We start from the raw sequence: 72,089 nt of genomic DNA, 5'->3' as shown, positions 1-72,089 counted from the left end.
AGGGGAGACTATCAAGAAAAAGTGTCATCATGGGAAAACATAAAACAGGATCATAAGGCATCGTTTCATATACTTGGGACCTTTAAAGTAGTCATTATCCAAAGTAGCTTAACATTTCATATCGTCGTATTCATGGTAAGAACATATCCTTGACATATTCATCATAGACGTTTTCTCATATCTCCGGCATCATCATTGTCATCATAAAATCATAGTCGTTGTTTTAATCATAAAAACTTTCAAAAATCGTAAAACTTGGATTTTGGAGAAAAATGAATACTTTGGGAAACATTTATAAACTTTTAAGAAGGAAATTATACCTTGGAACCATTACTTCTAACTTTTGGAAACGAGAACGTTATGGAAGCATTTATAAAATCTTACATACGAATCATGCCATAGAAAGAAAAGGGACGAGCCTTAACATACCTGCGCCGCGCCTTACTAGCTACGCTTATTCGTCCAAACTTGTTGCCGCTAGTCTACATTCAAGACGATTAACGCAATTGTTAGGTTCATTATCATATGCCTCTCTTAACCCTTCAAATACATTTACTTATAATCTGCCGAAATTTCGGCAAAGATCTCCCCTATAAATACACCGTCCCGAGAATATGGCTCGGCCCAATTCATCCATTAACAACAATCCGAGAATTCAACTCGGCCAAACCAACAACAATGCCAACAATCTTACTAACAACATTCCATTCATATTCAATTCAATTCAATTCAATTCAATTCTATTTAATTCACATAATCTTTCAACAACTCAATCAACATTTTACTTTACCCGAAACCTTCCAATTCCACCACAACCATGTATTTCATGATCATTCGTACGCATTAACTTCGACAACAACCTTCATTACACATTACATGATCCATATCGACAACAACTAGAATATCAAATTACATCAATTTACACTAACTTACCAAAACACCTATTTCGACCATAATCACTCCTTACATGTCTTCATGCATTTTCATCCATCTCTATACAATATAACAACAACATAACAATCAAAATGCTAAATAGAATTGTTTCATTTTCTCCTACATCATACAAGGACCACACGACCACCATACTTTATACATACTTCCATGCATTTTTACTCTTTTCTTAGCATTTCAATAACAAGCAACATGCTACATATACTACATGCACATTTCCATGAATTCTCATCTTTTCATACATTACAACAACAACAGCGTTCTACATAGAATCAATCCATTCTTCCCTTGCAAGACAACACAACACACATATATTCGGCCATTACCACACACCACACGGCCACACTTCAATACCATTGATTTCATGTTTTTCCTTCATTTTTTCCGTACCATAACATGTACCAAGCATCCATAATACATAAAGGAAGATTAGTTCTTACCTTTTTCCTTCAACTTTCCACTTGACTAGGGTTATGAATTTGTACAAATGAGTGATGTTCTTGTTCCAACAACCCTTCCATGTTGTAGAGGACCTTCCAATTACTTGGAATGCTAGAAAAAAATAATTTTTCTCCTTCACTCTCTCTAGGCCATGTTTGGCCGAATCCTCCTTCTTTCTTTCTTTCTCTCTCTTTTTTTTTTTTTTTCTCTCCAAGTCTTTCTCTCCAAGTCTTTCTCTCCTTAAAATGATGACCACTTACATATATAAATATATATCTCCCACCACTTGTCCATATTTATAATTAGGTCCCTCAAAATAAGAATATAAACACATGATTCCCTTCCTCAATTTCTCTAGAATTTTCTTTCCTTTTCTCCCCCTTTCTTTGAATTTTCAAATATGACTACTTATTTGTCATCATCCTTTCTCTAGAATTTTCTTCTCTTTTTCTTGAATTTCATTAAACTAAAAGATGACTTAATATTTTACCATATACACTTTAGTCCATATTTTCCATCACATGGCCAATATGCCCCTTTTTGGAACCTTCATGAACCCTTTTTGTGAAATTCCCGTTTTGCCCCTCGCCTTCCACGTTATTTCCATGGCCATTTTGTGAATTTTCCTTTTTACCCTTAACCTTTTTCAACATTTCCATAATACCAATGTTCATAAATAATATTCCTAACAACTAGTACATTAAAATTATTTTAGAACATAGTCTTGTCCTTAACTTCTCACCATTGTCTCGCAATATCCGAACATACGAAATACGGGCTATAACAGAAATAGGCGCGGGTATTTGGACTTTATATTTTCTTCCGCTTCCCAAGTCATTTCTTCTCGATTGTTATTTCTCCATAAGACCTTGACTGAAGCCACTTCTTTGTTTTTAAGTCTCCGTACTTGCCTGTCTAATATGACAATGGGCACTTTCTCATAGACTAGATTTTCCGTCACTTGGACATCATCTATCGGCACGATCCTAGTAGGATCTCCAACACACTTACGGGATGGACTGGCTCAAATTTCGAGGGTAAGTCCAATTCATATGCTACTCGACCCACTTTGCGGATAATCTGGTAGGGTCCAATATACCGAGGACTCAATTTTCCTTTCTTACCAAATCTTATCACACCTTTCATCGGTGATACCTTCAGAAATATCCAATCATCAACTTGAAATTCTAAGTCTCGCCGCCGGTTGTCCGCATAAGATCTCGGGCGACTTTGGGCTGTCACCAATCGATCTCGGATGACTTTGACCTTTTCTACTGCTTGTTGAATCAATTTAGGGACTATTAGCTGCACTTCTCCTACTTCAAACCACCCAATTGGGGATCTACACTTCCTTCCATATAGAGCTTCATACGGAGCCATTTGAATACTGGAATGATAGCTGTTGTTGTATGCAAACTCAATAAGAGGTAAGTGGTCATCCCAACTACCACCGAAATCTAGCACACATGCCCGTAACATATCTTCCAAGGTCTGAATAGTGCGTTCGGCTTGCTCGTCAGTTTGTGGATGAAATGCTGTACTAAGCTTTATATGAGTACCCAAACCTTCTTGGAAAGACTTCCAGAATTTGGCTGTAAATTGTGCTCCTCTGTCCGTGATAATAGATATCGGAACACCATGAAGTCTCACAATCTCCTTAAGGTACAACCTTGTATAACTTTCTGCAGAGTATGTGGTTCTGACTGGAAGAAAATGAGCGGCTTTCGTGAGTCTGTTCACGACACCCATATGGAGTCATACTTTCTTCGGGAACGAGGTAACCCTACAATGAAATTCATGTTTATTGCTTCCCACTTCCAAGTTGGAATTTCCATTGCCTGCAATAATCCTTCCAGCTTTTGATGCTCGATTTTCACCTGTTGGAAGTTTGGACATTGGGCTACAAAGTCTGCAATGTCTTTCTTCATTCCATCCCACCAATACATTAACTTGAGATCATGGTACATCTTTGTTGCACCTGGGTGAATAGAATACCGAGAATGGTGAGCTTCTTCTAGAATTCGACGACGTAATTCTGTAGCAATCGGAACACATAGCCTGCCTCGGTATCTAAGAACTCCATCTATAGAAATTTCAAATGGTGACTCTTCTTTCTCATGAAGTGCATCTCTATAATGTCTCAACTGAGGATCTTCATATTGACGTTCTTTCACCTCCATATCTAAGGATGAAACAGTTGGATTATTAATACCAATTCCTCGTTGTTGCCTGAGTCAATTAAGCGAACTCCAAGATTAGCTAGTTGGTGGAGCTCATGGATTAGTTCTTTATTCTCCGAAGGAACTTCACATAAACTACCCATTGATTTGCGGCTAAGTGCATCAGCCACTATATTCGCTTTTCCGGGATGGTATAAAATACTCACATCATAATCTTTCAGTAGCTCTAACTACCGCCTCTGTCGTAGATTCAACTCCTTCTGTTTGAAAATATACTGGAGACTCTTGTGATCCGTATAGATATCAACATGTACACCATACAAGTAGTGTCTCCACATTTTTAATGCATGACTAGCCGCAGCCAACTCAAGGTCATGGGTCCACATTTTTAATGCATGACTAGCCGCAGCCAACTCAAGGTCATGGGTCGGATAATTATTTTCATGTTTCCGTAACTGCCTTGAAGCATAAGCAATGACTTTACCGTGCTGCATTAATACACATCCTAACCCAACACCAGAGGCATCACAATATACAACGTAACCTCTGGCCCTTCTGGAAGTGTCAAGATTCAAAATCGATTTGTCGTCCTTCAATTCTTCAAAGCTGCTGTTCATTGCAAGGCGGGATCCGTTGAAATTTCCCGCCGACTTCTAAGTTAGCTTCGTCAATGGTGCTGAGATGGAGGAAAATCCTTCCACAAACCTTCTATAATAACCTGCCAATCCCAGAAAACTACGGACTTCCATGGGCGTTATAGGCCTTGGCCAAGTCTTCACATCCTCAATTTTCTGAGTATCAACTCGAATGCCATCAGCGGAAATAACATGGCCCAGAAAAGTCGATCGTTTAATTTAACCAAAACTCGAATTTTAAAAATTTTGCATACAATTCTCGAATTCGAAGAATTCCAAGAACGATACATAAATGGTCGTATGCTTCGACTCGTCCGAGCGCGTCGCCGAATATCATCAATAAACACGATTACAAACAGATCCAAGAGAGGCCTAAATACATTATTCATCAAATTCATGAACACTTCCGGAGCATTAGTTAACCCAAATGACATCACCCGAGATTCATAATGGCCATGTCTCGTTTGGAAGGCTGTTTTGGGAATATCTTCTTCTTTAACTCTCACTTGATGATGACCTTAGGTCTATTTGGAAAACCACTTGGCACCCTGTAATTGATCAAACAAATCATCAATTCTCGGAAGAGGATATTTATTCTTTATCGTCACCTTATTCAACTGCCTGTAATCAATACACATCCGTAAAGAACCATCTTTCTTTCGCACAAATAGGACTGGTGCTCCCAAGGTGATGAACTAGGCCTAATGAATCCCTTTTCAAGCAAATCCTTCAATTGTGGCTTTAGCTCTTTCAATGATCCCGATGAGCTTCGGTAAGGAGGAATGAAATTAGGGCCGGGTGTCCGACAACACATCAATAGCTAGAAATCAATCTCTCTTTCGGGAGGAAGACCTGAAGTTCATGCGGAAATACATCCGAAAACTCATTTGCCGAGGATTGGAAAGTTGGTGACTTTGCTTCGGTGTCATGAACTCGAACTAAGTGATAAATATAGCCTTTAGCTATCATATTTCTTGCCTTAAGGTAGGAAATAAACCTACCTCTTGGAGATGCTGTATTACCTTTCCATTCAAGTCCGAGGCTCTCCGAAAGGAAATCGAACTACTTTCATTCGACAATCAACATTAGCATAACATGAGGCCAACCAATCTATACCCATAATCACATCAAAATCTAGCATTTCTAGCTCGACTAAATCAACTTTAGTCTTGCGATCACATATCACAATTACACAATTCTTGTATACTTGACTAGCTATCACGGGATCACCAACCGGAGTAGATACCTCGAAAGGTTTAATTGTCTCGGGTTTCACCCCAACACGACCAGCGATATATGGAGTGATATAAGATAACGTAGACCCTGGATCTATCAATGCATATACGTCATGAGAAAATACGGATAATATACCTGTAACCACATCCGGGAAGGACTCAAGATTTATTCCGGCTAAAGCATAGATACGGGGCCGAGTGTTTTCCAAACTCGGAGCTCCCCCCTCTCCGCCTACCTCGACCTGCCGGAATCGCGGGCGTCGCCCTATTCGTGCACAAGAAGAAGAACCACCGCGATCCGTGGGTTGAACCCCAATCTACCACTCATCGATGGGCAATCTCGCATCATATGCCCAACTTGGCCATGAACTTAATGAACAAGCACGTCGAACCTCGGCGACACCGTTCGTGAACGCAACTTACCGCCGGCTACATCGCGGTACTGGTGGTCTCCGTTGGCTATAATCACCCCTAAATTGAGAACCTGAGGCTCTCGAACTCTGACCCTGTCCTGAACGAGTAGAGCGGTCAAATCTCCTGCCCGTAAATCGAGGAGGTGCACTAGTCGCCATTCTTGGGCCATGTTAGAATATGATCGCCTCGATCCCCTCTATAGTCGCCACCGCACCTATAGATCCGGCCCTTTACTTTGCTCTTGATCAATATCACGCTCACCCCTTGCGGATGTTGTTGTTTTTTAGGTTCGGGTTATTATGGGACCGAATGAGAGAAATATCCATCCCATCTTGCAATGAAGCCGTCAAGCAGTCCTTGAACAAATGTGGCCCTATGCCACTCACAAATCTGTGCACTCTATCTCCCATGTCGGCCACCATAGTTGGAGCATATCTAGCCAATGAATTAAACTGGAGGCTATACTCCCGGACACTCATATTTCCTTGCTTCAAATTCAAGAATTTATCCGCTCTAGCCCGACGAACCTCGGGTGGCAAATAGTGGCGGACGAAGGCATCTACAAATTCTTGAATTGGGAGGAGGCATTCTTCTTTTCTTGAAGATATCCAATTATTATACCGAAGTACCGCTACATCTCGGAGTCTATAAGATGCTAACTCCACAGATTCAGTCTCGGAGGCATGAATAATCTTCAATGTTCTCAATATTTCATCAATAAAACCTTGTGGGTCTTCATCCGGCTTTGACCCGAAAAGCTCTGGAGGGTTTAAACTCATAAAATCCCGGGCTCGAGTACTAGTCGCCCGTCATACCGTACCTCGCCGGAAGGCTCGAGCGGCAACTAATCGTGTCAATAGATGAATAGCATCGATCATTTGTTGACTCGAAGCACCCTCGGAGGAACCGGAAGAAATGATTTACGAAGCCCCCTCTTGTTCTTCTAAGTTAGGCAGAGTGGGAGAGGTATTAGATGGAGCCTCGTTATGTTATTCACCCTCTTCTACATTCGTTGGCGGCTCCCTTTCTACCCGCCTTTCTGTCCTAGTCTTGCCCTTCCGGGCTGCTGTAGCTTTTCTCTTTATCGGCATTTCTGAAATCATAATCACACCATTAGGGAGGAGTAAGTCTTATAACATGGCTCTATCGCACGATCTAGTAAAAGAAGAATGGTCATTTTTCCTAAATGCCTTGTAGCCTCCTGTTTATAGATGTGGTGCGAAACACACCATAAACAAGACTCTACTAGACACGGCTCGATAGACACTTCCTACGACCGAAATCTTCGATACCACTTTTGTCACGACCCGATGGATGGCATGAAAAGGACCATCGAGCTAACTACCGAGCACCACACATTCTATTACTCATCCGCGTTCATTCATTACTCAACTTCTAATCATCAGGGAAATCATTTTCATTTCAAAACATATTTACCTTTATATACATAGGCCCTTCGGCTATCAAAATAATATACATACCATAAGGACATCGTGAGACCATACTACCTATACATGCGTATCTACGAGCCTCTACTAGAGTACTAGACATAAGGACGGAGCAGGACCCCGCCATGCCCAAGTATGTACACAAAATAATAAATCAAGTAGCACCTCCGGAATAAAGGGGTGCTTTCAGAATTCGCTGATAATGCAGTGATGCGGATCCCCTTCCCCGCCTACTTGTGGGCATGAACACCGTAAAGAAAAAGGTGTAGGAACATTGTACTGAGTATGTAAGGCATAAACAATAATGATACATCAATGAAACCAGGAGACATCAAGTAAGGAACAACCTGTAACTGACTAACATTTAAGAATGAAATAGTGCATGCTAACTTACTTCGTAAACATCATCATATCATGTATGCATATGTGTATAAGCTGCCCGACCATATAAGTACGGTGTAATAATTATTAGCCCGCGTCCAGGCCTCCCGCATCCGGGGTAACCATCTCATGTAGATCCCACTAGTGGTGTCTCGCCCATACCATCTAGACATGTGTGTATAACACTGCCGCCGCCTTAGCGGTGTCGCCCGCCATATAGGTGCGGTGTAATATCATCATCATGTACTCATCATAATACATGCATAGGAACTGAAAGACAACTATACTTTATCGGGGTGACATAAGGTCGTGAACCCTCGATTCCATTATGGAGTTCATAAGCAATCTGCCTCACCTTGAAGGAATTAGCATGTAAGGTGAGTGTAGCCCAAAGAACGACCTCAACTAATCATAATTAGAATCATTAGCTTTGTAGAAGCATCATATCATGAACTTTAGAATCTTTAGACTTAAGCTTATCATCATCATTATCATACTCATAACGTATCTCTTATCTTTATCTCATATGAGGCTCTTCATGAACATAGACTCATAATTTTTGGAATGTAAGAAAGTAGTGGAGAATAAGAGAAAATCATGTCATAAGATTCATGCCTTAGAAAGGAAGGGACTAGCCTCACATACCTTTTCGTTTAGCTACTCTACCACTTAGACGTTCCTCTCTAATATTCACGTTTCTACCTTCAAGAGAGTTCATACTAGTATTAGATAATCGATAACGTAAACACGCTTGAACTAAAGCTAGAGAAAATTGGGCGGCATCTCCTTTATTTATACAACTTTCTCCATACCACATAGAAACTCTCAATCATCAATAATAACGTTCGTAATATCATAATCAATAACTTTTGTCAAGTTCATCATTATACAACTCCCACAATTTCCTCTCAAGGTCATCCATAATCATGATTATAATACGACATTACATTCATCCTCATCTGTTGCACCTCGGAAATTCCCCGTTAGCGTACAGTGAATACACTCATGAAGGGCACGATGGATACGAGGTTTAGAATAAGCAAGGGATAGTAATGGATAGCCCTAATTAAGATTCCCAAAGACATTCGGGTTAAGGAAAGAAAGTTGTTAAGAGAAGCGAGTCATATGTTGAGTAACGAATAAGAATTTCGAGTGTTGAACTAATGGTTTATGAATGATACCTTTGAGGAAGAGTTATAACGTCCCTTAGAATGGTATTGAAGTAAAGGATAAGTGTTAAGAAGGTCCCATAAGGATCGGAGATCAACGAGTCGACGAGAACAAGTCTCGCAAAACTGGGCAAACATACGGCCAGATATACTGGCCGTATAAGATCTACGGACCGTATGTCCAGCCGTAGATCCAGCCCAGCATGTCATGATTCACTGGACCAAATATACGGTTCAACATACGGTCAGTAGATTTTATACGGACCGTATGTTGGTCCGTATATCTTGGTCGGGACTGAAATGGATTTTTATATAAGGGACCCTTTTCATTTCATTTTCATTTCACCCTTCACCTCTACACTCCAAGAAATCTCTAGAGAGTTCCAAACACTTCATCCATGAGAAACCAATAGAAATCAAGGATCAACAACAAGAAATCAAGAGAATCAAGTGAAGGAAACCCATTAAAAGTCATACCAATCAAGAAAACCCAAGAGAGATGAAATAGGGTTTTGGTGCAAGAAGTGCAATATCATCCAAAGCTTGTTCCTCTATTATTTAAGGTAAGTTTCATGACCTATTCATGCAAATTGAAGTATTTATAAGTTGAAACACATGGATTGTAGAAGAGTATAACAAATGGGTCATCAAATGTGTAGATAGTGTCATTATTGAATAGTAGTTGGATTGAATCATGGAAATGAATATGTTGACGTTATGGATGTGTTATAAATGACTTATAGAACATGAAATAAGTATTAGATATGGAAGAATACGACGATGGACTTTTAGTCATGAATATGGAGAATTGAAGTAGAATTGTGAAATGCGAATTATGTAAATGAATGACGATTGTTGTTAGTGATATTGTGATGATTGTTATGAATGTCGGGAGTTGATATGGAATGGCGGAAAGTAGTATAAACAAAGGAAATGCTGCCCAAATTTCTATAGCTTTAGTAAGTACGTTTCATGATTGTTTAGCTAATGACGACACGAATTCCATTGAAGGTATACCAAGTGCATTCAAAGAGAACGAGCAAGCGATAGAATAGCTAAAACGACAAAGGTATGTGAGGCTAATCCCTTCCTTCTAAGGCATGAGTCTTGTGGCATGAATTTTCTCTTTCTTATGAATGTTCCTTCTTCAAAAAAAGACGATGACCCCTTGTTCATGAATAGTCATACGAGATAATAGATATGTTACGATTATGATAATGTCAATGACAAGCTAAGTCTAGAGATGCCATAGTCTATGATACGATGCTCCTATTAAGCTAGTGAAGCTATCCACAGTTCATTGATGTTGATCATGACATACACTCACCTTATGCTTGTTCCTTCAAGGTGAGGCAGAATACTTATGAATGCTTATAATGACATCGGGGGTTCACGACCTTACGTCACCCCGATAAAGTATGATCACCTATGAGTCTCTATGCATGTATTGCTATAAGTATGTTATGATACGCATTTTATGATAAGCATGTATGATAAGTATACTATGATGAGCATGATAAGATGAGCACATGATGAGATTACACCGCGCCTAGTTGGCCGGGCAGTCACCGCCAAGGCGGGCAGCTATACACTATGGCCAAATGGCATGGGCGTGCACACCACTAGTGGGCGGCATGAGATGATACCCCGGACGCGGGAGGCCCGGACGCGAAGCTAGTGCGTTATTGCTAATGTTATTGATTATCACACCGCACCTATATAGTCGGGCAGTTCATACGTTTATACATATATGCGTATATGATATGATGATGAGTATGAAAGTAAGCCAGCATGTGTTACTTCCTTTATGATTCAGTCAGTTACAGATTGCTCCTCATTGATGCCTCCTTATTTTATTGACATCTTATTATTGTTTATGCCTTACATACTCGACAATATTCGTCCTGACGTCCTTTTCTTCGGACGCCGTGTTCATGTCCACAGTAGACGAGGAGGTGATCCGGACTCACAGAGCTAGCAGCTGATTAGAGAGCACTCCATTTTCCGGAGGTGCCACAGATTATTCTTTTGGTACATATATATATGTATCTATTCATGATTGGGCATGGCGGGGTCCTGTCCCGTCCATATGTCTAGTACTCTAGTAGAGGCTCGTAGATACGCAGTGTGGCTAGCATGGTCCCATAGTTTGTATGTATATGCATGTGTATGTATATATTATTTTGATAGCCGAAGGGCTTATGTTTATAAAAGCAGATATGTTTTAAACAATGATATATGTCTATGATTATGAGCATATAGTATGAGTGAGAGCAGATAAGTAACAGCATGAGCGGTGTTCGGTGGGTAGCCCCGGATGCCCGTCATGGCCCGTAATTCGGGTCGTGACATCATCTAATGTTTCTCCTATGTTCTTAACATCATTCACAACATAATTATAATCACAACATATCAAGAATTGTGATTCATATTAATCTACTACTCAACAATGTCACTATTCTCATGTTTGTAACCCATTTTCTACTTCCTTCCATAATCCAAGTCTTTCAACCTCTCAATACTTTAAACAACATGGAATGATCATAAAGCTTAACTTTGATTGAGTAGGAATGAGCTTTGAGTGGAAACACTTCACTTGAGCAAAACCCTAGTTCCACCTCCAATAAGATTCTTTGTCTTGGATGAACCCTAATAAGTTTCTTGCACTTGGTTCTCTTGGTTTGATGAAGTTGATCTTTGATTATTCTTGATTTAGTGTTGAAGAAATGTGTAGAACAGTCTAGAAGCCTTGAGAGAGATGGAAAAGAGTGGGAAATGAAAATAATGAAATGGGAACATCATCATATACTTGGACTTAATTCAGTCCGTCGGGACTTCCACGGACACTTATGCGGTCCGTATAAAATTATACGGTCCGTATAAGTGACCGTACTTCACCATCAGAGAAAAAATTGTCATGACCCGACTAAGGGCTATGACGGGTACCCGGGGCTAACCACCGAGCACCACTCATATTACTCGTAGTCATACTCATTCTGTGATCATTCGTTAATAACCTGCTTATAATCATAGGGAAACCATTTTCATTTGAAACATAATTACTTTTATATACATAAGCCCTCTGGCTATCAAATAATAATACATATATATACACATGGGAAAAATCGTGAGACCATACTACCCACACATGCGTATCTACGAGCCTCTACTAGAGTACTAGACATATGGACGGGACAGGACCCCGTCGTGCCCGAAATAGATATATATATACACAAAATCGCCAACGATGGCACCTCGGAACAATGGAGTGCTCTCAAATCCGCTGATAGCTCCTATGAGTACGGATCACCTCCTTTTGTCTACTGTGGGCATGAACACGTCCAAAGAAAGGGACGTCGGTACGAGCATTGTACTGAGTATGTAAGGCTTAAATACAATGAGCATAATAAAGAAATCCTGAAACATAAGGTGAAAACATAACCTGCTTAGCCTTTACGAGTCCTATCATCGCATACATCTCATAAGCTCGTCATAAAACATACATTAGAGTCCTAAGATAATCTATAACCATATCGGGGTGACGTAAGGTCGAGAACCCCCGATTCTATTATGGGGAAATCATAATCATCATACCTCACCTTGAAGGAACTAGTATCATAAGGTGGGTCTACATCAATAATAATTAATGTCATATCATAGGCTTTAGAATCTCTATATAATGTTGACTCATATTTCCCGGAATGTAAGAAAGTCATGGAAGGAAAGAAAAGGAAATTGTTCACGAGAATCATACCTTGGAAGGAAGGACTACCTTTCATACCTTAATGATTCGTTAACTACACTATCATGGATGCTTCTCTCCAATGCCTCACGTTTCTACCTTCAAGGAAATTCGTACGATTAGATAATCGAAGACATACTTATGCTTAACTAAAGCTAACGACAATCGGTTAACATCTTCCTTTATTTCGATAACTTCCTCCACATAATAATAATAATAATAATAATAATAATAATAATAATAATAATAATAATAATAATAATAATAATAATAATAATAATAATTCCCAATATCACAACGATAACCACCATATCTTAATCCACAATTTCATCAAGCTAGACGTTATCAATCCCAACATTCCCTATCACCCCTTTATAACCCTAGCTATGGCACCACCCGTGTCCATCCTCATACAATGCCTCTACAACATTTTTACCACCATTCATATCAAGATTGCACTCATTACATATCAAGAACTATGATTCAAGTCAAGTCATGATTTAAAAATATCTTTATTTTCATACTTGCACCTCATGTTCCCTTTTTCTCCGTAGCTCAAGTCTTTTAACCCTTTAATAGTTTAAATAACATGGAAGAATCATAAAACTTACCTTAATCACTTGGAAATAATCCTTGAGTTACTCCACTCCATTAGAATGAAATCCTCCACTTGCATGCCAAAGAAATTCTTACCCTTCACAAACCCTAATAGGCTTCCTAGTATTTGAATCTCTTAATTTTTGGCTTTGATCTTGGCTTTTTGGTATGGATTGTTATGAAAATGGAGGGAGGGTTCTAGAGAGATATAGAATCTGCTTTATTTTGTGGAAAATAATGAAATAAAACGTGGGTTCTTATATTTATAGACAGGGCTGGAAACTTCCAGGTCCGCGGGTTGACGAGCCGAGTCGACGGCTCGTCGACGTAGCCGTCAAATCGCCACCTGAAATGTCTGAGTTCTGAACCCTGTCGACGGCGCCAGTCGATGGCTCGTCGACGTGGCCGTCGATGCTGTCTGGTTTCAGCAGTTGCCTAAACTGCTTCGCTTTGCTCCGATTCGATTCTTTTCACATCCAACTCCCCTGTAAAGTCAAGGTTGCCTACTTATATTCCTGTACACATGCCAAGAAAAATTGGCTACCGTACCTATCACGACCCGAGCCACGAGCCATGACGGGTATCCGGGGCTAACCACCGAACACCACTCACTCTGTTACTTACGTATGCTCATTTATACTACAAGCTCATGATCATATAAAACTATTATCATTTGCAACACATTTACTTTTATAAACATAAGCCCTTCGGCTATCAAAATGATATATAATACATATACATACATATACATGAGGCTATGGGACCATGCTACCCACACTGCGTATCTACGAGTCTCTACTAGAGTACTAGACATGTGGACGGGATAGGACCCCGTCGTGCCCAATCATGGATATATACATATATGTACCAAAAGAATAATCAACGGCACCTCCGGAGAATGGAGTGCTCTCGAATCGACTACCACCACTATGAGTCCGGATCACCTCCCCCTCGTCTGCACATGGGCATGAGCGCAAAAACCGAAGAAAAGGACGTCGATACGAATATTACCGAGTATGTAAGGCATAAACAATAACAAAACATCAATGAAATAAGGAGGCATCAAAGAAGGGCAATCTGTGACTGACTGAATCATAAAGGAAATCATACATGCATGGCTTACTTTCATATTCCTCACTAGATCATATATGCATAAATGTATAAGCTGCCCGACCATGTAGGTGCGGTGTGATAATCAATAACATTAGCATTAGCATTAACTGCGTCCCGGGCCCCTCCCGCGTACGGGGTATCATCTCATGCCGCCCATTAGTGGTGTACCGCACACGTTTTGCCCATGGTGTATAAGTACCCGCCTTGGCGGTGACTGCCCGGCCGTATAGGCGCGGTGTGATATCATCATATGCTCATTACAACATGCTCATTGTATTATGCCTATTATAATATACTCATCATAGTATACTCATCATAATATGCTTATCGTAACTCATCATAATACATGCATAGAGATTCATAGATAATCATACTTTATCGGAAATTGACGTAAGGTCGTGACCCCAGATTTCATATTATGGAACATTCATAAGTAACTCCGGTCTTCACCTTGAAGGAACAAGCGTAAGGTGAGTGTATGTGATGATCAACATCAAAGGACTATAAATAGTAGCTTCTATTAACATCATACTGCTACTCATAAAGATCTCTAGACTTAGTCATTATTATCATTATCTTACTTCCTAGCATATCTCTATTCGTATGGCTATTCATGAACAATGACTACAGTCTCTCGAAGGTGGAACATTCATAAGAAAGAGAATTCAAGGCCATAGACCTCATGCCTTGAAAGGAAGGATTAGCCTCACATACCTTTCCGTCGTTTAACTACTCTATCGCTTGCTCGTTCTCCGATGCACTCGCTATACCTTCATGAATTCGTGTCGTCATTAGCTTAACAATCATGAAAAACATATTTCTATTAAAGCTATAGAAAATTGGGCAGCATTTCCCTTGTTTATACTACTTTCCGCCATATTCCATATCAACTCCCAACATTCATACCAACCATCACAATATCACTAACAACAATCGTCATTCATTCGTATGATTTGCATTTCACAATTCCATCAATCCTCCATATTCATGACTAGAGTCTATTATCGCGTACTTTCAATGTGATGATACTATTCCATGTTCTAAACGTCATTTATAACGCATTTATAATCCTCTCAACGTAACTATTTTCATGATTCACTCCAACTACTATTCCGCAATGCCATTATTCACCCATTTAAGACCCATTTTCTATACTATTCTACTCATCCATGTGTTTCAACTTTATTAATACTTCAAACAACATATGAAAGACCATAAAACTTAATTAATCGTATTTATAACAAGCCTCTGATGACGATTCAATTCTTTCCACCAAAACCCTATCTTTCCTTTCGAGATTCCTGTCTTCAATGACTTTTAATGGGTTTCATACACTTGATTCTCTCAATTTGTTGTTGATCTTTGATTTATATTGTTTTCAGGTCAAGTGTTTGGAGTGTTCTAGAGTTTTCTTGAAGTGCGGAGGTGCGAGAGTGAAATGAAATGAAATAAGAAGAGGTGTCCCATATTAATTCAAGTTCCGCCCCGACCAAGATATAAGACGGGAGCCAACATATGGTCCGTATGTCCGGCCGTGTAGATCCGGGCCGAAGTATGTCGATCGGGTTGACCCACGGCTGACATATGTCCATTTTTGAGCACGCGCATGTCTCGCTCAGAAGTTGTCCAAGCTGTGCACTGTTTCGGCCGACTCAAGCGATCTCCGATCCCACAACCTCTCAACACTTTTTTATCACTTCATTACCATTCTAAGGGACATTATAACTCTTCCTCAAAGTACCATTAATACACCATTAACTCAATACTCGAAATCCTTATCCGATGCACTCAACTTATAACTCGCTTTCCTTAACAACTTTTCTTCCCTTTCTCGAATGTCTTTGGAAATCTTAATTGCATCATCAAATACTATTTCTTACTTGTTCAAACTCCGTATACGTTCCCGTTTGCCTATTCATTGTATGCTAATGGAAAATTTCGAGGTGTAACAAGAGCCGATTTCGTATGTCACTTACCCAACCCCCGTAGTCGTGACTAAGGCCTTGTACTCGGCACCCATACGTCCGTTAACCACCGCGGCACGATTATACATATACAAAAAAGTCGTACGTCGACCGTTGGCCGGGCATAACTTATCGCATACATACGAAAAGTGAACGTCGTCTCCAACTGTCATTAAATATATATACATATTACTGTCACAACTTTCAGCTGACGATATCACACATAAGACAAATAGGCTGGCACATGGGGACGTCCAAACACAATCACGTACATAATCGATCGCTGACTACCCACAACCCACGCATATGTCTACAGTTCTAAGAGTAATAACGTAATCATATGAACGTACGTGGCCCCGCCGTACTCCACATTACTATAAACATATACATCGGAAAGTCCGTACCACCACATAGGCTCCCGAATGCGGAGCGCTCCAAAATAGTCGAATGGAAATCCCAGCCGTTTGATTACGACGGTATCTCGTACCGCGGTACGTAAACGTAGCTCTGGTTGCTGGCCGCACGAATATGTAATTTACGCAGCAAGAAATACGCAAGAAACGCATCATAATCGAACCGTAAAGTACAAAGTAAATGCAACTTTCAAAATACCAAAATGCTTACTTATTAAAACACAAATCATGCATTGGCTCGTGAATATGGTCGCCCTCCCGCTGGCGCCATAACACAGCATAATACCCGAAGATTTACATCTCCGTATCCCCCCCCCCCTCACACATCATAACGCCATAATACGCATAAGCACACCAAATATAAACGAACCCGCCCTCTAGCAAGGAGTTTCCCAGAAACCGTAACACAAAGATAACATCGACACAATATAACATAGTGCGAACGACGACATAACCGGCCCGGACTCGGCGAAAGATATAACAAGAACCATATGCACGAGCAGTAGTCGCGGTGAGACTATACAGCTAGAATATTTAAAATTCCATGTAATAGTCAAAACGAACTATCATTTAAAACCAAGCAGAATAGTCAACAAGTTTTCCCGAATGTCACCGGAACATATCAATAGAACTTTAGAAATCATGTATACATATCGTAACCATATGAAGTAGCCTTACTAGTCAAGAACATAATCGTCGTCACAGACTCGATAGGTAAGTAAGTAATCGACGCTCGAGGGTCAAGACGATAGTCATGCTAAGTCCTTTCAAAAGTCCTTAGAACTATACAAAGGAAAGTCGCGGGACCCACGGACGAGCGTCAACCCAATCCGAGCCCGCCTATGGAAAGTGTAGTCATTTTACGCTACCGAGCCTTCTACGAGCATATCGAGGCGATCCGGTTCTGTCTACGAAAGTTACGGCCATTATTAGACATAGAATCCTTTAAGAACAAAAATCTTTATGCAACATTTGAAATTCGATGATACCAAAGACATAAGGACCATAATTCTATTACATTGCGAATGCCAACATTAAGAAGTGAATAAGAATCGTAGACATGCTCGGATCACAAGAACAGAGTTACCCCGAGGTTCGTAACATAGCCTACTTACAACTAAGACATGCCAAAAGAAGAAAAGTGTTAGGTTTATATACTCGTCCGCCCTAAGCTAATCCAAACATAAGTCTCGGCTTCCCAAGATCTACAACAACGTCGTGAACACCAAACATTAGTCACAAGCACTAGAAATCCAATTCTAAGCTAGCGTTTCATTTACAGAAATTTGGGCAGCATTTCCCCTGTAAACTCAACTACCCCGAGAATTCAACTCGACCAAATCATCAACAACAATACCAACAACCATACTAACAACATCAACAAGTGATTCAAAACTCATTCTAACATTAGTAACTATTTTCTATATAATTCGACGGCATTTCATTTACATTCAAATCACCACATTCAATTAAGCCAACTCCAATGCTCATACATTCAAATGCCAATTCGAAACCATTCAAACAAAACTCAAGAACATTTCAAACAATCCACACAACATTCCAAACGGCCCAACCAACTTACAACATCACCCGAAACCTTCCAAATTCAATAAGAACCACAACAACACATTTCTTTCTTCCAAATTCATAAACTACACCAACATTCCACACATTAACAACATCATTCTCATAAATTCAAGAAACTATAATAAAATCACATTAACTTCTAAAACAGCCCACAAACGTTTACAACTCCAATTTGAACCATCAAACCTTCATTTTCATCATAGAATCCACAACAACAACAACCAAAAATACTAAGTAAAATCAATTCGCTATGTCTTACAAAAACAACCCACTACACGGCTCAACATCAACATATAAAATTTCATGAATTTCATCCATTTCTACACTCTACAACACACATAAACCATCCATAACATATGAAAAGAAGATTAAACCTTACCTTTTCCACTTTGTTCTTCAACTTGGCTAGGGTTGTGCTTGCAAGAATGAATGGTTGGCTTACTCCAACAACCACTACATGTTAATAAGGACCTTCCAATGAGTTGAAAAGCTAGAAGAAATTATTTTTTTGATCACTATTCATGATCATCATTTTTTTGTGCCATGGCCGAATGGTCCCTTTGGCTTTTCTCCATATTTCTCTAAGCTTCTAGAGTTGAAAAGATGATGAATTTGTCATGCTTGCCATCTATTATATACTTATAGAATTCATCCATGTGTACCATGGCCTACACATGGCTTGGATGAATTCAATTGCCAAGCCATGGGCGGTGGCCCCACACATGCCACACGTCATAGTGGCCATTTCATGAAAAAATACTTAACTTCCAATAATAATTCACTTTTAACCCCAAATTTTCCATAATATTCCATACCAATAAAATCATAAGCAACTTATGCCTTAAAACAAAATCGGATATCAAAAGTCTCAACCTCGTATCCCGGAATAGTCTTGTCCTTAACTTTTCGTGGTTAGCTCGGATTATCCCAATGTACAAAAATACGGGATATAACAGTATACACCACCAATAAGCCGAAATTTCCTTGAAATAAAATGGGAGGTGTAACATTCTTCCCCCCTTTAAAACATTCGTCCTCAAATGTTAAGTTCTCGGGAATTTTACTTGAACCTGCTTTAACTTCCTCTCGTAATATGGCACTACCAACGTCACAACAGCCCATAACAATGCCTCATGTGGACACAACATCATAGTAATAAAGTTTGGCCACACACGACCCGAAAACATAAAAAGAAAACATTCATACCTCATAATCTTGACGTTTCATCTTGGATTTCTTCCGGGGGCTGAAATAAATGTGGGTGCTTGGCCTTCATATTTTCTTCCGCCTCCCAGGTTATCTCTTCCCGATTGTTATTTCTCCACAAGACCTTAACTGAGGTTACTTTCTTATTTCTAAGTCTCCGTTCCTCGCTCATCTAGTACGGCAACGGTACTTCTTCATAAGCCAACTTCTCTCGTCACTTGAACATCATCTACATCGGGACGATACCTAGTAGGATTTCCAACACACTTACGAAGCATCGAGACATGAAAAACTACGGATTGACCGATTCCAGCTCCGAGGGTAAGTCCAATTCATACCATTTCGACCACCTCCATGGACAACCTTATAAGGTTCAATGTATCGAGGATCAAATTTTCTTTCTTACCAAATCTCATCACCTTTCTTCTTCATTGGTGACACCTTTAAGAATACCTACTATCAACTTGAAATTTAAGTCCCCGCCACGGCTATCCGCAAGATTACCGACGACTCGGGTCGTCAACAATCGATCTCGATCACCTTGGCTTTTTCCATCGGCGTCGGGATCAACTCGTGGGCTCATTACTGTGTTTCCGACTCAAACCACCCAATTGGGGATCTACACTTCTTCCATATAGAGCTTCGTACGGAGCCATTTGGATACCAGAATGATAACTCGTTGTTGTGGCAAACTCGATAAGGGTGCGGGTCGTTCCAACTACCACCGAAATTCCGTAACACATGCTCTTAGCATATCTTCCAAGGTCCGAATAGTACGTTCGGCTTACCCATCGGGCTCATGGGTGAAATGTCGTGCTAAGCTTCACCTCGAGTGCCCAAACCTTCTTGGAAAGACTTTCAAAACTTAGTCGCAAATCGCGCCCCTATCAAGAATAACGGACATCTGGAATCACGGAGTCGCATAATTTCTTTAAGATGGCGCACTGCATAATCTTCCGCCGAGTAAGTAGTTCTAACCGAAGGAAAACGGGGTCGATTTCGTGAGTCTGTCCACGATCACCCATATAGATTCATACTTGTTTCGGGAACGAGGTAACCCTACAATGAAATCCATGTTTATTGCTTCCTATTTCCAAGTTGGAATTTCCATTGCTTGCAATAACTCTCCTGGCTTTTGATGCTCGATTTTTACTTGCTGACGTCTCCGGACATCGGAGCCGCAAATTTCGCTATGTCTTTCTTCATTCCATCCCACCAATACATCAATTTGAGATCACGATAAATTTGTTGCACCCGGATGAATAGAATACCGAGAATGATGGGCTTCTTCTAGAATTCGGCGATGTAATTTCGCAACTTTCGAACACATAATTCCGCCGTATCGAAGAACTCCATCTATAGAAGTTTCAAATGGAGACTTCTCCTTTTCATGAAATGTGTCTCTATAGTGGCTCAATCGAGGATCTTCATATTCGACGCTCTTTACCTCCATGTCCAAGGATGAAACAGCCGGGACTATTGACATCACCTCGCATCGCTCGAATCAACTAGATGAATTCCAAGATTAGCTAGTTGTGGAGCTCACGAATTATTTTTTCTTCTCCTCAGGTGAGGAATCACATCTCAGCCGCCATTGATCTATGGCTAAGCGCACCGCCTCACTACATTTGCCTTCCCGAGGTGGTATAAAATACTCACATCATAATCTTTCAATAATTCTAACCACCGCCTCTGCCGCAGATATAACTCCTTTTGCTTGAAAAGGTATTGGAGACTCTTGTGATCTGTATATATATCAACATGTACACCATATAAGTAATGCCTCCACATTTTTAATGCATGAATAACCGCAACCAATTCGAGATCATGAGTTGGGTAGTTCTTTTCATGTTTCCGCAACTGTCTTGAAGCATAAGCAATAACTTTAACGTGCTGCATTAATACACATCCTACTCCAACTCCAGAAGCATCGCAATATACAACATAACCGTCTGACCCTTCTGGAAGTGTCAAGACTGGAGCTGAAGTTAGCCTATCTTTCAATTCTTGAAAACTGCGTTCACAAGTATCATTCCATTGAAATTTAGCTGACTTCCGGGTTGGGGCTTTGTCAATGGGGCCGAAATAAAGAGGGAAAATCCCTCCACAAACCTTCGTAGTAACCCGCCAATCCCGTAAAACTACGAACTTCTATATGAGTCGTAGTCTTGGCCAAGTCTTCACAGCCTCAATTTTCTGAGTATCCACTCGGATGCCATCATCTAAAATGAAATGACCCAAAAATGTCATAGAATTTAGGCAAAACTCGCACTTTAAAAATTTCGCATACAATTTTCGAGTTCGAAGAATTCCAAGAACAATACGTAAATGGTCTGCATGTTCTGATTCTGTGCCAGAGTACACTAGAATATCATCAATGAACACTATTACGAATAGATCCAAGAGAGGTCTAAATACATTATTTATCAAATTCATAAACAACGCATGGGAGCATTAGTTAACCCAAATGACACCCGGAATTCATAATGGCCGTATCTCGTTCAAGGCTGTCTTGGGAATATCTTCTTCTTTAACTCTCACTTGATGATAACCTGATCTCAGGTCTATTTTGGAAAACCACTTGGCACCTCGTAATTGGTCAAACAGATCATCAATACTTGGGAGAGGGATATTTGTTCTTGATCGTCACTTTATTTAACTGCCTGTAGTCAATACACATCCGTAAAGAACCATCTTTCTTTGGCACAAATAGGACTGGTGCTCTCCACGGTGACGAACTGGGTCTAATAAACCCCTTCTCAAGCAAATCCTTTAATTGTGCCTTTAGCTCTTTCAATTGCCGGAGCCATTCTGTGAAGGAGAGGATAGAAATGGGTTTGGTTTCGGCAACACATCAATGGCGAAATCAATCTCTCTTTTCGGAGGAAGGCCTGGAAGTTCATCTGGGAATACATCCGAAAACTCATTCACCACCGGGACGGATTGGAGAGTTGGCGACTTTGCTTTGGTGTCATGAACTCGTACTAGATGATAAATATAGCCTTTAGCTATCATCTTTCTTGCCTTAAGGTAGGAAATAAACCTACCCCTTGGGGATGCTGTATTACCCTTCCATTCAAGCACGGGTTCTCCTGAAAATTGAAATCGAACCACTTTCATGCGACAATCAACGTTAGCATAACCTGAGGCCAACCAATCCATGCTCATAATTACATTGCAATCTAGCATTTCCAGCTCAACTAAATCAACTTTAGTCTGACGATCACATATCACAATCACACAATTTTTGTAGACTTGTCTAGCTATCACGGGACTACCAACTGGAGTAGATACTTCAAAAGGTTTAATTGGCTCGGGTCTCACCCTAATACGACTGGAAATATACGGAGTGATATAGGACAACGTAGAACCCGGATCAATCAACGCATAAACATCATGAGAGAAAATAGTCAATATACCTGTAACCACATCTGGAAAAAACTCGAGATCCTAGCGTCCAGCTAAAGCATAGATACGGGGCTGGGTACCACCTGAACTGGACGCTCCCCCTCTGCCTCTACCTCGATCTGTCGGAATCTGGGGAGTCCGTTCGTCGGGTGCACAGAAGAAGAACCATTACGATCTCGTGGGCTGGACTCCACCTCTACCATACCTAGTAGGACAATCACGCATGACGTGCCCCGTCCGTCCACAAACATAACAAGCATCTGTACCTTGGCGACACGGCCCCGAATGTAACTTTTTGCACTGACTACATCGTGGAACCGGTGGTCTCCTCTGACTATAATCGCCCCCAAACTGGAAACCTGGAGCTCTCGAGCTCTGATCCTGCCCTGAATGAATAGAGCGGTCAAATCATGGAGGTGCACTAGTCGCCTGTTATATCCCGTATTTTGTACCTTGGGACAATCCGAGCTAACCATGATAAGTTAAGGACAGGACTATTCCCGGAGGCGAGGTGCAGAGACTTTTGACCTCGATTTTGTGTTAAGGCATAAGTTGCTTATGAATTTGTTGGCATGGAATATTAAGAAAATTTGGGGTTAAAAGTGAATATTGAAAAAGTTGGCATTTCATGAAATAAAAATGGCCGTGGTGTGGTGGGGCACCACCCATGGCTTGGCTAATTTTAATTCATCCAAGCCATGTGTGGGCTATGGGACACATGGATGACTTATATATGAGTATATTGGATGACTTATTAATCACATTCTTCATACTTTCAAACCTTAGAAAATTCAAGAAACTTGGAGAAAAATAAAGAGAGCCATATTCGGTTGGAAGCGAACCTAAAATGGAAGACCAAATCTTGATTCAAAAAAAATATTTTCTTCTAAAAGTTCCAACCAATTGGAAGGTCCTTATTAACGATTTAAAAATTGACAATCATGTTGTTGCTTAATAATTTAAACTCACGTTGACGGTATATATTTCGTATTTTTGTACGTCGGATTATTCATAGGTGGAAAGGGCTCACACATTGAGATTTTTTTTTGGGACATGCGACAATTTATATGAATCACATATGTGAAGTTAAACATAACTCAAGAAGGACCCTTCGAGCAAATCAAAGTGGAAGTCCTCCAAGCAAATATTTTTAAGTAACGTTTTCGGGTGATCGACTTCGAGGGGCGGAAAACGGCATTATACGTTTGCAATTTGGAAAATACCAAAGATGAAAGTTGTATATAATTGAATTAGCTTTCCAACCATAGGTCGTGGAGCCCACGGAGTGACATCGAATAAGGAAATATGGACGTTTTAAGGCGGAAAGGTCGGTGGGCTAGGCCCTCAAACGGAGCTCCAATTGGGTTGGCCCATAACCCATGCCTATTTAAGTGAAATTTCAGCCCTTTCCTCTCATTTTTTAGACCAAGAACAGAAAATTCTGGAAAGAGAGAGAGAAGAGCCTTGGAGAGAAGAAAAATCAATTTTGACCAAAAACCGAGCCCCGAATTCCGAAAGCCAAGAGAGAAAAGTGTTGTACGTTGCGTTGTCTTGATTTGAGCTAAAAAATCAACCAAGGAGAAGAGTGATAACGTGGGGGCTGCTTAAGGTATGAATACGGTTCCTTTTCATTGTTAACGAGTTTATTTAGAATTTTAACGGATTAGCACGGAGGAATAGTACGATAAATTCGTTTGTTGGTGTTGTGAATTATGGAAGGAGATTTGAAGAGAATTTTGGATGGAAATAAATGTATTTACCTTGTAAAATGTGAAGACCGTTGTTATTGATGTTGTTCATATGAATTTCGACTCCTTTACGGAAATAAAATTATTAAATAGTTATATCGCAAATTTGGTTGGTTGAGAAATTTAGAAAACGTGTGCGGGGCTGTTTTATGGCATACGTCGGTATTGGAAATGATGTTAATATGGGTATTGTTGTTGGTGTTGTTGGTCTTTCGAATTGAGAATTCGAGCTAGGCATATAAACGTGGGAAATGCCGCCCAAATTTCAGAGATTAAATGCTAACTTAGATTGAATTCCTAAGTGCCTATAGCTAATGTTTGGTATTTATTGACGTATTGTAGATCTTCTTGGGGAGCCCGAGACTTGAGTTTGGATTAGCTTAGGAAGCGGACGAGGTATGTGAAGCTTACCCTTTCTTTCTTTTGGCATGTCTTAGTGTAAGTAAGCTATGATACGATCCTCAGGGTAACTCTACTCTTATGATTCAAGCATGTTTACGATTCATATCCATCTCTTAATGTTGGCATTCTTAAGGTGGTAGAACTATGGCCTTTATGTCTTTTGTATGATTGAATTCAAACGTGGTATAAAGAGTCTTGCTCCAAAAGGATTTTATGTTGAAAATGTCCCTAACTTTCATAGACAGAACCGGATTGCTTTGATATGCTCGTAAATGATTCTATAATGTATAATGACTTTAACTTTCATGGGCGGGCCCGGATTGGTTTGATACATATCCGTGGTCCCCGAGATTTACTTTTGTATAGCCCTAACGACTTGTTTTGAAAGAACTAACATGATTTCCGTTTTGACTCTCGAGCGTCGACTACTTACTTATCCATCGAGTCCGTGATGATGATTTACGTGCATATGGTTTCTCACTACTCTCGTGCGTGCGCCTCAATATGTCCTTCACCGAGTCCCGGGCCAGACACGCATTCGTGCACATTCCACCGCATTGTTCACCGAGTCCCTCGCTGGTAGGTCGGGACACGCTATATATATGTATATGATGTGATGATACGGGGATGGTGGCCGTGGATGGCATATGATGATTCTATTCACCGAGTCCCACACTAGAGGGTCGGGACACGCTATGTATATATATATATGTACGATGACATGATGACATGATTTTCTTTACCGAGTCCCTATTAGAGGGCCGGACACGCTATATGTACATGTATATGATGATTTTCTTTACCGAGTCCCTCACTCTCGTAGGGTCGGACACGCTATATATATATATGCATATGTACGAGTTAAGTTTCGAGGCTGGCGCCTTTCTCGGTTACCGTACCGATTTTCTTCGTGCTCTCATATGTCGCATGATTGATTCGCTAGTGTATTTCATGCTTTACATGCTCGCACATATTCCGCACGGACCCTCTTTCTTCGGGGCCGCGTTTGCGCACGTTGTGTATATACAGTGAGCAGGAAGACGTTCCACCGGATTGGCGAGCTCCATTTCCTCCTAGAGGCCGCCGAGTTAGAGTGCTTTTGTTATGGTATCCGGAGTTATGTTAGAGACTTCGTACAAATCGTGTATATAAGATGTCGGGGTTTTGTAAGCTGCCATGTAAGCCGATATACCATTACGCGCTATATTACAAATTTCATATGTTACGTATTTTATTTTATTGAGAAAGATTTAAAAAGCATATTGTTCTTCGAAAAGCTTTCCTTATGCATTCCGTCATGACTTAAGGGCCTGGCCCAAGACGATTATGAGCATAACGAGAGTCAGTGGGTTCGCTCGGCCCTAAGTAAGGGTCGGGTGCCCATCACGCCCTATCGAAAATTAGGGTGTGACATCGCCGACTGGCCTGAATATCCGGAATACGACTACCTCGATCCCCCTCTATAGTCACAACCGGTACCCATAGATCTGGCCCTCTTACTCTGCCCCCTATCGGTATCACGCTCACCCTTCTGTGGACGTTGTTGCTCTTCTAAGTTCGCTGCGAAGCCGCCGCTGCTCTCGAACAAACGTGGCCCTAAGCCACTCACAAATCTATGCACTCTATCTCCCATGTTCCGGCCACCATAGTCTGAGCATATCTAGCCAATGAATTAAACTAAAGGCTATACTCCCCGGCACTCATATTTCGTGCTTCAAATTTAAAAATCTATCCGCTCTAGCTCGACGGACTTCGGTGACAAATAGTGGCGGATTTGAAGGCATCTACAAATTCTTGCCAAACCGGAGGTGGTGCATTCTTTTCTTAATGATATCCAATTATTATACCATAAGACCGCCACATCCCGAGTCTATAAGATGCTAGCTCCTACGTACTCGCTGAGGATGAATAATCTTCAATGTTCTCAACATTTCATCGATTAAACCTTGCGGGTCTTCATCCCAGCTTTGATCCGAAAACTCCGGGAGGATTCAAACTCATGAAATCACGGGTTTCTAGTACGAATCGCCCGTCACTTGAGCCCGAACTCGCCGCTGTGCTTGGGCGGCAACTAACTATGTCAAGAGATGGATAGCCTCGGTCACTTGTTGACCCGAAGTAGCTGGGGGAGGAACTGGGGGCCTAGGAGCTGGAACCGAAGCCCCTTCTTGTTCTCCTATGCTAGGCGGAGTAGGATAGGTACTAGATGGAGCCTTATTATGCGATTCACCCTCTTCTACATTCATTAGCTAGCCCCTTTCTACCCGCCTTTCATCGTAGTCTGCTCTTCTGGGCGGCTGTAGCTTTTCCCTTTGGCGACATCTCTGAAATCATAACGCAATATTAGGGAGGAGAAAATCTTATAACATGGCTCTATCGCATGATCTCATAAGAAGAAGAATGGTCATTTTTCCTAAATGCCCTGTAGCCTCCTGTTTATTAGTGTGGCGCGCAACGCACCATAAATAAGACTCTACTAGACACGGCTCGTAGACACTTCGTAGGACTGAATCAAGCCTGATACCACTTTTGTCACGACCTGACTAAGGGCCATGACGGGTACCCGAGGCTAACCACCGAGTACCACTCATATTACTCGTAGTCATACTCATTCTGTGATCATTCCTTAATAACCTGCTTATAATCATAGGGAAACCATTTTCATTTGAAACATAATTACTTTTATATACATAAGCCCTCTGGCTATCAAAATAATAATACATATATACACATGGGAAAAATCGTGAGACCATACTACCCACACATGCGTATCTACGAGCCTCTACTAGAGTACTAGACATATGGACGGGACAGGACCCCGTCGTGCCCAAAATAGATATATATATACACAAAATCATAAGCAATGGCACCTCCGTAACAATGGAGTGCTCTCAAGTTTGCTGATAGCTCCTATGAGTCTGGATCACCTCTCTGTCTACCTGTGGGCATGAACACAGCGTCCAAAGAAAGGGACGTCAATACGAGCATTGTACTATGTATGTAAGGCTTAAATAAAATGAGCATAATAAAGAAATCCTGAAACATAAGGTGAAAACATAACCTACTTAGCCTTTAAGAGTAAATACATTTTAAACATATCACATACATCAACCTATCACGTATATAATCCTCATTTACCAGCGTCCGAGTACCATCACACGCCGCCCACTAGTGGTGTCATGTTCGGCCCTCTAGGCACAGTAAAATCACAAGCAGCCCGCATGAGCGGTGACATGTCCGGCCATCTAGGCGCGGTAGAATCATATGCGGCCCGCATTCGCGGTGATATGTCCGGCCATCTAGGCGCGGTAGAATCATATGCAGCCCGCATTCGTGGTGACATGTCCGACCATCTAGGCGCGGTATAATCCTATCATCGCATACATCTCATAAGCTTGTCATAAAACATACATTAGAGTCCCAAGATAATCTATAACCATATCGGGGTGACGTAAGGTCGAGAATCCCCGATTCTATTATGGGGAAATCATAATCATCGTACCTCACCTTGAAGGAACTAGTATCATAAGGTGGGTCTATCAATAATAATTAATGTCATATCATAGGCTTTAGAATCTCTATATAATGTTGACTCATATTTCCCGAAATGTAAGAAAGTCATGCAAGGAAAAAAAAGGAAATTCGTTTCATGAGAATCATGCCTTAGAAGGAAGGGACTAGCCTTTCATACCTTAATGATTCGTTAACTCTAGCACTTGGATGCTTCTCTCCAATGCTCACGTTTCTACCTTCAAGGAAATTCGTACCAGAATTAGATAATCGAAGACACACTTATGCTTAACTAAAGCTAACGAAAATCGGTTAACATCTTCCCTTGTTTCGATAACTTCCTCCACATAATAATAATAATAATAATAATAATAATAATAATAATAATAATAATAATAATAATAATAATAATAATAATAATTCCCAATATCACAACAACAACCACCATATCTTAATCCACAATTTCATCAAGCTAGACGTTATCAATCCCAACATTCCCTATCACCCCTTTATAACCCTAGCTGTTGCACCACCCGTGTCCATCCTCATACAATGCCTCTACAACATTTTTACCACCATTCATAGCAAGATTGCACTCATTACATATCAAGAACTATGATTCAAGTCAAGTCATGATTTAAAAATATCTTTATTTTCATACTTGCACCTCATGTTCCCCTTTTTCTCCATAGCTCAAGTCTTTTAACCCTTCAATAGTTTAAATAACATGGAAGAATCAGAAAACTTACCTTAATCACTTGGAAATAAGCCTGAGTTACTCTACTCCATTAGAATGAAATCCTCCACTTGCATGCCAAAGAAATTCTTACCCTTCACAAACCCTAATAGGCTTCCTAGTATTTGAATCTCTTAATTCTTGGCTTTGATCTTGGCTTTTTGGTATGGATAGTTATGAAAATGGAGGGAGGGTTTTAGAGAGATACAGAATCTGCTTTTTTTTTTTTTGTGGAAAATAATGAAATAAAACGTGGGTTCTTATATTTATAGACAGGGCTGGAAACTTCCAGGTCCGTGGGTTGACGAGCCGGGTTGACGGTCGAGTCGACGTGGCCGTCGAATCGCCACCTGAAATGTCTGAGTTTCGAACCCCATCGACGGTGGATGGGGCCGATTTTCGTCGACGCGGCCGTCGATGTTGTCGGTTTCGGTTTCTAGCTTCGAATCGCTTTATGGTCCGATTCGATTCGTTTCACATCCAACTCCCCTGTAATGTCAAGGATGCCTACTTATATTCCTGTACACCTACCAAGCAAAATATCTCATAACCAAGACTTTGGTGCGGGCTACCGTACCGACGGTATACACCACCAATAAGCCGAAATTTCCTTGAAATAAAATGGGAGGTGTAACAACAACATTTCTGTTGGGTGCTATACGGGCCGTATAAGCGGTCGTGTAACCCCATTTTCCTGAAATGATTTCCGTCGCTTCGTTTGATCTCCAATCCTTGTGGACCTTCTTGACACTTGTTTAACACTTCATTGACAATCTAAGGGACGTTATAACTCTTCTCCAAGATATCATTAAGTCATCATTAACTTGTTACTTGTAAATCTTTTCCGATACGTAACGTATACCTTGCTTTTTTTGGCAAACTTTCTTCTCTTACCTCGAACGTCTTTGAAATCTCAATTAGGATCATCGAAGGTTATTTCTTACTTATTGAAACATCGAATACTTCTTGCCCTTCGTTGGTCTATTCACTGTGCATCAACATGAAATTTTCCGAGGTGTAACACGTTCTACCTTCGAAAATAAACCTAAAACAATGATAATAAGGAAAGATTCATACCTTATTATTATTAAAACGACGATATCTCCGATGTTCACCTTGAATCCACGCCAAATTCCACCGCAAAACGATGCTATAGTCACAACTATGCACCACCCGAGCCTTGATTAGCTAAAATCACTCAATTCTCTCAACTTTTTATGTCCAAAATGACCCTATATGTTGCTGAGCTCGAAAATCTGATTTTTGGTGATAAAAATGGGGTTTTTCCCTTTTATAAGGTTCTAAATTCGGGTCGGGTCACTATAGCGCATCGTAGCAAGACTATAGAAAGTCGGTTACTATAGTGCCATCGTAGCCCGCGTTTCTCGTTCGTCGCCCTAACTTGTAACATCCATAATTCTCTACTCCGATGTCGTATCGATGAGCGATTTATTGCGTTGGAAACTAGACTCGACGAAATTCATTTTAGGCTTTTGAAACACCTTAAAACTCCTAATATACTAGGAGATATACCCCTCCAAAATTGACTAAAAATCTTCCCAAAATCCTGCCAACTTTTTTCCAAATTTTCGTAAAACTTATTTTCTTCGATTTGCTTGAACCCGGAATCTTCCGAAACTCTCCATACATGAAATATATCATTAATCATACCTGATAATGGTCATGTACTTTGGTTCCAAGGTTGTCCTTCCCGGTTACAACTTACAAGATCATTATTCATCCTTTACTTAAACAATATACTTAATAATGCTTCGTTCCTCACAATCCAAAGTAATTTTACTTAGCCATAGCTTGACATACTTACATTCAAATTTAACCAGTGCTTCTCGGAGGTATGGGGTGTAACAGTTGTCCCACTCAAAACAAGTCCAAAAATAGCACTAACGCCACCTCGGCTCAACGGGCACACAAACAGGACCACCGCCTGAATTTGAACAGTCCGCCTGGGTTATTCTTTGCCTGACCTCAGTACCATCTTTGATGAATCCTAGCTAATTAAAGCATTTTCACCACAATACCTAGTAGTCTAGTGTGATATAGTTCAACACAAGGGTTTTAGCCTGTCATTTAGGCTAAATAAAAATATGTAAATTAAAATTTAAATCAGAATAAAATAAAAGAAAATTACCTAGAAATGGAAGTTGTGCTCAGCAGAGATGGAGATAATAAACAACAAACTTTTATTAGATAGAGAGTATTTTTACAAGGAGAGAAGGGGGTCTGTGAAAACCTGCCTCCTTTCTAAACTAAATGATCCTTTTTATAACGGATCATTATGAATGCTTACAAAATAAAATGGCCGTCAAGTGGCCGACAAGTGGCCAAGCACCATCGTGGATGCTTTTGTAAAGTAAAATAAAAAGTCTTCCTAGAAATTTGAAAAAGCAAAATGATTAGAAGGACGAAAGAAAGAAAATAAAGTAACATGATTACAAAAAAGAAAATAAAACTTGCTTTATTAAAGCAAAAGTGGCTTTTATAAAAATATTCTTTTGCTTTTCAGCATTATTGCTGAATACTGGGTCCATCTATCACTTCATCTTGTCTTTCCCCTTGTCTTTTGTGGAGGTGGAGATGCTTCCTACTGGCTTTTGAATTGAGCCATGAATTGTGTAAAATCCTTATTATTATCAGGATCTTGAGATTCTCCTGCTAGACATGCCTGTGTTTCATTTACATCATCGTCTACATCATCATTTTCATTATCTATGGTATTACCAATTGATGCCATAGATAGATCCGAAGGGATTTCAATGTCCAGATTTTTTATTAAATCTTTCTTAAATTCCTTCATGTAGGCGGCTCTCATTTCATCTTTGGATATAACTCCTTTTTTCATCTGGATCCTTCTGGCAATGTGCTAGAAAGGACTGAGAATTTCCCTTTGTCTGGAATTAATTGAGTTTCTATAACTGGCTATAGTAGTCTCAATTTGGTCTATCAACTCTTGTCCAGGAATAGTTCCATCAGCAGATTTCTGTATTAATTTCTTCCAGAATTTTGTGTAAAAAATTCTATTGAGACAAGGTATATTTTGTGGGATATTACCCACTTCCACAGACCATTTCATGATCCAGGAGATAGAAAATTCAATGAAAAAAATACATATTGACAATTCTTTCAAAGAATGTAGTATTAGTTTCCAAATCTATAATTTTTGGAGAAACTTCAACCCATTCAGTATATAAACTTTTAAAGGGTTCTGGTAAATTTTTTACATTTGGACCGTAATGGATCCACCATTGATAAAATCAATTTGGAATGCCTTGTTTATAAACATTGGCACATATTTTTATAAACCATGAATGTTTCTTATTAGGATTTTCATATAAAAAGACTTTATTAAAGCCTTCAACATAATCCCAATAATTAAATTTAACTGGGATTTTTTGATCAGGATGAATATAATCCCTTTCCTTTAAAGTACTTAATCCCCATTCATTTGGAGAGAAAATATTTTTTATAATGATTTTGAAAAAGTTATAAACCTTCATGCTATTAGCAGGGTAGAAATTTTGAAATTCTGTTGATCCTAAAGATGAAAGAACCAGTTCATAATTCATACAGTATTTATAAGTAATTGCAGCGTATGACGCCGCGTCAAAATACCTTTGCATTATTTTCCAAGGTTCATCTCTCCATTGGAGATTTTCATTTTCTATGAGAATTATTAACTCTCTGTTGTCATTTTGTTCATATGAATCGGTGTCCTCATGATCATCATCGGTGAGGGCATTGGAATATGAAGGTGGCATATTATCCTTCTTCTTTTGGGATTCTATAAAATCCAACTATTGTTGATATGTGATTTCCTTCCTGCTAGTACTGGAAGATCCCACAATATTATCAGCTATTAGCTTTTTGTTACCCATTTGGGCAAGAACAGTGCCTCGGCCTGTTCCTTTAGATGTTGTTCCTCTACCTCCCCGTCCTCTATTAGAGTTGAGGCCAAATTGCGACCTCATCCTGCAAATAAGATAAATAAGAGTTATCAACTCAAATATTCTCTTCTGAGAAAATCAGGGGGACTATTATCTGTCCCTTTTTTATAATGAATTTCAAAATCAAATGGGCTAATAATGCCTGCCATCTTGCAGACATTTGTTTATAAACATCATGCTTATATTCTTTATTAAACATAAATTTAGCTGTTTGGCAATCAATTTTTATTAAAAACTTTTGATTATACAAATCTCCTTGAATTCTACGAACACATTTTACTATAGTAAGAATTTCTTTAGCCACAGTAGCATAATTTTTTTGGTTGTTATTCCATTTACCAGAATAAAATTGGGTCAAATACTCTTGTTTATCATCTGGAGAATTGCTACACCTCGGAAATTTCGAGTTTGTTGTCTTGGGAATAGACTAACGTGAGCTTAAGGTGATTATGAAACCCTTGCGAGGTCAAGAGAAGTACTAGACAACTTAAGGTGCAAACTATAAGATTTCAAAGTTATATGAATATGTGAAATTTAGGTTGTTGAAGGAAGTGAAATGTAAGTCGTGCTCAGAAAGATTTTCGCTATAATTGAGCTAATATTTATTTGGTAATATCTTGAGGGGCTGCTATAGGGCCTATTGTATAGTTAATGAAGTGTTACATAAGTGCCAAGAAGGTTCCACGAGGATTGGAAGTCAAACGAGTCGATGAGAATGGAATTCGGAAATTTCCAGTTGTACGGCCATTTGTACGGACCGTATAAATTATACGGCCCGTATAATGGTCGGTAGAAAGCTTCCAAAGAGGGGTGTTTTCCTGGTGGGATTATACGGTCCAATTATGCGGACCGTATAAATTATACGGGCCATATAATTGGCCGTATATCCCGGTCGGGCCAAAATTTTATTTCGTTATATATGCCCCCCTTGTTCATTTATTTCATTTCCCACCTTCTCTCCAAGTCTTGAGAGCTCCCAAAACCCTTCTCTCAGCATATTTCACTTAACCCAAGAGATTACAAAGATCAAATACCAAGAATTGAAGTGTTTATGTGTTAGAAGGCTCCCTAAGGTTGGTAGATTTCAAAGATTTACTTGGGTATTGTAGCTAGGGTTTTGCACAAGTTGATAACTTGCTCCAAAGCTCATTCATATGAGGTAAAGAGATTAGTTTTCATGTTTATTTCATGTTATCAAGAATGTTTAGTTGTTGAACAACTTGGGTAGAAGGAGAAAGTAGAAGATGATATCCAAATGTAGTTTTCATGATTTTCTTGAGTAGTGAGCTAACTTGAATCATGATTCTTAGTATGATATGGATACAATATTGTTATAGAAGGTAATAATGATGATGAGAAAGCGTTCTATGGAAAATGTGCAAAGGGTTGGTGTGAAGTTGTTAGTGTAAGTTAAATGGGAGAATGAATATGGAAGACTTGATGGAATGTGATCACTTGATTACGATATTGTAGATGTTATTATGGTTATTTGGGAGTTGTTTTGTAATATGTTGGAAGTCGGTGAAATAGGGGAAATGCTGCCTAATATTCATTAGATCATGAATTATTCTAGTTCGAATTTAAGAGTATCATTAAGGCTTAACTATGGTATGAATCCTTCTAAATGTAGATTGTTCAAGCTTTGACGGTGAACGTTAAGTAGTTAAGAAGACAGAGATATGTAAGGCTAACCCTTCTTTCATTAAGGCAAAATTCCTTTGCTATATACCCACTCATGAGTTCCATAATGTCTTCCAAATGACTCTATCTCTAAAATTACTAAAGCTCATGATCCTCGATACTTTCACGATGCTATTACCTCCCTTATATGATAGTTGATCCTCTAAGAATAGATGTAACGAAAACGATGATGGTAATGATGTTGATGATACTTGTGGACTCTTATGTATACGTGTCTAAGATGTATGGCTATTATGTAACACCGAGCTTATATGGCCGAGTATGACACCTATCGCGCGCACACCACTGCAGTTGGGTACGGATGACACTAAGCCTTGGTAGGGCCAGGTATGTATAACATCGCACCTTATTATGGTCGTGTATGTAAGACACCGAACCTCTATGGTCAGGTATGATCCTTCTAAATGTATGAATGTATGGAATGGAAGTTTCCCATTAGAAAGAGGGTAAGTAAATATGACGAACGTCGCTAGAGGTATACATAGCTCTTTCATTCCATGACTTCTCTATCTTATGTTATTTCCTATGTCTCCTTTATGTTATTGATTATGCTTTACATACTCAGTACATTATTCGTACTGACGTCCTTTTGTTTGTGGACGCTACGTCATGCCTGCAGGTGGATAGGGAGACAGACTTGATCCATAGATTATTTGTTCAAGGACTGCATAGAGGAGCTCCATTTGATCCGGAGCTGCAGCTGTTGGTATTATTCTTTTTGTGTATATACATATGGGAATTCGGGGTCCTGTCCCGTCTATATGATGTTACATACTTTCTTTAGAGGCTCGTAGACAGTTGTGTATGGTTAGATGTCTTTTAGCCCTGTCGGCTTATATTTTGTATATCATTTTGTTAGCCTCGTCGGCTTGTGTATATGGATATGGGCCTAGTTGTTGATGATGATATAAATGTGTCGCTGCCCAATGAGATTAGTATTATTGATGTATAAAAATCATACGTAGGCCATGTGGCTCACCTAGATGTGAATGTGAATGTGAATGTACGATAAGAGGTGCCCGGGTGGGTTAGCACCGGGTGCCCGTCATGGCCCTCCGGTTGGGTCGTGACAAGAATATTGTTTTAAAATCCCTCCATATCCAATATCAGAAGCATCTGTTTCAATAGTTTTTTGCCAATTAGGATTGGCTAAAGTGAGACAAGGAAGGTTATTAACCTTTTCCTTAATTTTGCGAACTGCTTGGGTATGACTATCAATCCATGATTTTGGGATTTTTTTAACCTATCATATAAAATAGATTTATGTTTCACCAAGTCTTTATAAAATGGTGAAATATAATTTAAACTTCCAAGAAATCGTTGAAGCTGGGTTTTATCAGTAATAATATCAGGAAATTTATAAGCAAATTCAATACTTCTATTAATGGGAATAATTCTTCCCTTTTCAATGTTATGACCCAAAAATCTGACTTTTGTTTGAAAAAGAGACATTTTGGTTTGGATATAACCAGCCATTTTGAATAATAATTTTCTTGAATATATCAAGATGTTTAAAATGTATTTCTATAGTGTTTGAAAATACTAAAATATCATCTATATAAACCATGATAAAATTGCTATAAGGCATAAAGATATCATTCATAATTTTTTGAAATTCTGAAGGGGCATTTTTTAGTCCAAAAGACATAACATTCCATTTGAATTGCCCAATAGGGACATTAAAAGCTGTCTTGTATTTATCTGCTTTGGCAAGTTGAATTTGCCAATATCCTGATTTTAAATCAAATTTAGAAAATATAATAGCATTATGGAGATGATCCAATAAATCCTTTTTATTAGGAATTGGATATCGAATCCATTTCAAAACCTTATTAAGAGGTTTATAATTAATAACCAATCTAGGAACTCCACGTTCCTGTTCAGCATGCTTATTAACATAAAAAGCTGTGCATGACCATGGAGATTTTGAAGATCTTATAAGATTCTTTTGTAAAAGAGAAGAAATCTCACTTTTACATAATTCTAGATATTCAGAATTCATTTGACATAGTCTTGCTTTAGTAGGAATATTTTATTCTAAAAAGGTTTCTTCATATGAAAGAGAAACAATATGTTTTTTTTCTATCCCAAAAAGCATTAGGATGATCACTACAAATTTGTAATGAAAACTGATTTTTTAAAAAATCTATTTTTTGCTGTAAATTGGGATTTTGTAGAATCTCTTCAATATTAAGAGTATAAATTTCTTGTTTTAAAAAATTAACTTGTTGATGTTTATTCATCATCCTATCTTTGATTTCATTCAAAATCCTTGAAAAAGGTTCAGTTATAAACTGAAATTCAATTATTTTCCCTTCAAAGGTCCCTATAATACCTTGGGTATCCCATGTCTGGATAGGAATTTTTTTTTTTTTTTTAAAATGGGGTTCCCAAAATAATAGGTGATATATGTTCAACACACATCTCCTAATGAATATCATTAGAAGAAAAAGTACTATTAAAAATAGTAAAAAAGAGGAATGTGATATGCCTCAGCAATTAGATCTGCTTAATAAGTGGACTATCCCTAAAATCCAGCCTAGATTAATTTATCAAATGGGTACTTTTGAGAAATTAGGTCTCAAGCAAGTGGTAAAAACCACTGAAGAAACAATTACAGTTGATAGTGACCATGCCACTTTTATATTATTATCTGAAAGTGATTTAGCCCCTTATAGGGAAACCATAGATTTATGCATATTGAGTTAGTACAGGTTGCATTCAAGTCACTTACATTAAGAGGTTTGCTTGAAAGGTTTATAGCAACTTTAAGAGATGGTAGGAAATAAAATTGGAAAAAATCCCTCATTGGGATAGTTCAAACCAGTTTGGCTTATGGCCCTGTATATTTTAATGCTTATCCTAATTTGCAGGTATTTTTGCAGGATGATAATTATTTAAACGCTTTAATATTTAGTGTTAATTTACATGTCTATGATTATATGCCCGGTACTGAAGTAATATGTATTTGTTATAGAATATATTTTAAACCATTATATACTATGAATCCAATGTGTAAAATCATGGATTTCAAAAATGAAACTATTTTAATAGAAACTAATTTTGGCAAATCCAAAGTTGTTACTCGAAGACCTATTAAATGGGATGAAATTGATTTTCCCAAAGAATGGGTCATAGAGGGAGCTGCTCCTCCCCAAAATAATTTAAATACTGATGTTACTGAAATTGAGCAGGCCCCAGATGGGACTATTAAATTAAGGTTCGCAAAACCAAAATTTTTGTTAAATAAAGCCGAAAGTCATAGCATCAACACTAGATCTAGACTGACTAGATCAAATTCTTCCTGTCATTCTTATATTTCACCAGTTGATTATATTGTCCAGTTTCCATCTAGAGCTTGTACTTCTCAAATTAGAGAAACTGATAATAATAGAATTAGTGGTCTTAAAATAAATCAAGATAATATTGTCAGTGGTATTCAAGACACGGAATTGACCGAGTCAGACATGGATTTTCCAACCATTTAATGGATCAAGACCACACAATTGATTTTAGTCGGGCATCATCCGCAAGAAAAAAGATCTGTGAAGAATTTTTCAAACCCAGATGGGAACCATTTAGAAAGTTGTTTTTTAAATTTTTTAATGATGATGAGAAAACATTTTTTTAAGAAGACTTTTATAAAGATCTTTTCAAAGTCAACAAGATAATATCTTTTGTCCCTTGGTTTATGGCTAAATACGTAGGAAATTATATTTCTGTTTTAGAACGTGAATATAGATTGACTAATGGAGAGATTATTAATACTATATTTCCTCCACAACAATCTTTTCAAATTGGAAAGGATGATAAAGTTCTTTATTTTGCAGCTTTTTCAAAATTATTTGAAAATGATACTTTACAAGTTACTGCTAAGCATATTAATAATATGCTGAAACAACAAAATTATGCCAGTATTTATATGAATATTTTGGGTGAACAAATTATTTAGCTACATGATAGAATTGACAAACTAATTTCTCAAATAGAAAAATTACATGATTCTACCCTTAATAAGGGAAAAAGCAGGAAGTTGTTGCTACTCCAAGTATACAGCCTCTACCTGAAGTCAAAGATTTTAAATTAAAACCTTTTTCAGAATTAGAGCAAATGCTTGATGAAAAATTCAAAGGTTTACATAATCGTCCTTTAATAGCAGAGGATGATGGTAATTTTCCTAATATGGATTACAAGGTCAAAATAGCAGCATATATTAATAAAATTGATGAATATTATCTTTGATAAACCGATGCAAAGGATGTATTACTATCCTAGACCTACTCCCCAAGATATCTTATTAGAGGAGCATGAGCATGTTATTGCCAACAGTTATAGCGGTAAAGAAATCTATGAATGGAACATAGATGGTTCTAGTAAAAGACAGAGTTATTGTACCATACATAGAATGTTGATGTGTAGTACGATTTGTAAGGCTAATAAGAATAATGAGCGGAATAATGCAGATATGATTATTGCCGGTTTTACTGGCCAATTAAAAGGTTGGTGCGATAATTATTTAACCCAAGAATAGCGTGGTAATGTCTTGAATGCTGTAAAAAGGGAGAAACGAACTTCTCAAGAATCAGTTATAGTTCCAAATGCAGTTTATTCATTGGTTATTAATATTATAGAGCATTTTTCAGGAAGATGGTCGGATAATAATGAAACCATTAGGACTATGCTTCAGAATTTAAGATGTAAAACCCTTACCTCATTTAGGTGGTATAAGGATGTATTCCTTTGTGGGGTTATGGAATTACCTGAGTGCAATGACACTCATTGGAAATCCAAATTTATAGATGGATTACCCGCCCTTTTTTCAGAAAGAGTTAGAAAAGCTCTTAGAAAAGGAGAAGCTAGCATCAATTATGATAGCTACACTTAAGGTAAGTTAATAGGAACATGTATGCACGAAGGTTTAGCCTTATGCAATGAGATTAAGCTAAATCAGCAGATTAAGAGACATGGTCTGAATGAAAGACAACAAGTAGGAGAATTGTGTAGACAATTTGGTATGGATATTCCACAGACCAAAGGGCCTCATAGGCACTAGAAAAAGAAGAAACATTTCCAAGCATGGAAAGAGAAACGCTTGCAAAAGAAAGCAAGACGGAAAAAAGAATTCAAAAAGAGAAAGGATTATGTTAAATCCAAAAATCCAAAAGCCTGTTATAAATGTGGCAGAGTTGGTCATTATTACAAAAATTGTAAAGTCAAGGAGAGGATTAAGAGCCTTGATATTGATGATGACCTAAAAAAATCGTTATACAAACTTTTATTAAATTCAGAACCAGAAGATTCAGGTTTTGAGTCTGGTAAATTTGAGGACTCTTCATCAAATGAAGATCTTACAGTTCTTGAAAATGAGAGTTATACCTCTACCAGTTCAGATGAAGAATATGCACCATGTCAAATGGGACAGCCCTGTACTAGTAAGGATAATAAAGAAGCAGATGAATTTTATAATCTCTTCTCCCAATTCCAAAACACCAATATCAGTGTTTTAGATGGTGATAACCTTGTGGATTTGTTAAAAAGTATTAAGGATCCAGAGCTTAGGTTTCAAACCATTGATAAGGTGAATGAAGCACCCCAGAAATCAGAAATTCATACTGGTATTCAAATACAGGAATCAACAGGTCCATACACCATGTCAGAAGTTAAAAAACTTCTTCAAGAAAGGAGAAATATCATAAGTACTCCAGCCACAACCCAAGATTTGGAAAAAGAGATTGATAATCTCAAACAGGAGATCTCTACCCTCAAAAAACATAATATGATTGTAGATGAAAAAACTCTAGAATTGAGGGAAGAGGAAAACAAGTTATAAAAACTCCAGTTGATAACACTATAGAAGATCCATGACTATGGGAGAAAAAGGAGGTACTAGAAAAGAAGGAGAGTTTCTTTTAAAACTCTAGAAATTATTACTTCTCAAAAGTTTTTTTTTTTTTTTTAATAAAAATTACTCTTTTAATTGATTATAATTTCAAAAAAGAATTTACTGCTCTAGTTGATAGCGGCGCTGATTTAAATTATATTCAAGAAGGATTAATTCCTTCAAAATATTTTTATAAAACTACCCATAGTCTTAGATCTACGCTAATGGGCGTAAAAATGGAAATTACTTTTAAATTACCCAAAGCTTATATTTGCCAAGACAAAGTCTGTATACCAGAAAGTTTTGTGTTGATAAAAGATATTTCCAATCAAATAGTTTTGGGAACCCCATTATAAAAAAATAAATTTCCTATCCAGAAATGGGATACCCAAGGTATTATAGGGACCTTTGAATTATTACAAGGTTTTTCATGTGGGAAAAAAAAACGCTCTCTTCTCTCTCATCCTATTTTCATGCAAACCCTAATACGTAGACCAATCTAGATGGCAATGGCCTCTATGGCCGTTGGTCAGTCCACCGGAGTGGCTGACCAACACAACACAACGACAAAACAAACAGAAGGAGTAATCAAAGAACCCAGCGAGAACAAAGTATCATTTGCTGATCTATTGAATCCTACAATTTTAAATGAAATCAATCACAGGAAGACACAAGCAGTAACTCCAATTCCCATTAAGAAGATTTCTTTTCTTCATGGAGTACTATATCTCAAATGGACTGAGGAAGAGGTGGCTCGTATGAATAACATTGAGAATCTACAATATGCAGTTGTTGGAAAATTCTCCTATGGAATGCCAGATATCGAGCAACTTCGCAATCTGATCCCTGCACGATGTAAAGTTGGATTTTTCAGAAGTCGACATGTACTAATTAGATTATCATTATTAGAAGACTTTGTGAATCTAACTTCAAAACCTGCATATTATATAAGTGATAAGGAAGGATACTCATACCAAACGAGGCCTCTCATATATGATTCCAAGTCCAAAATTGATGAAGAAACTACTAAAGCAATGGCATGGATTTCTTTCCCAAATTTACTGCCCACTTATTTTTTGAAGGAATCCCTATTCTCAATTGCTTCAGCAGCAGGAATACCATTACATTCGGATATGGCAACAATTAATAAAACAAGACCCAATTGTGCGAGGGTCAAAGTTTTAGTGGATTTACTGGCAGATCTGCCCAATTCTGTCAGGATGGATATTGAAAATGAAAGTACAGGAGATATAAGGACAAGAATGTGAAGATTCATTATGACTATCTTCCCAAATACTCTAGAGAATGTAGATTGCAGGGCCATAATGAGTATGAATGTAGGGTTATTAATCCAGTATTGGCTCAGGTTAGGGAAGAAAAGGAAATGGGCAAAGAAGAAAGTAGCAATGCTACAAACAAGCAGGAACAAAGCAAGGATGTGCAAGCACACAACATGGAGGGGAATGTGGATGAACATCATAAGCAAAGTAAGGAAGTACCAGTGACGGAAAAAGAGGATATAACACATGAAAAACAAAAGCAAGGGGGAAAGGAAGAAGGTAAAAACAAGAAGGTGGAGAATTTTGGGTACAGAGGTTATCATAACTCTGCCAGAATTCTATCTAGTGGAAGACTATTGGGAAATCCTGGAACCTGGAATCCTGTTAAGGATAATAGAGGGCATAAGGCTCCAGAGAGTCAGAATAAGAAAGGAGAAGAAGGACAACAGGCAACAAAAGGTGATAATTCAGTGCAAACAAGTAACAAGTTTGCTGCATTGGAAGACCAAGAACAATCAATAGAAGAAGTGGCAGGAGAGGAGGATAAACATCAAGAAGGGGAGCAACAAACTGAAGAGGTGATTATTAAGAATTTGAATGATAAACATACAGAGAGTGATGTGAAAGAACAGACAGGAGAAAATGCAGCAGCAGACAAAGAGGAACAACAGTCACAAACAGAGGAGAAAGAAGATGAAAGCAATAAAAAAAAGAGTTCAAAGACATGGGTGGAGGCTTCATTTGGAGAAATCAATAAAAAAATTGAGGGACAAGATAACACAAAACAAAAGGAGCAAAAACATGCAGTAGAGGATAAACAAAAGGCAGATACTGAAGTTACTTCACCAATGCAGATGGATATAGATGCTAATAAGGGTGGAGACAGAGGTGAGGAGAAGGAGAAAACTGAAGAAGAAGCAGAAAATAGTCAAGAGTCAGCAATTCATGTAATGGATAGTTCTTATGTTGCTACTAAGACTCATTATGGGGAGGGACATCCAGATGATTCAATGCAATCTGATGCTGCTAAGGTCCAAGAGGAGGCAGGGCTAAGTGACACAGCAACAAGCTTTTCAGTTGGATTACAACAGCAAAATATGGAGAAGGATGATATGGGTGTTAAAAGCAAACCACCTGATGATCAAACTTTGACACTACATACACTACATTCAATAGATTTGCTGAGAAATGGTGTTGATGCATTACCAGGAGAGTTAGCAGCAATAGATCCTGGAGATTCAATTCAGAAGCAGCTGGTAACCCAAAAATCACCAATTGAACAGCTACAGGACATTGTGGCACACAAAGCAACACCAGAAGAAATTCAGTATGCCAGTGATCAGATTCTGCAAGCAGAAGAGGAAAAGGAAAAAGTAGTCAGTTCAAAAATCATCCATAAGATTACAACAGAAGCAGACTTGTCCCCAAAGGCTATTGCTAAAAGTGGAAGAAAATTAAAAAACCAGGAGGAAATTCCACCCAAAAGGGTGAACCCAAAGAGAGTAGCAACTTCAAAGAATAAATGATGATTAAATCTCTAATTTGGAATATTAGGTCTGTTAATACTCAACAGGCTTTTCAGAGACTGGTCATGTTACAAAGGCAATATAAATGTTCTATTGTAGCTCTAATGGAACCATTTCAGAACTGTAGACATTTGCACAAGTATAGAAGAAGATTGGGAATGGAGACTGCTTTTGCTAACTCTAATGGTAAAATATGGGTATTTGCAGAAGCTGCAGTACAATGTGAGGTTATAATGGACGCAGAGCAACAAATTACCTTGAAGTTGTTTCATCAAGATATTGGCAAAGACATTCTTGCTACTTTTGTCTATGCCAAATGCAATGAAGGGGAGAGATTGGAATTATGGGATAACTTATACCATTTGGCAAATTCCATGGATTTGCCTTGGATGGTAGGAGGTGATTTCAATGTGATTTTAGCATAAGAGGAAAAATTGGGTGGATTGCCTGTCACATTGGCTGAGTGTGAAGACTTTGCTTTTTGTATCAATTCTTGTGGTTTATTTGATATGGGTTTTAAAGGTAGCCCATTCACTTGGTGGAATGGCAGGGCAGCAGAGGATTGTATTTTCAAAAGGCTGGATAGAATTGTGGTGAATATCCTCTTTCAAAATATTTTTCCACAAATAGAGGTTGAGCACTTGTCTAAAACATGATCTGATCATGCCCCCTTGATCTTATCTTGTGGAGAAGATGCTGTCAGTTGTATAAAACCTTTTAGATTTCTTAACTTCTGGGTTCAGCATGAAACTTTTAAGGAGGTGGTAGCACAAAATTGGATCACTCATTTTGTAGATTCTCCATTCATGGCTTTCAAACAGAAGTTAAAAAACTTAAAGGGTGCTTTAGCTAGATGGAGCAAGGAAACATATGGAGATATATTTAAGCAGCTAGCTATAAGGGAGGAAGTGGTAAGAATAAAGGATGCTTTGTTTGAAGAAGAGCCTAACATTATTAACAGGATTGTTCTTCAAAAGGCTCAAGCTGAAATGAAAAAATACTTAAGCCTTGAAGAACAATATTGGAAACAGAAAGCAGGGTTCAAGTGGTATACTGAAGGGGATAGAAACACCAGCTTCTATCACAATTATGTCAACGGAAAGAGAAAGAGATTGCATGTGGATGGCATAAATGATGGAGATGGGAACTGGTTGGATAATATGGAGAATATAAAAGAAGAATCAGTAAGGTTTTACCAGAACCAATTTTCTCAGGAAGGAGACTCAAATGACTTTGAGATTCTGAATCATATGCCTTCTATGATCTCTTATGAGCAAAATATGTCATTGTGTGCATATCCCTCAAAGGAAGAAGTCAAACAGGCAGTTTTTGCTCTAAGTGGAGATAGTGCAAGTGGACCAGATGGGTTTACAGGTTTGTTTTATCAGAATTGTTGGGAGATTGTAGGGAATGATGTGCATCTTTGTAGTATTATCTTTTTTTGATGGTGCTGAACTTCCTAAATCAATTACTCATACTAATTTGGTTCTCATACCTAAAAAGCATCCTGTTCAGACCTTTTCAGATATGAGACCAATTAGTTTGTCTAACTTTATCAATAAGGTAATATCTAGAGTGGTGCATGGAAGAATGGAAAAGATATTATCATCTTTGATCTCGCCAAATCAGTCGGGCTTTGTGAAAGGGAGAAGTATTTTTGAGAATATTCTCTTAACTCAGGAGATTGTTTCAGATATTAGAATCAGGGGGAAGCCTGCTAATGTAGTGATGAAATTGGATATGGCTAAAGCATATGATAGGGTGTCTTGGAAGTATTTATTTCATGTCTTTGAGATCTATGGGCTTTGCAGAACACTTTATAAACTTAATTGGGAGATTAATCTCCAACAATTGGTACTCTGTGTTACTTAATGGTCAAGCAACAGGTTTTTTCAAGTCTACAAGGGGGGTAAAGCAAGGGGACCCTCTATCCCCTACTTTATTCCTTCTCTCCGCCGAGGTTCTATCAAGGGCTCTGAACTCTTTGCTTGATGATACCAATTATGTTGGGTATGGAATGCCTAAGTGGTCTAACCCTTTAAACCACTTGGCATATGCTGATGACACAATTATTTTTGCATCAGCTCACCCACATTCTTTGCAGAGGATTATGGGAGTATTGAATCAATATGAGCAGATATCAGGACAGCTAATTAATAAGGAGAAAAGCTCTTTCTATATGTATTCAAAGGTTGGGAATGATCTAATTCAGTTAGTAGAAGATAATATTGGTTTCAAAAAAAGGCAATTTCCTTTTACTTACCTAGGATGTCCCATTTTTCACACTAGAAAGAAGAAAGAGTTTTATGTTGAGTTAATCAAGAAGATAAAGGAAAGACTGCATTCATGGAAGGGTAAGCTTTTGTCATTTGGGGGTAAGGCAGTATTAATAAGAAGTGTATTGCAATCCATGCCTTTACATTTGTTATCAGTAGTGGCCCCCCCCCAAGTGTGTGTTGAATGAGATTCACAAAATTTTTGCTAGATTCTTTTGGAGTAATAAGGAAGAAGGAAGGAGTAGGCATTGGGTTAAATGGAAGGATATTTGTTTGCCAATCACAGAAGGAGGACTGGGATTTAAGTCATTATTTGATGTATCCAATGCATTATTTGCCAAACTTTGGTGGAAATTCAGGATTACAAATTCTCTATGGGCAAATTACATGTGGAACAAATATTGCAAAAAGGAAATTCCTACACTAGTCCAGTGGAAAAGAGGAACACAGGTATGGAAGAAAATGCTTGAAGCTAGGGATAATATGGAACATGAAATCTGGTGGGAAATCAAAGGGGTTTCTGTTAATGTATGGTATGAAAATTGGACCAAGTTGGGAGCTTTGCATTATGTGGTTCCCACTGATTTTCCTATTAATAAGAATGTAGAGGATGTGGCTGATTTGATTGAAGAAGGGAACTGGAAAGAACCTTTATTGCAACAATCTTTTCCAGCAGACATAGTTGAGCATATCAAGTCTGATATATATATATATATATATAAAGCTTCATGGTGTATGGGACAGACCTTGGTGGATGCCAACAAGCACAGGGAAGTTTACAGTTAATAGTGCTTGGTAAATCTTGAGGCATAGGGGGCAAGAACTGAATGATTGCAAATATTTGTGGATTAAAGGAATACCTTTTAAGATTTCTTTCTTTCTGTGGAGGCTATGGAAAGGGATTATTCCTACTGATGATAACTTAATGAGGATAAGGATTCCAGTGGTTTCAAGATGCTACTGTTGCAGAATTCCATATCAGGAAACCATGGAACACTTATTCTTAACTAGTAACTTTGCTGCAGGAGTTTGGAACACTTTTTTGGATGCAGCAGGAGTACAAGTTACTAGAGTGCAACTTCATCAAACAATAAGAAATCTGTGGGCAGTGGTGTGTGATGAAAATGTTAAACCCATAATTCAAGCATTGCCAGCAATAATTACTTGGGAATTGTGGAAAAGGAGAAATACTATAAAGCATGGAGGGAAGATTAGCTTTAAGAGGGTGGTGCATGAAGTAAATAATAATCTATATTTTTTAACAAGGGTGAGATACCCTTGGTTAGAAAATTTACCTTTCTTATGACCTGATCATATATATTGTCTGGAAAACATTCAACCTCATATCATTACTAAGGTTGTCATTGGCAATTACCTTATGATAGATGGTTTAAATGCAATACAGATGGGGCATCTAGGGGGAATCCAGGTCCTAGTTCCTATGGTTTTTGTGTGAGGAATTAGACAGGGGATTTGATATATGCTCAATGTGCTGAGATGGGGAACAGTATGTCACCACCCGAACTACGGGCCGCGACGGGTATCCGGGGCTAACCACCGAACACCACTCGTCCCATTACCCGTAACCTTTCATACATAATATATGCGCTCAATTCCATGGAAACATATCATTATTGGAAACTTAATGATTTTCATAAACATAAACCTTTAGGCCATCAAAATAGTATATACACATATACACATACATATACATGGAGACCATACTACACTACCCACACATGCGCATCTACGAGCCTCTACTAGAGTACTAAACATATGGACGGGACAGGACCCCGTCATGCCCAAAATATGAATATACAAATATGTACCAAAAGAATAATCAATAGCACCTCCGGATGATGGAGTGCTCACAATCGCCCATCGGCTCCAAGGGATCAAAGCACGTCTCCCGCCACTGTGGGCATGAACACGCATCCGAAGAAAGGACGTCGGCACGAACATTGTACCGAGTATGTAAGCAGAGTGAAACAACATAATCCGGAAATCATAAGTCATGAGACGAGGGTATAACTCCGTACACTCTTTACATATGAACCGATTTCATGTACATACATCATACATAAATACAAAAAAGACATACATTATCATAGCATGCAAGCATCGTCACTTCAATCATACATCATCATATCGTTACCCACGTCCGGGTAACCATCCCATGCAACCCACTAGTGGTGACATGTTCGCCCTTTTCTCGGTGCGGTGGAATCATAGCAGCCTGCCGTAGCGGTGACATGTCCGGCCAATTAGGCGCGGTGGAATCATAGCAGCCCGCCGTAGCGGTGACATGTCCGGCCAATTAGGCGCGGTGGAATCACATTATCACACATACCATGCAATTCATATACTTGTCATCATCAACATTCATTTCATGGACATATCGTGGCTTATCATAATTTTACCATAGTTTAGCATCCTTAGTTACATATACATATACATACATTAAGCTTAAGAGCGGCTATGTTTATGTCGGACGTAAGGTCGTAAACCCCCGGTCATGTTATGGAATAAGCATAAGCATCATATCTCACCTTGGAGGGATTTACAATTTAAGGTGAGTACATATAGGAAAGAATGCCAATGGATCGTGATCATTGTTATTGATCTCGTAAGAACACCATATAGTGGTCTCTAGAGCCTTTATTGCATTCGTAGCGTATTTCTTAGCCAGTCTCGCTACTCATGAACTTAGACTTTTCATCTCTAGGAACGTAGAAGTTTCGTGAAGGAAAAGGAAAATCATGCATAAGATTCATGCCTTAGAAGGAAGGGTAATGCCTCACATACCTTTGTCGTTTAATTACTTTATAACTTGCTCGCCCTCCTTTATGTCCTCGCCTTTACCTTCAAGAGAATCCGTATCGTCGTTAGCTCGGCAATTATAAAACCATGCCTCTTAAGGCTAAAGAAAATTGGGCAGCGTTTCCTTTGCTTATACTACTTTCCGCCATATTCCATATCAACTTCCAATACTCATGACAACCATCACAATATCGCTAACAACAATCGTCATTTATTCATATAATTCGTATCTCACAATTCTACTTCAATACTCCATATTCATGGCTAAAGTCCATCGTCGCGTTTGTTCATTTATAATACTTATTTCATGTTCTATAGGTTATTTATAACACATTCACAATCTCCACATAACCCTTTTCATGATTCACCTCAACTACTATTCAACAATGACATTATTCACCCATTTATAATCCATTTTCCATACTCTTTCATAATCTAAGTGTTTCATCTTAATAATACTTCAAATAACATGTAAAGTTCATGAAACTGACCTCAAATGGTGGAGGAATAAACCTTGAATGATAATACACCTTCTAGCCCAAAACCCTATTTCTTCTCTCTTGGAATCCCTTGACTTTGGTAGCCTTAATGGAGTTTCTTAAGCTTGATTCTCTTGATTTCTTGTTGTTGATCCTTGATTCACTTAGTTTTCTTGTGGATGAAATGTTTAGAAAGTTCTAGAGGTGTGGAGAGGTTGAAGTCGTGATTGGAAATGAATAAAATGAAGTGGACTTAACATTTAAAGACTTGGAGAGGTTCGGTGATGGGACTTCTACGGACGACTTCACGGTCCGTGGAACCCTTGTTGGCCGTGGAACTGGTCGTGGTTCACGACCAGCCAGCCACTCTTTTCGCCGGCTGTTCCACGGACACATCCACGGGCCGTGGAACATGGTGCTGTCCATAGAACATGGCCGTGGAACTCACAGTTCCACCGGAATGGTTCCCGTCGTTTCGTCTGATCTCCAATCCTTATGAAACCTTCTTGGCACTTGTTTATCACTTCGTTAGTAATCTAGGGGACGTCATAACTCTTCTTCAAAACATCCTTAAGGTAACACTAACTCAATACTCATAGTTTTCATCCAACACACTAACTTATGACTCGATTTCCTTAACAACTTCCTTACCTTAACTCGGATGCCTTTGGAAGTCTTGATTAGGACCACCACATGCTATTTCTGACTCATCCAAACCTCGTATTCATCATGCCCTTCGTTAGTCCATTCACTCGTACGCTAAGGGAATTTCCGAGGTGTAACAAAGACTAATTAAAGCAAAAGCTATATTGGAGGGTCTAAAATATTGTGTAGAAAAGGAGATTCAACCACTAGTTGTGGAGACTGATTCATTACTTCTTAAGAATGTGGTGGAAGGAGTGTGGCGGATACCATGGTGCATTATTACAGAGGTGGAGAGGATTCAGAAAATGATGGGGACTTTCAATGTGATAATGCATCATGTTTACAGGGAGGGAAACAGCTTGGCAGATTTTTTAACTAACATTGCTTTTGATTTTGCAGGTACATCAAAGTTTAACACATTCTCTGAGTTACCTAGTGCAGGAAGGAAGATACTCAACATGGAAAAAAGGCAAATTCCTAATCTGAGGATCAGAAATGCAAAGAGAAGCAGACCCAATGGACTACAGGTGTGATACCAAACTCAGGTATTGAAAACCCTTCAAGGTGTGGTATTAGCCAAGGCTCATTCGTGAAGAGTTTGCAATACTTGAGGGATAGCATTCACTGTTGTCTGTAAGGTTTCAGCTCATTATTATTACTAGTATGAGTTTCTAGTTGGGGCTTACCTAATCTGGAAAAGTAGAGTGTGAAAATCTTGGTCTATTTAGTTCATTTGACAGCCTAGAGATATACTCTTTGTGATTGTTAACCATGTCTCTGGTGAGAGCTTAGAGGGACAAAAATATGGGGTCAATCACGGGCTAGGAAAATGCTACTTAAACAAGATCAGCAAGCTCAATTTTTCACAGATTAGAACACCTGTTCAGGAGGATTCTAGAAATTTCAAACAATCAATAAAGGAGAAGACTATCACTAGCAGAAATGGATCGGGCTTAGCTCAACAACACAAGTGAAGGTCAATACCAATAATTCAAGGAGGAACAAGAAACAGGAGCTTATTTTTGGGGGGAAATCATCATAAATCGTCAATAGCTCACAAGATCGAAAAAGATATGAAATTGAAATGCCCACTAACCTGAAATCGAAGATTCTTTTGATTTTTGGTTGTTGGGTTTTGTTGTCGTTTGGGTTTTTGTACATGTACTGTAATGAACTCTTTTTAGAAAGTATAGTAATAAATAAAAGCCACTAAGCCATTTAGTGGTTGCTTTATAAAAAAAAAAAAAAGGACCTTTGAAGGGAAAACAATTGAATTTCAGTTTATAACTGAACCCTTTTCAAGGATTTAGAATGAAATCAAAGTAGGTTGATGAATAAACATCAACAAGTTAATTTTTTAAAACAAGAAATTTATACTCTTAATATTGAAGAGATTCTACAAAATTCCAAATTACAGCAAAAAATAGATTTTCTAAAAAATCAGTTTTCATTACAAATTTGTAGTGATCATCCTAATGCTTTTTGGGATAGGAAAAAACATATTGTTTCTCTTCCATATGAAGAATCTTTTTCGGAAGAAAATATTACTACTAAAGCAAGACCATGTCAAATGAATTTTGAATATCTAGAATTATGTAAAAAAGAGATTTCTTCTCTTTTACAAAAGAGTCTTATAAGATATTCAAAATCTCCATGGTCATGCACAACTTTTTATGTTAATAAACATGATGAACAAGAACGTGGAGTTTCTAGATTGGTTATTAATTATAAACCTCTTAATAAGGTTTTAAAATGGATTCGATATCCAATTCCTAATGAAAAAGATTTATTGATCGTCTCCATAATACTATTATATTTTCTAAATTTTATTTGAAATCGGGATATTGGCAAATTCAAATTGCCGAAGCAGATAAATACAAGACTGCTTTTAATGTCCCTATTGGGCAATTTGAATGGAATGTTATGCCATTTGGATTGAAAAATGCCCCTTCTGAATTTCAAAAATTATGAATGATATTTTTATGCCTTATAGCAATTTTATCATTGTTTATATAGATGATATTTTAGTATTTTCAAACACTATAGAAATGTGTTTTAAACATCTTGATATATTCAAAAAAATTATTATTTAAAATGGCCTGGTTATATCCAAACCAAAAATGTCTCTTTTTCAAATAAAAGTCAGATTTTTTAGTCATAACATTGAAAAGGGAAGAATTATTCCCATTAATAGAAGTATTGAATTTGCTTCTAAATTTCCCGATATTATTACTGATAAAACCCAGCTTCAGCGATTTCTTGGAAGCTTAATTATATTTTACCATTTTATAAAGACTTGGCGAAAGATACATCTATTTTATATGATAGATTAAAAATGATCCCAAAACAATAGACTGATAGTCATACCCAAGCAGTTCGCAAAATAAAGGAAAAAGTTTATAACCTTCCTTGTCTCACTTTAGCCAATTCTAATTGGCAAAAAATTATTGAAATAGATGCTTCTGATGTTGGATATGGAGGGATTTTAAAACAATATTCTCTAGATGATAAACACGAGTATTTGGTGCAATTTTATTCTGGTAAATGGAATAACAGCCAAAAAAATTATACTACTGTGGCTAAATAAATTCTTGCTATAGCAAAATGTGTTCTTAAATTTCAAGGAGATTTATATCATCAAAAGTTTTTAATAAAAACTGATTGCCAAGCAGCAAAATTTATGTTTAATAAAGATTGTAAGCATGATGTTTCTAAACAAATGTTTGCAAGATGGCAGGCATTATTAGCCCCATTTGATTTTGAAATTCATTATAAAAAAGGGACAGATAATAGTCTCCCTGATTTTCTCACAAGAGAATATTTGAGTTCATAACTCTTATTTATCTTATTTGCAGGATGAAGCCGCAATTTGGCCCCAACTCTAATAGAGGACGGGGAGGTAGAGGAACAACATCTAAAGGAATAGGCCGAGGCACTGTTCTTGCCCAAATGAGTAACAAAAAGCTAATAGCTGATAATATTGAGGGATCTTCCAGTAATAGCAGAAAGGAAATCACTTATCAACAATATTTGGATTTTATAGAATCCCAAAAGAAGAAGGATAATATGTCACCTTCATATTCCAATGCCCTCACCGATGATGATCATGAGGACACCGATTCATATGAACAAAATGACAACAGAGAGTTAATAATTCTCATAGAAAATGAAGATCTCCAATGGAGAGATGAACCTTGGCAAATAATGCAAAGGTATTTTGATGTGGCGTCATACGCTGTAATTACTTATAAATACCGGAGAATTATGAGGAAATGTTCTTTCATCATTAGGATCAGCAAAATTTCAACATTTCTACCCTGCTAATAGCAAGAAGGTTTATAACTTTTGCAAATCATTATAAAAAAGATTTTCTCTCCAAATAAATGGGGATTAAGTACTTTAAAGGAAAGGGATTATATCTATCTTGATAAAAAAATCCCAGTTAAATTTAATTATTTAGATTATGTTGAAGGCTTTAATAAAGTCTTTTTATATGAAAATCATGATGAGAACATTCATGGTTTATAAAAACATGTGCCAATGTTTATAAACAAGGCATTCCAAATTGGTTTTGTCAATCGTGGATCCATTACGGTCCAACTGTAAAATTTTTACCAGAACCCTTTAAAAGTTTATATACTGAATGGGTTGAAGTTTCTCCAAAAGTTATAGATTTGGAAACTAGTACTACGTTCTTTGAAAGAATTGCCAAAATGTATTTTTTCATTGAATTTTCTATCCTACGGATCATGAAATGGTCTGTGGAAGTGGGTAACACCCCACAAAATATACCTCGTCTCAACAGGATTTTTTATACAAAATTCTGAAAGAAATTAATACAGAAATCTGCTGATGGAACTATTCCTGGACAAGAGTTGATAGACCAAATTGAGACTACAATAGCCAGTTAGAGAGACTCAATTAATTCCAGACAAAGGGAAATTCCCTGTCCCTTCCAGTACATTGCCAGAAGGATCCAGATGAAAAAAGGAGTTATATCCAAAAATGAAATTATAGCCGCATACGTGGAGGAATTTAAGAACGATTTAATAAAAAAATCTGGACGTTGAAATCCCTTTGGATATATCTATGGCATCAGTTGGTAATACCACAGATAATGAAAATGATGATGTAGACGATGATGTAAATGAAACACAGACATGTCTAGCAGGCGAATCTCAAGATCCTGATAATAATGAGGATTTTACACAATTCATGGCTCAATTCAAAAGCCAACAGGAAGCATCTTCCACCTCCACAAAAGACAAGGGGAAAGACAAGATGAAGTGATAGACGGACCCAGTATTCAACAATAATGCTGAAAAGCAAAAGAATATTTTTTATAAAAGCCACTTTTGCTTTAATAAAGCAAGTTTTATTTTCTTTTTTGTAATCATGTTACTTTATTTTCTTTCTGTCTTCCTTTTAATCATTTTGCCTTTTCAAATTTCTAGGAAGACTTTTTATTTTACTTTACCAAAGCATCCACGATGGTGCTTTACTTTGTTGGCCACTTGTCGGCCATTTTATTTTGTAAATATTCGTAATGATCCGCTATAAAAAGGATCATTTAGTTTAGAAAGGAGACATATTTTCACAGACCCCCTTCTGTCCTTGTAAAAATACTCTCTATCTAATAAAAGTTTGCTGTTTATTATCTCCATCTCTGTTGAGCACAACTTCCATTTCTAGGTAATTTTCTTTTATTTTATTCTGATTTAAATTTTAATTTACATATTTTTATTTAGCCTAAATGACAGGCTAAAACCCTTGTGTTGAATTATATCACACTAAACGACTAGGTATTATGGTGAAGATGCTTCAATTAGCTAGGATTTACCCAAGATGGTACTGAGGTCAGACAGAGAATAATCTAGGCGGACTGTTCAAATTCAGGCGGTGGTCCTGTTTGTGTGCCCGTTGAGCCGAGGTGGCTTTAGGGCTGTTTTTGGACTTGTTCTGAGTTGGACAACCTCCTTGCCAGGGTTATTAACCTAGTAAAAGTCCCTCTGCAGTATCATCTCACCGTGCGATTCGTGCCAATTTTCCCAAAAGAGTGGGTCATAGAGGGAGCTGCTCCTCCCCAAAATAATTGAAACTGATATTACCGAAATTGAGCAGGCCCCAGATGGGACTATTAAATTAAGGTTCGCATAACCTAAATATTTATTAGATAAAGCTGAAAATCATAGTACTAGCACCAGATCTCGACTGAATAGATCAAATTCTTCATGTCATTCTTATATTTCGCCAATTGATTATATTGTCCAGTCTCCATCTAGAGCTTCTACTTCTCAAATTAGAGAAACTGATAATAATAGAATTAGTGGTCTTAAAATTGATCAAGATAATACAGTCAGTGGTATTCAAGACACGAAATTGACTGAGTTAGACATGGATTTTCCAACCATTTAATGGATCAAGACCACATAATTAATTTTAGTCGGGGATCACCCGCAAGAAAAAAGATCAGTGAAGAATTTTTCAAACCCAGATGGGAACCATTTAGAAAGTGTTTTTTTTTTTAAAATTTAATGATGATGAGAAAACATTTTTTCAAGAAGACTTTATAAAGATCATTCCAAAGTCAACAAGATAATATCTTTTGTCCCTTGGTTTATGGCTAAATACGTTGGAAATTATATTTCTGTTTTAGAACGTGAATATAGATTGATTAATGGAGAGATTATTAATACAATAATTCCTCCACACGCCTTCTTTTCAAATTGGAAAGGATGATAAAGTTCTTTATTTTGCAGCTTTTTCAAAATTATTTGAAAATGATATTTTACAAGTTACTGCTAAGCATATTAATAATATGCTGAAACAACAAAATTATGCCAGTATTTACATGAATATTTTGGGTGAACAAATTATTTAGCTACATGATAGAATTGACAAACTAATTTCTCAAATAGAAAAATTACATGATTCTACCCTCCAAGTATACAGCCTCTACTTGAAGTCAAAGATTTTAAATTAAAACCTTTTTCAGAATTAGAGCAAATGCTTGATGAAAAATTCAAAGGTTTACATATTCGTCCTTTAATAGCAGAGGATGATGGTAATTTTCCTAATATGGATTACAAGGTCAAGGTAGCAGCAGATATTAATAAAATTCGGGCTACTGTCGCGATAGCGGGACTGCTGCAGCGGTCGACGAAAAAACAGTAGCCCGAATTTTATATACTTAGTCTCATATTCTCTATTCACAAAACACCAACACAATTCCAACAAGCACCTAGGGTGAAATTCCAAGCTAGGGCAAGAAACTCTTGAGAGGCAAGTTCCATCGATTCCATTCTATCATTCCTTTCTCCTTCATGATTGTTATCCCCTTCGTGGGTCTTTAATGGTGAAATTGAAATAGAAACAGAAACCCTAGAATATTAATAAACCTTCTAAACTTGATGGGTTATGGTTATTATCACGTAGTTATCATCTAAAGGCTTGGGTTAGTTTCTCTTAATCTTATATTGAACACTTAGAGGCACAAACTAAGTGAATGGAGACATAGGGTTCTATAAAAATGGGGTTTTGACCATAAAAACTGCTGGTAGTGGGAATGTTGATAGAATATGGTTATGAATTGATGATTAATGATTACTAAGGCCCTTGATAGGTTGCTTAACACCTAGAAAATCATCCATCCCTTGGAATGGGGAAAAAGGGAAGGGTATTCTTGAATTGGTACTTGTGATTTGAGTAATTGTGACTCATTAAACCTTTTATTTCTAGACTTTGAGCGTTCTGAGGGTTTAAGGAAAGGGAAAGCTATAGCGGAGTGACTTGCGTTGTCCCACCTCTACATTGAGGTAGGTTACGGTCTACTTGAGTTAGACTTTGGTTAGTTGATTGTATCTTTGTGAATTCTCTAGGAGAAAGCATGTCTAATTTTCATGCATGAGATTGTGTGGCTAAACTCCTATGTGATTGTGATTGAGTGATTCTGTAGGCTTCGTGCCACTATTCCTGTGTGTTGATTCTGCAGTGGATGTATTGTGATGAGAAGCTAATATGATCTTCTCGACGGTATTGTGACATGGAATGATGATTTGAGTATTGATATTGAGAAGGTAAGAAACACTGTTCTGTAAAGAGGTATGGAAAGGCACATATGTGACCTAGATTGTGGGCTCGTGGTCCGAGATCAGTTCCGGAAACGAGAGGTACGTTGATATGTCCCGCGTCCGAGGTTCGTTCCGGAGTGGAGGTTTGTGCTCGGGTCTGAGGAGTATTCCGGAACGAGTGGTACATGGACACCATGGGTCCTCTGCAGGTCATTGTCACGACCCAACCAGAGAGCCATGGCGGGTACCCGGTGCTACCCCACCTGGGCACCTCTTAACGTGCATACACATTTACATCTAGGTGAACCACATAACTAAATCATACTTTTATCCATCATTCATACTATTTCCATTGGGAAACAATACATTTATATCACCATCAACAACTATGCCCACAACAATGTACATAAGCCGACGAGGCTAATAAAATGATATCCAAAATATAGGCCGACAAGGCCAAATACATCTAACCATATATACATGTCTACGAGCCTCTAAGGAGAGTATGTCATGTCATATAGGCGGGACAGGACCCCTCCATACCCATAAGTATGTACACAAAAGAATAGATACCAAAAAAGCTGTAGCTCCGAATGAAATGGAGCTCCTCTACGTAGTCCCTGAGTAATAAAGCTATGGATCAAGCCTGTCTCCCTGGCCACCTGCGGGTATGACGCAGCGTCTACAAAAAAAAGGACGTCAGTATGAAGAATGTACTGAGTATGTAAAGCATGATCAACATCATTATAAAAGCATAATAGACAACATAAGAAATAGCATAAGAAGAGAGGTAGTAGAACCATTGTCATAAACACTTACTTGCTTTTCATAGGGACCTTCCATTTCTAATGCGTGATTATGTACATACATCCATATCCGTATCCGTATGCGTATCCGTACTCATTTACATTTTCATACCCATATTCATATTCATAATCATATTCATATTCGTTTACATATTCATATTCATAGCATACCCGACCATGAAGGATCGGTGTTTCACATACCCGGACATGACAAGGCATCGGTGATTATACATACCCGGCCCTACCAAGGCTCAGGGTTATTCGTACCCAACTGCAGTGGTGCGCGCGCAATACATATCATACTCGGCCATATAAGCTCGGTGTTACAAAATAGCCATACATAGACACATATACATGATAGCCCATAAGCATCTTTGATATCATTACTATCATCGTTTCATTACATCTATCCTTAGAGGATCACTCATCATATAAGGAATTTCATATAATCGTAACACAACGAGAATCGTGAGCTTTAGTAGCTTTAGAGATAGAATCATTTGGAGGACATCATAGGCTCATGAAAGAATAGATATATGGCCAAAGAACCATGCCTTATCGAAAGAAGGGTTAGCCTTATATACCTTTTTGTTCGACTATTCTATCGCTTGAACGCTCTCCTTCAATGCTCACGTTTCTACCTTCATTAGAGTTATACTAACATTAGAAAATCGATAGCTTAGCATACTTGATTAAAGCTAGAGAAAATTGGGCAGCATCTTCTTTATTTATACGACTTCCTCCATATCATATAGTAACTCCCAAACATCAATAATAACCTTCACAACATCATAATAATAGTCTTTATTCACCTACATTATCCATATTTCCCAATTCACTTCAAATCATCCATATCCATGGTCATAGCACACTATTACGTTCACTCATATACAATGTCTATCCCATGTTCTAAATGTCATTTATAACATAATCATAATCACAACATATCAAGAATCATGACTCAATCCAAGCTACTACTCAAAAATATCACTATTCTCACATTCATGACCCATTTCCTATCTCCTTTTACAATCCAAGTCTTTCAACCTCTCAATACCTTAAACAACATAGAAAGACCATAAAACTTACCTTAGATGGTGTAGGAATGGACCTTGGGTGGAAACACTTCACTTGAGCAAAACCCTAGTTCCACCTCCACTTGGATTTCTTGTTTTGGATGAGCTTTAATGAGTTTCTTACACTTGATTATCTTGGTTTGATGAGGTTGATCATTAATATCTCTTGAATTCTTATGGGAGAGGTGTGGAGAAATGTTCTAGAGAGTTCTAGAGAGAAGGGGAGTGAAGAGGAAATGAAATGAAATGAACTTGGTCCCCTTATTAATAATACACAATCTGTCCCGACCAAATTCTACGGACCAACATACGGTCCGTATAATTTATACTGACCGTATGTCTGGCCGTAGATTTGGTCTGGTGAGGTTGTGCTGAATATACGGCCTAACATATGGCCAAGATATTTTATACGGCCAGTATGTTAGGCCGTATAATGCCCAGTTTCTCCGAACTCGATCTCGTCGACTCGTTTGATCTCCAATCCTTGTGGAACCTTCTTAACACTTGTTTAGCACCTCATTAACAATCTAAGGGACGTTATAACTCTTCTCCAAAACATCATTAAGTCAGCATTAACTTGTTACTCGCAAATCTTCCCCGATACATAACGCATACCTTGTTTCTCTTGGCAAACTTTCTTCTCTTACCTTGAATGTCTTTGAAATCTCAATTAGGGTCATCAAATGCTATTTCTTACTTATTGAAATATCGAATACTTCGTGTCCTTCGTTAGTCTACTCACTGTGCATCAACGGAGAATTTTCCGAGGTGTAACATTCTTCCCCCCTTAAGAACATTCGTCCTCGAATGTTAAGTTCTCGGGGATTCTATAAAAATTTCGCCAGAGTTTTCCCTGTAATATGACACTACCATCCTATCACAACAGCCCATAATAACAATGCCTCACAGGCCACAACATAATAGCAATAGAGTTTGGCCACACACAACCCAAATGCATAAAAAGGAAAACATACATACCTCATGATTGTCACGACCCAACCCCGTAGGCCGCGACTAGTGCCCGAACTGGGCACCCGTACACACCCGTTAACTAGAAGTAGCATACGAATAACTCATTCAGTAACCAAATAACATATACGTACAGAAGGTGAAACGTCGCCCCAAAAGTCAACAAATATACATATATTTGTCATAACTTCCAAAAATATCACATGGTAGGTAAGGCTATCATAATATAGGGGACGTCCGGATCGCACTCCTACGTACACAACCGAACAGATTACCCACAACCCACACATACATGTCTACGGACCTCTAAGAATAATGACAAAATCATATGACGGGACGGAGACCCTCCTTCGTACCCGTGAATAAACATATACATATATGCATAACGAGAATCCGGACCAAAACATAGCTCGAACAAGAGAGCGCTCCAAAATGTACCGAAACGGGAATCCTAAGTCGGTGGATTATCCAGTAAGTACCTGTACACCGCGCGGCATGAAACGCGTACCCCGAAGAAAGGGGGTCGGACGGAATATGTACCGAGTATGAAAAAGCATGAAATATAGTAAACAAGATCATAGTTAAAGCCGAAGTACGAAAGTAAATGCAATATCCAAAAATATCAAAATGCTTACTCATAAAAACACAAATCATGCATAGGCTCTTAGAACTATGGTCGCCGCACTAATCGGCTGGCGCCATAACACATCATACTCCGTACATTTCATATCTCCGAAACCCGACATATCACATAGCACACCGTAACGCCGTAACACATCCTAACGCCAAATATACTCGGTACCCGGCCCTCTAATGAGGCTTGGCGAACCGGACACATCATACTCCGGAATATATCATAGTGCGCACGAAACATAACCGGCCCGGGACTCGGTGAAGGGAGGTAATAACGAATACCGGCGAGTCGTGAGCAACTATATGCAATTTAAAATATCCTCAAGGACTCAATAAAATATCCAAAATAAGTCATTGTTTAAAAATCAAGGCGATAGTCAAATCAAGTTTCTTTCGAACGTCGTTCGAGAACATATCAAATCGAACTTTAGGACTCGTAGATACATATCAAACCATAGGAAATAGCTTATGGAAATTATGGGCATAATCTTCATTACAAACCCGATAGAGAAGTAAGTAACCAACGCTCGAGGGTTAAGACGATAGCCACACCAAATTCTTCCAAAAGCCGTTAGTACCACACAAGGGAAAGTCTCGGGGCCCACGGACGAGTATCAAACCAATCCGAGTCCATCTATGAAAGTTGGAGACCTTATTCATTATAGGATCTCCTACAACCGTTTCGCAGCGATCCGAGCTCGTCTAAGAAAGTTACGATTGTTCGTAGTTATAGAATCCTTTAAAAACAACATTCTTTATGCAAAATTTGAAATCCAATTGTACAAAAGACTTAAGAACCATAAGTTGACCATATAGAGGACGTTAACGTTAAGAAGTAAATAAGAATCGTATACGTGCTCGGATCTTAAGAATGAAGTTCCCCGAGACTCGTACTTACACCAGACATGCCAAAGAAAGAAAAGTTAGGCTTTACATACCTCGTCAACATGGATTAAACCAAACTCACGTCTTGGCTTCTCCAAAATCTACAATAACATCATTAGACGCCCAACATTAGTCGTAAGCTCTTAGAAATCCAATTCTAAACTAGCACTCCATTTACGAAAATTTGGAAAAGATTTGTAAATCCAACATCCCCGAGATTTCAACTCGGCTAAATCTTCAACAACAACACCAACAATTAATCCAAAAATGCATTTTAACGTCAATAACGCTTTTCTACATAATTCGACAACATTCCATTTACGCTCAAATCAACTACATATATTCAAGCCAACATCAACGCTCACATTCAAGTACTAATCCGAAACCATTCAAACAAGATTCGATAACATTTCAAACAATCCGCAAAATATTCAAAACAACCCAATCAATGTACCACAAAACCCGAACCCTTCCAACTTCAATAAGAACAACTACAACACATTTCTTTCTTCCAAATTCATACATTACACCAATAATCCACACATTAAGAACATTAACCTCAACAATACAAGAAACTACACTAAATTCACATTAGCTTCTCCAACAAGCTACAAATGATTACAACTTCAATTTAAATCATTAAACCATCATTTCCATCATAGAATCCATAACAACAACAACCAACACATACTAAATAAAATTAGTTCTTCATTCTTACATAACATCACACCCTCACGGCTCAACCCCAACATGCATAATTCCATGAATTTCATGTCACACCCTAATTTCCGATAGGGCATGATGGGCACCCGACCCTTACTTAGGGCCGAGCGAACCCGCTGACTCTCGTCATACTCATAATCATACTGGGCCCGCAAAATATGACATAAGCACATAATGAATTTTTTTTTTTGAAAACAAACATGCCTTTCATCTTTGTCAAATCAAATAAACTAGCATCGTATGAAATCTGTAAACATATGAAGTTCGTAACATAATGCATATAATACGTCGGCTTACATAGCCGCTTACAAAACTGACATATCACACACACGACACTGTCTGCAAAGTCTCTACCAACATCTCAGATACCATACAAAAGCACTCAGATTCGCAAAGACACCGGAGGAAATGGAGCTCGCCAATCCAACCGGAAACGTCTTCCGCTAACGTCATCTACTCATCCGTGGGTGCACGCGGCATGAAACGCAGCCCCCGAAGAAAGGGGTCAAGATGAATATGTACCGAGCATGTAAAGCATGGCATACGAGTAAAAACGAGGTTATAACCAAAGTAAGGAGTGCGAAATGAGCATAAAAATCCAGAATACCAAAGGGCTTGCACCTGAAGTACAAATCATACATAGGCGGTACAGAAGACAAATGTGATAATCCGAATGCCAAAATGCTTAGCTTTCTTTTGTAAAACGTTTCTGTCTCATATATATAGAAAATAGAACAAATCATATGAGCTGACATTAACCGACTGATCATAATCCAGACTGTCAAAATCACATATACACATACCGCGGTCAAGTACCCAGCGGCCAATGTCACATATACACATACCGCGGTCAAGTACCCAGCGGCCAATGTCACATATACACATACCGCGGTCAAGTACCCAGTGGCCAATGTCACATATACACATATCGCGGTCAAGTACCCAGCGGTCAATATCACACATACCGCGGTCAAATATCCAGCGGTCAATATCACACATACCGCGGTCAAATATCCAGCGGTCAATATCACACATACCGCGGTCAAATATCCAGCGGTCAATATCACACATACCGCGATCAAAATATCCTGCGGCAATATCACACATACTGCAGTCAAAATATCCGGCGGTCAATATCACACATACCGCGGTCAAAATATCCAGCGGCAATATCACACATACCACGGTCAAAATATCCAGCGGCAATATCACACATACCGGCATTCGGCCCCTATAGCGGGAGGGCTCGGCGAACCGGACACATCATACGAGAATATCATATAGTGCGCACGATACATAACCGCTCGGGACTTGGCGAAAAATGTGACAATGAATGCACGAGCGACCGTGAGTAACCAAATACTGCTTTAAAACGTTTTCAAAGACTCAATAGGTTAATCAAAACGAACCATTATTTATAAACCAAAGCAAGCGAAATAAATCGGATTTTCTTCCGAATATCACTCGGGAACGTATCAAACCGAATTGCAGAAACCATAGTCATGTATCAAAATCACATACATAAAAATCCTTATTTCAGACTCAACCGATAAATAAGTAATCATACTCGGGGGAAAGATAGTCATATTGAATTCTTTCAAAAAACCATCAGAACTATATAGAAGAAAGTCGCGGGACCCACGGACGAGCGTCAACCCAATCCGGGCCCGCCTACGAAAGTCATAATCAGTATACGTTATAGACTCATCTACGAGCGTATCAAAGCCATCCGGTTCTGTCTGTGAAAGTTACGGACGTTCGTAGTTACAAAACTCTTTTGAAAACCAAAACTTTTTATGCAACATTGAAAACCAATCATACAAAGACATATAAACTATAGCTTGACCATGTAAGGGTGCCAACATCAAGAAACAAATAAGCATCGTAAACATGCTCGGACTTTAAGAATAGAATTACCCCGAGGCTCGTAACGTATCATAGCTTAGCCATATCTAAGACATGCCAAAAGAAAGAAAGGTAAGCTTTACATACCTTGATTGCTTCCTAAGCTAATCCAAACTCAAGTCTCGGCTTCTCAAAATCTACAACACGTCATTAGACACCAAACATTAGTCATAGGCACCTCGGAATCCCATTTTAAGCTCGCACTTTATTTACAAAAATTTGGGCAGCATTTCCGTAAATTCAACACCCCGAGAATTTAACTCGCCAAATATCCAACAACAATACCGACAACCACATCAACAATATCCATAAGCAATTCCAAACGCATTCTAACATTAATAACTCCTTTCTACATAATTCGACAACATTCATGCATATTCAATTCAACTTCATACATTCAAACTAATATCAACGATCGCATATTCAAATACCAACCCAAAACCATTCAAATACGATTCAAGAACATTTCCAACAATCCGCACACTATTTCAAACAATCCAATTAATGCTCTACTCCACCCGAAACCTCAAATTTCCATAAGAACAACAACAATACATTTTCTTTCTTCCAAATTCATAAACTACACCAATAATCCACATATTCACAACATTAACCTTAACAATACAAGAAACTACACTAAATTCACATTATCTTCAAAACAGCCCATAAACGTTCTCTACTTCAACTTGGACCATTAAATCATCATTTTCACCATAGAATCCATACAACAACAACCAAAACATACTAAATAAAATTAGTTTATCATGTTCTACAAAACAAAACCTATACACGGCCACATACCAACTTCCATATTTCCATGAATTTCATTCATTTCCACACTCCACAACATACACAAACCATTCATAACATATTAAAAAGAGGATTAAAACTCACCCTTTCCACTTTGTTCTTCACTTGGCTAGGGTTGAGAATTACATGAACAAGGGATTTGTTTGCTCCAACAACCACTTCATGTTGTTTAGGACCTTCCATTTGGTAGGAAAACTAGAAGAAATAATTTTTTTGTTGATCATTTCTTGGACCTCATTCGGCCATGGCTTGGCCGAATGCCCACTCTCTTTTCTTTCTCCATTTTTCTTGAACTTTCTAAGAGATAAAATGATGAAGATGATTTAATTGTCATCTTTTTCACCATATATAATTTGGACAAGTGGCCCTATGGCCCACATCTCACACATGGCCACATATGACCATTTTCATGAAATACTAGTTTCCAAAATTTCACTTGTAGCCCCAAATTCTCATGAAATGCTTAACTTTCCATAATTCACTTTTAACCCCAAATTTTTCTTATTCCAAATTTACCCTTACACTCCATACCAATGAAAAGATGAATATGCAACTTGTGCATTAAAACAAAATATCAACAAAACCGAAAATTAAAAGTCTTGTCCATAACTTGTCGCAACCAACTTAGAATATTCCAACGTACAAAGTACGGGGTATAACATTTCATTCTTTTCCACACTCCACAACATACACAAACCATGCATAACATATAAAAATGGAGATTAATTCTTACCTTCTTCACTCACTTCTTCACACGGCTAGGTGGTGCTTTGCAAGAATGAACACTTTGCTTGTTCCAACAACTACTCCATGTTGTTTAGGACCTTCCAATTAGTTGAAAACCTAGAAGAAAATAATTTTTTGATGGCTAGTTTTGGTCTTCACTTTTCCATCTCCATGGCCGTATATGGCTCTTTCTTTCTTTCTCAAAGCTTCTTGATTTTTCTTAAGAGTGAAAGTGATGAATAAGATGACTAAGTCATCTTTTATTCTCACATATTAAGGTTCCATGTGGCCTTGGCCCACACACCATGTGGCCGGCCACACCCCCTTTTAATTCATGAAATATTAATTTTTCCTTAACTCATTTTTGGCCCCAAAGTTCCTTAATATTCCATTCCAATAAAATCATAGACAACTTATGCCTTAAAACAAAATCGGGTATCAAAAGTCTCAACTTCGTATCCCGGAACAGTCTTGTCCCTAACTTATCGCAGTTAACCCGGATTGTCCCGACGTACAAAATACGGGATATAACAATGATCTTGATGTCTCATCTTGGATCTCTTCCGGGGGTTGAAATAAGTGCGGGTACTTGGACTTCATATTTTCTTCCGCTTCCCATGTCATTTCTTCTCGGTTATTGTTTCTCCACAAAACCTTAACTGAGGCCACTTCTTTGTTTCTAAGCCTCCGTACTTGCCTATCTAATATGGCAATGGGTACCTCTTCATAAGTCAACTTTCCTGTTACTTGAACATTATCTATTGGCACGATCCTAATAGGATCTCCAACACATTTACGAAGCATCGAGACATGGAAAACTGGATGAACTGACTCCAAATCAGGAGGTAGATCTAACTTGTAAGCCACTTTGCCTACCTTGCGCACAATCTCATAAGGCCCAATGTACTGGGGAATAAGCTTCCCCTTCTTGCCAAATCTCATAACGCCCTTCATTGGCGACACTTTTAAGAATACCCAATCTTTCACTTGGAACTCTAAGTCCCTTCGACAAGTATCTACATAGGGCTTTTGACGACTTTGGGCTGCTAATAACCGATCTTGTATGAGCTTAACTTTCTCTATGGCTTGCTGGACCAAGTCTGGCCCTATCAATTTGGTCTCTCCTACTTCGAACCACCCAATTGGGGATCTACACTTTCGCCTATATAAAGCCTCATACGGTGCCATTTGGATGCTAGAATGATAACTATTGTTATAAGCAAATTCAATAAGTGGTAAATGATCATCCCAATTACCTCCAAAATCCAGCATGCATGCCCGTAGCATATCCTCGAGAGTCTGAATAGTACGCTCAGCTTGTCCATCAGTCTGCGGGTGAAATGCCGTGCTAAGGCTCACCTGAGTCCCCAAACCTTCTTGGAAAGATTTCCAAAAATTAGTGATAAACTGAGTTCCTCTATCAGAGATAATAGCTACTGGAACACCATGAAGTCGCACTATCTCTTTAACATAAAGCTTCGCATAATCTTCTGTCACATATGTAGTTCTAATTGGTAAGAAATGAGCTGACTTCATGAGTCTATCCACAATCACTCATATAGAATCATACTTGCGTCGAGAACGGGGTAAGCCTGTAATGAAGTCCATGTTAATTACTTCCCACTTCCAAGTTGGAATTTCTATAGCTGGCAACAATCCGCCCGATTTTTGGTGGTTGATTTTCACTTGTTGACAGTTGGGACATTGAGCTACAAATTCTGTTATATCCTTCTTCATCCCATTCCACCAATATATAGATTTAAGATCATGGTACATTTTCGTTGCTCCGGGGTGGACAGAATAACGGGAGCAATGGGCTTCTCTCAATATTTGGTGGCGTAACCCTGCCACATTAGGAACACATAATCTGCCTCGGCATCGGAGAACTCCATCTCTTGAGACCTTAAATAATGACTTCTCCTTCTGAGGGAGTGTATCTCTGTAATGAATTAGCATGGGATCTTCGTATTGTCGCTCCTTCACTTCCACTACTAGCGACGAGGCTGGAATTCGAATAGTAGCTCCCATGCTACCTGAGTCCACTACTCGAACTCCTAGGCTAGCTAACTGCTGGAGCTCAAGAGCCATTTCTCTTTTCTCAGCCCGAACATCACGCAAACTTACCATAGATCTACGGCTAAGAGCATCAGCCACAATATTTGCCTTTCCATGGTGATATAGGATATCAACATCATAATCTTTTAGCAATTCCAACCATCGTCGTTGCCGCAAATTCAACTCTTTATGGTTGAAGATATCTTTGGAGGCTCTTATGATCTGTATAAATATCCACATGGACACCATACAAATAATGTCTTCACATCTTTAATGCATGAATCACCGCAGCCAATTCAAGGTCATGAGTTGGATAATTTTTCTCATGCTTCCGTAATTGCCTTGAAGCATACGCAATCACCTTACCATGTTGCATCAACACACAACCTAGCCTAATGCCTGAAGCATCGCAATAAACAACATAACCTTCCAATCCCTCTGGAAGTGTCAGGACAGGGGCAGAAGTTAACCTATCCTTTAGCTCTTGGAAACCACATTCACAAGCATCTGTCTATTGAAACTATTACGACCCCACTAGAGGCCATGACGGGTACCCGGTACTAGCTTACCGAGCACCTCTGGTCTAACATTCCAAATAACTACTAAGCGGGCCATATGGACAATTCAAGCATATCTCACTTAATATAGGCATCAATAGCTATACCCGTAAGCACATGTCAATAAGCTTTACAAAAATATTATACAACAACAAGGACGGACAAAGTTATGAAATATCTATCCACATACGCCTGCCTACGAGCCTCTAAATAAGATACATAAATTCACGAGGATGGGGCAGGATTTCACCATGCCCAAATATATACACAAGAGTAGTACCAATAAGCTGTAGCTCCGAGACAACTTGAGCACTCTTAAGATGCCGCTGATGGAGCTCCTAAGGATCAGACGCGTCAACACCTTACACGCGGCATGAACGCAGCGTCCATAAAAGAAAGAACGTCAGTACGAACAGAGTACTGAGTATGTAAGGCATGTATGATAACATATAAGGAAGTATAGAAGACATAAGAAGAGAGTACAACTGTAACTACTTGCCTCTTAAGGCGGAATCATGCATGCTCATCTTTACCTTTTAACATATTACACATTCATACATAACTGTCTGAATCAAATAACATCATTAGCCCGCGTCCGGGGTAATTATCTCGCGCCGCCCACTAGTGGTGCTGCCCGTGCCATATAGACACGGTGTTATTATCATCATCCATAAGCCACCCACTACGCCCAGCATAGTCGTGCTGCCCAGCCGTATAGGCATAGTGTAATCATCCATAAGCCGCCCACTACGCCCTCCGTAGTGGTGCTGCCCGGCCGTATAGGCAAGGTGTAATCATCATAACATAAGCATGCATAAGAGACCAATCAACAGCTATAACTCTATCGGAGTGACGTAAGGTCGGTAACCTCCGATTGTATTATGGAATAATCATGATCGTCGTGTCTCACCTTGAAGGGACGAGCATTATAAGGTGAGACTATCAATGAAGAATAACATCAAGAAAAACATAGAGTAAGATCATAAATATCATAAAGCGTCAATTCATACACCTTGGTGCTTTTAGAAATAGAGTCATCATCAACGAATAAAATTAAGAAAATCAAGAAATAGCTCAACATTCTCATATTCACATTGAACTCATAAGCTTGGGATTCTTAAACATGAAATCACCGTCATCATGATCATCATAGAAATATTCTCATCTTTGACATCATCGTTACCGTTGTAAAAACATATCCATCGTTGTTGTCATAAGAGCTTACAGAATCATAAATCTCTGGTTTGGAAAATACGAAAATTTTGGAAAAAATTTATGGATTATAAGGAAAGGAGTCATGCCTTGAATCATGAACTTCTAATGTTTAGAAACAAGGAGGTTATGGAAATATTTATGGAATCAAACATAGGACTCATGCCTTTGAAAGAAACGGACGAGCCTTAACATACCTGTTCGACCTCCTACTAGTTACGCTTATCCATCCAAGCTCGTAAATCTACATTCGAGAAGATTTACACTAATGTTAGACTCTTTATCACACACTTGTTCCAAGTTTTCAAATCAAACTATTTTATATTCTGCCGAAAAGCGGGCAGCATCTCCCCTGTTTATATGCCTAGCCCGAATTCTCAATTCAACAACCAACCAACAACAACAACAATACCAACATCAATAACATCATTTCCAACACCAAAGTTGTTATACCCCGTACTGTGTACGTTGGAATATTCTAAGCTGGTTGCGACAAGTTATGGACAAGACTTTTAATTTTCGATTTTTGTTGATTTTTGTTTCAGTGCACGAGTTGCATATTCGTCTTTTTATTGGCATGGAATGTTAAGGGTAAAATTGGAACAAGAAAAATTTGGGGTCAAAAGTGAATTATGAAAAGTTAAGCATTTTATGAGAATTTGGGGCTAGAAGTGAAAATTTGGAAATTTGACATTTCATGAAAATGGCCATATGTGGCCATGTGTTGGATGTGGGCCATAGCCCACATGTGATAATTATATATGGTGAGATAAGATGACAATTTAGTCATCTTCATCATTTTAACACCTAGAAAAATCAAGAAGCTTGGAGAACAACCTAGGGGCCATTCGGCCATGACAAGAAAAATGAAGACCATGAATAGTGATCCAAAAAAATATTTTCTTCTAGCTTTTCTACTCATTGAAAGGTCCTCGTTAACGTGGAGTGGTTGTGAGAACAAGAAAATCGCTCGTTGTGGTGTTTCACAAAAGTTAGCCGTGGGAGAAGTTGATGGAAAAGGTAAGATTTAATCCTCCTTTACATGTTTTATGGATGTTTTGAACGTGTTATAGTGTATGGAAATGGGTGGAAAATGATGAAAGGTTGTATGTTGGAAGTTGTGGCCGTGAGTATGTGTTGTTGGTGTAAGCATGATGAGCCAATTTTATGTAATGTAATTTGATAGTTGTGGATGTTGTGGAGTGTGAAAATGAATGAAATTCATGAAAATATGGATTATGGTGTTTGGCCGAATAGGTGCATGTGTGTAGAGGTGAAGAGTCAATTTTGTTTAGCATGTTTTGGTTGTTGTTGTTGTGAATTCTATGTGATGAAAATGAAGGTATTGAATGGTTTAAGTTGAAGTTGTGATTGTTGTGAGTTTGGCCGTGTCTATGTAGTATTATATAGGGATGAAGGACTAATTTCATTTGGTATGTTTAGGATGTTATGTTGTAGATTCTATGTTGTAAAATGAAGGCTTAATGGTTCAAAGTGAAGTTGAAATCATGTGGGCTGTTTTGGAACCTAATGTGATCTTAATATGGTTTCTTGTATTTTTGAGATTAATGTTGTTAAAGTATGGATTGTTAGTATGGTTTATGAATTTGGAAGAGAAAAAATGTATTGTTGCTGTTCTTATGGCATTTGGAAGTTTCGAGTTTCATTATGTAGTGAATGGGCTGATTTGGCTATTTTGTAGATTGTTGGAAGCATTCTTGAATCTTGTTTAAATGGTTTGGATTAGTACTTGAACGTATGAACATTGATGTTGGCTTGATCGTATGCGGTTGATTTGAATGAAAGTGGAATATCGTCGAATTGTATAGAAAAGAGTTATTAATGTTAGAATGCGTTTGGAATTACTTATGGATATTGTTGTTATGATTGTTGGTATGGTTGTTGTTGATATTGGCCGAGTTGAATTCTCGGGGTGTTGAATTTATAGGGAAGTTTGCCAAAATTTTTGTAAATAAAGTGCGAGCTTAAAATGGGATTCCGAGGTGCCTATGACTAATGTTTGGTGTCTAATGACGTGTTGTAGATTTTGAGAAGCCGAGACTTGAGTTTGGATTAGCTTAGGAAGCAATCAAGGTATGTAAAGCTTACCTTTCCTTTTTTTGGCATGTCTTAGATATGGCTAGGTTGTGATATGTTATGAGCTTCGGGGGTAATTCTATTCTTAAAAATCCGAGCACGTTTATGAGTCGCATTTGCTTTTGATGTTGGCATTCTTATATGGTCAAGCTATGGTTTATACGTCTTTTGTATGACTAAGTTTTAAAAGTTGCATAAAAGTTTGGTTTTTAAAAGAGTTTTGTTCCTAAATGATTCCGAAAACTACGAAAGTCCGTAACTGTTATACCCCGCGTTTTCAGAGCATGAGTTTGACGTGTACCTCATCGTAGTAATGAGATGTTTTGAAAGGCACAAGCCATGGAAAGTACGTAACAACGAAGAAAAAGGGTGAATTACGATCTCGTAAGTCGTAATCGGGAAAGAATATTTTGAAACACGGGAACATGGCCATTATTAGTGTAATAAGTGATAAATATCATGTATGGAGAATTTCGAATATTTCGGGATTGAGCAAATTGAAGAAAATAAGTTCGACGAAAATTTGAGAAACGCGGGACGGATTTTAGTTAACTTTGGAGGCGCATATCTTATAGTATATGTGGAGTTTTAAGGTGGTTCAAAGTCCTAAAATGAAGTTCGTCGAGTCTAGTTTGTAATGCAACCAACCGTTCATTGATAAGACATCAGAGTAGAGAATTATAGACGTTACAAACTGAACTGTCGACGCAGAAAC

At 38.3% G+C, this 72,089-nt stretch overlaps 1 long non-coding RNA gene across 1 annotated transcript; it reads right to left on the bottom strand.

The window, feature by feature from the left end:
* Positions 1–41,267: 41,267 nt before the first annotated feature.
* LOC132045897 (uncharacterized) lies at positions 41,268–50,962 on the bottom strand. The gene is made up of 3 exons (XR_009412557.1): positions 50,947–50,962; positions 43,311–43,450; positions 41,268–41,670 (listed from the first exon to the last, which is right to left on the bottom strand). It is a non-coding gene; the product is annotated as an uncharacterized LOC132045897 (long non-coding RNA).
* Positions 50,963–72,089: the final 21,127 nt, after the last annotated feature.

This window comes from Lycium ferocissimum, unplaced genomic scaffold, assembly GCF_029784015.1.
Source record: "Lycium ferocissimum isolate CSIRO_LF1 unplaced genomic scaffold, AGI_CSIRO_Lferr_CH_V1 ctg851, whole genome shotgun sequence".
NCBI lineage: Eukaryota > Viridiplantae > Streptophyta > Magnoliopsida > Solanales > Solanaceae > Lycium > Lycium ferocissimum.
The sequence above is the reverse complement of the archived record's forward strand: the minus strand, read 5'-3'. Positions and strand labels throughout refer to the sequence as shown.